The 72,089-nt window shown below is 44.3% G+C and overlaps 2 protein-coding genes and 3 non-coding genes across 5 annotated transcripts in view; 4 read left to right on the plus strand and 1 right to left on the minus strand.

The window, feature by feature from the left end:
• Positions 1–201: 201 nt before the first annotated feature.
• HAUS1 (HAUS augmin like complex subunit 1) lies at positions 202–32,817 on the minus strand. Its single transcript, XM_073645607.1, has 9 exons — positions 32,677–32,817; positions 28,967–29,138; positions 9,219–9,354; positions 8,380–8,514; positions 8,105–8,228; positions 4,834–4,899; positions 4,017–4,088; positions 1,877–1,924; positions 202–564 (listed from the first exon to the last, which is right to left on the minus strand). Exons 1-9 carry the CDS (start codon positions 32,695–32,697, stop codon positions 484–486), a joined length of 855 nt encoding a protein of 284 aa, XP_073501708.1. The 5' UTR covers positions 32,698–32,817; the 3' UTR covers positions 202–483.
• Positions 32,818–55,294: 22,477 nt separating this feature from the next.
• Positions 55,295–72,089, plus strand: part of NOP58 (NOP58 ribonucleoprotein) — a 16,941-nt gene continuing 146 nt past the window's right edge. The window contains exons 1-15 of the mRNA XM_073646460.1: positions 55,295–55,462; positions 59,077–59,153; positions 60,306–60,358; positions 60,790–60,914; positions 61,011–61,147; positions 62,437–62,501; positions 62,581–62,715; positions 63,074–63,219; positions 66,622–66,748; positions 67,041–67,204; positions 67,465–67,599; positions 67,784–67,845; positions 67,997–68,274; positions 68,841–68,953; positions 69,615–72,089. The exon at positions 69,615–72,089 is cut by the window's right edge and continues 146 nt beyond it. Of these exons, the coding sequence (XP_073502561.1) occupies positions 55,418–55,462; positions 59,077–59,153; positions 60,306–60,358; positions 60,790–60,914; positions 61,011–61,147; positions 62,437–62,501; positions 62,581–62,715; positions 63,074–63,219; positions 66,622–66,748; positions 67,041–67,204; positions 67,465–67,599; positions 67,784–67,845; positions 67,997–68,274; positions 68,841–68,953; positions 69,615–69,668 (1,716 nt within the window). The 5' untranslated portion in view covers positions 55,295–55,417 and the 3' untranslated portion in view covers positions 69,669–72,089. The remainder of the gene's footprint in view (positions 55,463–59,076; positions 59,154–60,305; positions 60,359–60,789; positions 60,915–61,010; positions 61,148–62,436; positions 62,502–62,580; positions 62,716–63,073; positions 63,220–66,621; positions 66,749–67,040; positions 67,205–67,464; positions 67,600–67,783; positions 67,846–67,996; positions 68,275–68,840; positions 68,954–69,614) is intronic.
• Positions 59,452–59,538, plus strand: LOC141162739 (small nucleolar RNA SNORD70). The gene has a single exon (XR_012250806.1). It is a non-coding gene; the product is annotated as a small nucleolar RNA SNORD70 (small nucleolar RNA).
• Positions 60,397–60,484, plus strand: LOC141162741 (small nucleolar RNA SNORD70). Its single transcript, XR_012250808.1, has one exon. It is a non-coding gene; the product is annotated as a small nucleolar RNA SNORD70 (small nucleolar RNA).
• LOC141162740 (small nucleolar RNA SNORD70) lies at positions 63,580–63,670 on the plus strand. The gene has a single exon (XR_012250807.1). It is a non-coding gene; the product is annotated as a small nucleolar RNA SNORD70 (small nucleolar RNA).

The following is a 72,089-nucleotide window of genomic DNA, read 5'->3' on the forward strand; positions in this document are numbered from 1 at the left end:
TTGCTTCAGTTTCTTTTGCTTGCAGCATTTTTATCTGGCTTGTGAAAAAAACAAAAATAAAATGTTTTTTTTTCCACTCTAAGAGAAAAAAAATCAATATATTCGGTCCTTTTCAGAACTGATGGGCATACAGCTGAAAAGGACTTTAAAAGAAGGGTAAAAACTATGTATATAACTGGTTCCAATGCAATTTAATACATAGCATAGACAATATTACAGAATATACAATTTTCTACAAAAGAAGCAAATCTTTTATCCATCCGATTTACCCCTAGAGACAAGAACATTCATATTTGTGTATAATAATGGCCGACAATTTAAGTCCTCCAACTTTAGTGGGTAAACCTCGAATTCCCACTGCTGCCTCCTCCCCATTCTCTTCCAATTGCAGCTTGAAATTGCCTGACTGCTGTTAAATTGGTGATGCCAGCAATCAGAGGTCGCTGGAGCCGCATGTGCCGTTCTCTTCTCACGTTAGAAGGCTTACGTCGGTCGTCTCTTCTGATCTGGTAACGCAAACTCCATCATGTCCACCTTCGTGTTCAGTTCATCCTCCGTCGCTTTCTAGAAAAAAGATATTTAGATATATGAAAAACTTTAAAACGATTTTTGGGAGTCAGATAAGTGCTAAAAACCAAAATTTCCCAATAAATACAGATTAAATGAGAAGTTTCAAGTCCCCAGAAACAAAGGCTTCTCAGAGGAACATTATAATGCACCTATGGATAATATCTCTCCATGGCCCCCTCCGCACGTCCGTTTTGTACGGCGGGATGCGGTTCGTTTTTTGTTTTTTCAAGGACCGCAAATAAGGACATACGAACACCCATTGTATTCAAGGGATGTGCGCACATTTCTTGTTTTTCACATGGATCGAGTGTCCGTGTGAAAAACCTGCAGACACCTCAGGTTTTTTTCGCAGCACATACAAGATGCATGCTGCACACGGATCACATCAGCATGACACGTACCAGCACCTGGGAAAAAGCGGTACTGTTCGCGATGATTCCAGGCGCCGTCTGCTGAAGGCAACGCTTATCACTGTTGCCTGCCCGCGCTCAGATCAGCGCGAGCAGGAGACAATGATGGAAGTTGTATTGAACACCCACAGTGTATACTCTGTGTAAAATGAAGAATTAAATAAAATAAATGGCGTGAGCTCCCGCCTATTATTCATAACCAGCAGCAGGAAAGCCGCCCACTGGGTGCTGATATTACTAGCCAGGGAAGGGGTTCATTAGCCAAAGATGTTTCCTGGCTATTAAAAGCAGCTCACAGCTGTTTGATTAGCGGCCCCAGAAATGGCGCATCAATAAGATGCGCCAAATCTGGAGCTTAGCCTCGGCTCTTCCCACTTGCCCTGGTGCAGTGGCAAGTGGGGTAATAGGGTGGGGGTTCATGTCAGCCTTGTATTTGCAGTTGAAAAGAACCCCAGGTGTTCGTGATGGAGAGGCGTCTAAGACGCCCCCATTACTAACCCCATCGTATGCTTGTAAATTAAACACAAAGCCTGAATACAATCCTTTATTTGAAATAAAAGTCAAACACCCTGGTTTGTACATCCAAATTAAAAAGGATTTTCCCAAGTGATCCAAATTAGTTGTCAATGCAACTACCGGAAATAGCCAATTGTTGTACCTTGCTATCGCTCCATAGGAAATGAAGAGAGCAGAGCTGCAGAGCCCCGTTATTATGATTGGTGGAACGCCAAGTGGTCAGACCCCCAGAGATCGGAAAGTTATCACCCATCATATAGATAGGGTACAAACTTTGACTCTTAGGAAAAAGCTGTGACGTCTCATGTAATCACTTGGCTGCTCACATCTGGCTGTTGGGGAACCTTTCTAACATTGATGACATTATTATTATTACTTACAAGCTCTCTCTTCGCTTCCTCGATCTTCACCTTTACCAGAGATGGATTCTGCAACACAAAAGTCAGGTGAGATAACAGTGCACTGGCAGCGACGATTAATCAATTCAAAGGGCAGTAATGTGCTGCCATCTGCAGCGGACAGTGGGTGGAATGGAATGGTGATTGACAGCTCCTCCGTGTTAAAGGAGCCAAACTATTATTTTTGCCCATCTGCATTTCAGCTATAACATTACTGCTGTGGCTGTATGAGGTCATTTTATGAGGGACAAATCATACCCAGGGATCAAATGATGGGTGTCTGTCGGCACAGCAGAGCTACTGGCTCCGAACAGACATATTGGGTATCCACGTAACTAATAACCTGGAAATTTGATTCAAAGGGTGTTTGGTGTTAAATATGAACAGAAAAAAGTAATAAATAATATAATGCTAATCCAAAATTAGCATTTTGTATATCTGAGTTTGGAAAAAAAATACAGCACCAAAAAAAATGTAAGAGAAGCTGTCACCAGGTCCAAAGTGTCCAATATTTAATCTTATTTGACACTCCTGCTGTTCCAGAGGTTTTGTAGTCCTCTTTTTATAAATCCGGCATACAGTTCCAGAGATATGGGAGTTTTTATTTTGTGCTAATTGTTATTGTCTTTACCCAGGAGGCCGTGGCTCACAAGATAATAATCCAATGCAGCTTAAGACACGCCCCTGAAGAACCATGTGAGCCCGCACCTTTAGTAAAAACATAAAAATTTGCACTAAATGGTGGATTTTTAAAAAGAAAAATAGACAATACTCAGGAGTAGCGGGAATAAAATAATAGCCCCTTTGTCCTGGTGACCGCTCCCGTTTAGTTTTCTCAGAGCTGTATTTTTTTCCCCTCTCGCGACTCAATGTTTGATTTAGTTTAATTTTTTACTGTTCACATTTACCTGTTGAATCAATTCTCCAGATTATTACACTGTGTGCAGAATTATTAGGCAAGTTGTATTTCAGAGGATTATTTTAATTATTGATCAACACCTATGTTCTCAATCAACCCAAAAGACTCAAATATCCAAGCTTAATATTTTTGGAAGTTGGAGTGTTTTTTTTTAGATTTGGCTATCTTAGGAGGATATCTGTTTGTGCATGTAACTATTACTGTGCTGAATTATTAGGCAACTTAATAAAAAACAAATATAATCCCATCTCACTTTTTTCACCAGGTAAACCAATATCAGTGCACAAAATTTAGAAATAAACATTTCTGACATGCAAAACCAAAAACAAAAAAATTAGTGATCAATATAGCCATATTCTTTATGATGACACTCAGCAGCCTTCCATCCATAGATTCTGTCAGTTGCTTGATCTGTTTTCGATCAACATTGCGTGCAGCAGCCACCACAGCCTCCCAGACACTGTTTCGAGAGGTGTACTGTTTTCCCTCCCTGTAGATCTCACATTTTATGATGGACCACAGGTTCTCTATGGGGTTCAGATCAGGTGAACAAGGGGGCCATATCATTATTTTTTCTTCTTTTAGACCTTTACAGGCCAGCCACGCTGTGGAGTAGTTGGATGCATGTGATGGAGCATTGTCCTGCATGAAAATCATGTTTTTCTTGAACGATACCGACTTCTTCCGGTACCACTGCTTGAAGAAGTTGTCTTCCAGAAACTGGCAGTATGTCTGGGAGTTGAGCTTCACTCCATCCTCAACCCGAAAAGGTCCCACAAGTTCATCTTTGATGATACCAGCCCATACCAGTACCCCACCTCCACCTTGCTGGCTTCTGAGTCGGAGTGTATATACCTAATATGTTTGCTAAAACACAACAGCCATGGTTGCAGACACCCAGCGACAATTCGATCACAGGGTGTCGGAAGAAGCATCAGCAGTGGTAATGCCTCTCTTCACTGCATAGCGCTCAGTGATAGCTATGTATATAGCAAAAAAACAGAATTGGCAATTAACAGATTCTGTATTCTCTTTAGCTGGCGACCTAACCTGCTCCTCTAAGATAGCAGATGATTTAATCTGGCACTGCAAATTTACAATAGTGTACAATTAAAGCCCAGGACCAAGTACTGTAGATTTACAGCATTTGGTCGTTATCAACTAAATCAAAAGAGAAGTCAGTAAATAGAAAACATTACTTACAGGAGCCAAGTCCAGATAAGACTTTAGCTTCTCCTTTGTGGTCATTGACTGCTCCTTCAGTTCAGTCAGTGACTGCGAGGATCAAAAATGAGATTTAGACAGTAAAAGACAAGATCTTCAATATCAACTATAAACAGAAACTGGAAAGCCAGACCCACAATCACTATGGCTAAATTTTATAAGACTAAATTTTAGAGGTACCAAATCCAATAACTACCACCAAAACAAAATAATTGAAATACAAAAAGATAAAATATATCCAAATTTGATTATAAACAAAGACTTTATAAAAATACAGAAACTTTAAAAAAAACAAAACATAATACCCACATAAAAGGAAAAAATGGGCATATATCCGTATGTCAAAATAATAGAGACACAGGGAAACATGTAATCATCATAAGTCACAGAGACCTAGAATTACATAACCATATAAAAAGTACCAATATAACCAGTCTCTGAATAAACAGAGCACCAAAGCTATAAACAGCTATGTACATAGATAAATCAGTAAGAAAACTATAAGAGCTCCTGTAATAACACTCACGGTAAATAAATATAGTAGAACAGAATCCTATACCCACCATTTGCCATCATAAGTACAAACCACACTGCCCAGTACCCTGACGCGCGTTTGGCGTGCAGATTTATATAAAAGTTTTTCTGTATTTGTGAAAATTGATTGTTTATAATAAAGTTTGGAAGCATTCTGATATAGATTTTGTATTTCAATTATTTGTTTTAGTGGTAGTTATAGGATTATTCATGATCTTCAATATGACCTGTAAACCCCCAAAATCACATTGCAAATACTGACCTCACACAAAGACACCAGGGACCGATGAGTTAACGAGTCCTCCATCCCCATTGATGATAACTCATCCTACAGAAGAAATGAGTATTATTATACAGGTTTACATAGGTTAAATTTACTAGATAGTTTGACCAGAAATTAGAGGTATACCTGTAACAGATAACTCCGCTGCATGTAACTGTATACCTTTATGGAGGCAGCCATTGCCCATAGGCTGCATATTTTATTCTGAGCTGAATACAGTATGCCACTGTATGGAACAGCACAACAGACTGAGGTACAAAAATGTACACCGATACGCAAGAGGCCAAATTTACATTTTCCATAGGGTGAATGAGGCCCAGTGGATACACCTGATGTATGTACAGGGAATTCCCATGATGCATTGGGTAAACGTACAAAGGAAATGCAGTGTAAGAGAACCTCAAAGGGGTTGACGAGGTTTGAGGTTAAATTCTGCAGCCACTCTGTGACCGCAGTTTTTCGAAACCTCACATTCAGCACAGTGCATGCTGTGAGGATTTTCCAGTGCTGAGTGGTCACGTGACTACATACTGTCATGTGCCGACTAGATGTGCACGGTCTCATTCAATAGAAGTGAATTGAGCAAGGCCGGGCACCTCTGGTTGGAATGTGGCCGGAAGTATGCAAATTACATACTTACGGTCACGTGTTTGGCCTCTCCCAGTGCTGTGAGGATTTAAATATCTGCAGTCACGTACTCAAGCCAGGACAATTCCTGTAAAGTGTTATTCCTATCTTTATACACTGCTCAAAGAAATAAAGGGAACACTTAAACAACAGAATATAACTCCAAGTTGATCAAACTTCTGTGAAATCAAACTGTCCACTTAGGAAGCAACACTGATTGACAATCAATTTCACATGCTGTTGTGCAAATGGAATAGACAATAGATGGAAATTATTGGTAATTATCAAGACACCCTCAATAAAGGAGTGGTTCTGCAGGTGGGGACCACAGACCACATCTCAGTACCAATGCTTTCTGGCTGATGTTTTGGTCACTTTTAATGTTGGTTGTGCTTTCACACTCGTGGTAGCATTAGACGGACTCTACAAGCCACAGAAGTTGCTCAGGTAGTGCAGCTCATCCAGGATGGCACATCAATGCGAGCTGTGGCAAGAAGGTTTGCTGTGTCTGTCAGCGTAGTGTCCAGAGGCTGGAGGCGCTACCAGGAGACAGGCCAGTACACCAGGAGACGTGGAGGGGGCCGTAGGAGGGTAACAACCCAGCAGCAGGACGGCCTTTGTGCAAGGAGGAACAGGAGGAGCACTGCCAGAGCCCTGCAAAATGACCTCCAGCAGGCCACAAATGTGCATGTGTCTGCACAAATGGTTAAAAACCGACTCCATAAGGGTGGTATGTGGGCCTGACGTCCACAGATGGGGGTTGTGCTCACAGCCCAACACCGTGCAGGATGCTTGGCATTTGCCACAGAACACCAGGATTGGCAAAGTCGCCACGTGCTGTTCACAGATGAAAGCAGGTTCACACTGAGCACATGTGAGACGTGACAGAGTCTGGAGACGCCGTGGAGAGCGATCTGCTGCCTGCAACATCCTTCAGCATGACCGGTTTGGCAGTGGGTCAGTAATGGTGTGGGGTGGCATTTCTTTGGAGGGCCGCACAGCCAGCTAAGTGCTCGCCAGAGGTAGCCGGACTGCCATTAGGTACAGAGATGAGACCATAAGCTGGTGCGGTTGGCCCTGGGTTCCTCCTAATGCAGGACAATGCCAGACCTCATGTGGCTGGAGTGTGTAAGCAGTTCCTGCAAGATGAAGGTATTGAAGCTATGGACTGACTCGCCTGTTCCCCAGACCTGAATCCGATTAACATCATGTCTCACTCCATCCACCAACGTCACGTTGCACCACAGACTGTCCAGGAGTTGGAGGATGCTTTAGTCCAGGTCTGGGAGGAGATCCCACAGGAGACCATCCGCAACCTCATCAGGAGCATGCCCAGGCGTTGTAAGGAGGTCATACAGGCACGTGGAGGCCACACACACTACTGAGCCTCATTTTGACTTGTTTTAAGGACATTACATCAAAGTTGGATCAGCCTGTAGTGTGTTTTTCCACTTTAATTTTAGGGGTGAGTCCAAATCCAGGCCTCCATTGGTTAATAAATTTGATTTCCATTGATGATTTTTGTGTGATTTTGTTGTCAGCATATTCAACTTTGTACAGAACAAAGTATTCGATGAGAATATTTCATTCATTCAGATCTAGGATGTGTTATTTGAGTGTTCCCTTTATTTTTTTGAGCAGTGTAGATGGATATTGCCAGACAGTTCTTATAAAAACAAGCACGTTTTCAAATTACTGCACATTAAAAGGGTTGTCCAGTACTTTTAAAAATATGCCAATGTGTTTTAATGATAAATAGAAGCTTCTTTCTAATTACCTCCTGCTGCTGTTTCTGCCTGTGAGCGGCGCTATCGCTGGCCGCTCACAGGCAGCACGTGACCCCGTGCTGACGTCACGTCAAGTGAGGCGTGACTCAGCGCTGGAGTCCCAGCGGTGGCTGCTGGGTTGTGGGCGGGGTTATTCCCAGCGTCACACCCAGAATCCACCACGCGCTTTCCCAATGAATGGGGACAGGGAGAGCGTGCGGTGGATGCCGGGTGTGATGCGGGGGGTAACCCCGTCCACAACCCAGCAGCCTCCAGTGGAACACGGAAGAGGGACCCTGGACTTGTCGTGACGTCAGCGGATGTCAGCGCCGGCTGCAGCTGGGGGTCACGTGATGCCTGTGAGCGGCCACCGATAGCGTCGCTCACAGGCAGAAACAGCACCAGGATGTAATTAGAAAGAAACTTCTATTTATCATTAAAACACATTGGCATATTTTTAAAAGTACTGGACAACCCCTTTAATGAAAACAAAAGAAAATAAAAGAAAAATTCACATTTAAAGAACGGATGAAAATTTGAACAAGAAGTAAATTTCAATATTTCTTGGACTGCTAGCACAATGCAACAATACCCATTCATGAAGATAGGAATAATCCTTTAAGGATGCAAGGTCACTAAAGCCCAGCGCATACAGACCTGAGAGAGGACCCAAAGCAACTGGTGGTGCCAAAGAGTCTTCTGCTGAAATCTGCACTTCCTGCTTCGGCATGTGACCGCTGCAGTAGTGACATGTCGGTGAGGGGTTTTATCCAAGTATTTTTTTTATATATTCCAGAATACTGGGAGGTTTTCAAAAACTCATTTTAAGATAGGATTTGTCTGAGGGACACACTAACCTTAGCAGTTTGGATCTTGTACTTATATTCCTCCGATTTAACTTTTAGTTTTTTCAGGTTTTGTACTTTAACTTCAACTTTGGCTTTCTCTACATTGCACTGCTCCTCCGCCTTTTTGAGATCCCTTAATATTAGTAGAAAAAAAAAAACACACCCGAGGAGATAAAACTGTCAGATAAAAGCTGCATTAACGATTTCATGGTGGATTTAAGTGCAGATTCTGCATTGCAGGCAATGTCCATGGCAACTGCGCCATGTCTCTGGAGACCACTTACTGTTCCAGGGATTTTTCCAGCACCACGGCATTTGTTAATTTCTTCCTTAAACTTCTCAGCTCTGATTCCAACTCTTGATTGCCGGCCTCAATTGCCACCAGTTCAGCACTCAGCTCATTGACAGCAGGAATATAGCTGGAGGGAGGGGAAGCAAGACATCAAGGCCCTCAGCAACATCCAGGCTGGGACGAGACCAACTTTTGGCAGCAATACGAGGCTGAAGACTTCACTATGCAGCGTCGCAGGAAGCAAACAGTGAGTGGCCATGATGCACAAGTCTCTAGATTTCTAGTCTCGTTGCTACTGCTTTCTAGTGTATTATCTCAACAAGAGCTGGATTCACAGCTACACTACTCACTAATGCTGTATAATGCCCTCTGCCTATGAACATGTGCTACATAGAGAAAGGAGAGCAGGAATCCCTCATGTCTTTTGTACTGTGTATGGAAGACATAGCTGATATTCACCACTCACTAGCTCAGAAACAACTAAAAATTAAAAAAGTAAAGCCTGCAAAAGGGGAAAACTTTTGGAAAATGCAGGATACAAATCAAATAATGACCATCGATAGTGCCATTCCTCATGTATGCACCAGACAGCTAGCTCTAAACGTCATCTAAAACGACAAGTACATTTTTATTCTTAGGTAAGCAGAATTAGGAGTACAGCTCTGAAGCATAAGGCTGCAGTTTTTTGAGTATCAGTCTTTCCTTCATACAACTGCCAATGTGATTCCAGCCGTACACAGAATCAGTACTAGGTCAGGCAAGTGCACAGTGACAGTACGTTCTGTCATGAAATAAGACAAGTGGTACAAATCCCCCCACAGCCACTTGTACCTGCCCAGTGATGAATCCTTTACTTCTAGTGCGAGGCAGCTGTCCACTAGCTGATTCAGGTAAGTGTTGCCCATACGAGACAGGTCACCATAGGAGGGGCCCAGACTCTCTTTCAGCAGCTCATGGGTGTTTTGAGCTGAAATAAAACAGACAGATCATATAGCATTTATGTATTAGATGGCAGACGATTAAAAACACATTTGCAATCTCATGTGAGGTCATTTGGCTGGTAAATGATCCCCTGGACCTCGCTGATTCTGAAATTAGGGGCCGCAGTGCTGACTTTGAGCTGGATCTCCTTCACAGCAGCTCAATTGCCAGCTTTTTGCAGGAGAATGAGGTTTTGCTGCTGTGGAGGGGAAACTGTGAAAGTTCCCAGAGAACAGACCCAATCGATCACAAAGTGATTGCACATCATACATACATCAGCACTTTATAAGAGAATACACCCCTCAAGAACACGGCCAAATTTGGTGCTTCATTACTGAGCAGATACTGGGTGTAATACATAACCAGCATCTGCCTGTAACAGCAGCAACCTGAGTTGACGGCGGCACTTAAACGGGAGCGATCGCCAGTGACTGTGAACACGGTGTGGAAAGGAGTCACAGTGGCAGTCAGGGGAATGGTCAAGGCCTACATGGCTGCCATCTTGGTACTCCTGTGAAGTTCGACAGGTTGGGCAAAATAGGAGACCAGCATTTAAACTACATACTGCAAAACTATAGGATTACAGTATATAGAATAAGCTGTCAAGCAATCACAGGTTAAAATACCCTAGGGGGACTAATAAAATAAAGTCTAAAATAAAATAAAAAACTAAAAAGTTTAAAATCACCCCTTTTTCGTAGTTTAAAAAAAATAAGAATTAAAAAAAAAGAAACAAATCTGGCATCATTGTGTCTCTAAATATCTGACCTATCAAAATCCCAAATTATTTAAACTGTACGTTAAATGCTGAAGAAAAAAAAAAATTAAAAGCCAGAATTGATGTATTATGGCTTTATCAAAATTCTATAGTTGTTTTGGGTTTGTTCTTTCGGAGGGCAGGGGGGGGGGGGTTCTTTTTTTTAATGGGAAAAAAAAAACTTGGTCTGAGATCCATGATTTTTTAATGTTTCCGTTGATGATTCTGTGCGAAGGCTCATTTTCTTCTTGCTGACCTCGGGTTTTTATGGATACCATTTTCTTCTATGTACAATGTTTTGATCTTTTGAGTGCTTTTTTTGGAGGGGGGGGTTGGGTGGGAAATTACAAAAACAAATATTCTGATGTTTCAATTATCTTTGCTGTTTGGTATTTACTGTACAATTCAATAGATCAGACTTTTTGCAAGTGCGCCGATAAAAGTTTTTTTTTTTTAAATCTTAATTTTTGTGCTGACAAATAGGGGTGGAGGGCAATTTAAAAGGTTTTTTTTATTTTAATATTTTTAAATACTTTTCTATCACATCATATTTTAGTCCCTAAATGCTACCATTTTGCGTATACAGCATTCCATACATGTGCAGAGCTGCAGTTCCCAAATCCCATTGGCTCAATCACAGAACAGGCACGATCATCAGCAGGCATCAGGTATATATTATAGCTGACGCCCTGTAGAAATGCCCACGCTTGCTGCTAGCACCGATCGAGTGCATTTAAACTCTCTGATGCTGCTGTTAGTGGCCAATCTCTGCTCCAATCGCCACAACGCGAATGTGATCACGTTGTGCCGATGATCTTCATGGAGGCACTGGGCCGAAAGATGGCTGAAGAGTCACCAAGGTACGGTGGCCTGTTAGTTACTGCTCAGAGCAGGGGCTGACACGATTCCTCCCTGTGTGCCAGAGACTGATGTAATGCCCTGCAATGCCAAAGCATAGCACAGTATTAGATCAGGGCAGGGAAAGGTGTGTGGGTATATATATATATATATTTTTATTATTTTTTGACCACTGTGTGTGTGTGTATATATATATATATATATATATATATAGAAAAAAAAAATCAATAAGTGCATATATTAACCCCTTAAGAACCAAGCCTCATTTTTTAAATCTGACCAGTGTCACTTTATGAGGTAATAACTCTGGAACTGAAGAAAATGTCTTCAATATCACTTGCGTTTATTTGTGAAAATATCGGAAATTTGGCGAAAATATTGAAAACTTCACAATTTTCAAACCTTTAATTCTTATGCCTTTAAGTCAGAGAGTTATGTCACACAAAATAGTTAATAAATAACATGCATGTCTGCTTCACATCAGCAATTCTTGAAACATACATTTTTTATGTTAGGAAGTTAGAAGGGTTAAAAGTTGATCAACATTTTTTTTAGGACCCACATTGCATTTGAAGTGACTTAGTGGGGTCTATATGACACAAAATACCCAAAAGTGACACTACTCTAAAAACTGCACTCCTTAAAACCACATTTCAACAATTTATTAACCTTTCAGATGCTTCACAGATATTAATGTGGAAGGAAATAAACTTACATTTTACTTACCTTTTGACTTTTTGAACGCAAAAAAGTCTGGAATCGAGCGCGGACGCCATGTTGCGTTTGGAGAACCCCTGATGTGCCTAAACAATGGAAACCCCAAAGCAATTGACCCCATTTTGGAAACTAGACCCCTCAAGGAATTATCTAGATGTGTGGTGAGCACCTTGAACCCCCAGGTGCTTCACAGACGTTTATAACGTAGAGACGTGAAAATAAAAAAAAAAAATCACATCTTTCCCACAAATTTTTATTTTTTTTTTCCACAAGGGTAACAGGAGAAAATGGAACCCAAAATTTGTTGGGCAATTACTCCTGAGTACGCCAATACTCCATATGTGGTTGAAAACTACTTTTGAGGCACAGCGCAAAGCTCAGAAGGGAAGAAGTGAAATATTGGAGGGTGCCATGTCACATTGGCAGAGCCCCTGAGATGCCAGAACAGTGGAACCCCTCCATAAGCGACCCCATTTTACAAACTACACCTCCCAATGAATTCATTTAGGGGTGCAGTCAGCATGTTGATACCACTTTTGCCTGACAAAAATTTATACCATTGGGCAGTGAAGAAATAATTAATTTTTTACAGCTAAAGCATTGCTTTAGCCCTTATAAGAATTAAAAATTTGGGGCTAATAGGAGAAATTGCACAATGAACTGAGGTTAATTTTTTCCTGAGTGCACCAACACCCTACATGTAATCGGGAAATACTTTTCAGGCACAGTGCAAAGCTCAGAAGGGAAGGAACGCCATATTACAGTGCAAATTTTACTGCTATGGTTTGCAGCTGTCGTGACCCACTGAAAGAGCCCTGAGGTGCCAAAACAGCAGAACCCGGCTCAGGAGCCACATGAGGCTCGTGGGCCCATGATGTGTGACTCACGGCTGCCTGCCAGCTTGGTACATTAGCACCAGGTCTAGCAAACAAGTATGAAGAGCAGGTCTCGAGATGATGAATTTCGCGAGTAGCCCTGCAAAAGAGAGCAGATCTGAATGTGCATATTCTGGCCTTGGGGTTCGGAGATAATTTAAGTTTGGTACACTGGAGACAGGATGATGCTGTCAGAGGAGGTGCTTGAAGCTGGATCGAACAGTGTGCTGGGAGTGATTGGTAGGAGAATACTGAATGGAGGTATTGTGGGAATCTCTGGATCTTGGTATACTTCCTCGGTGTGATTACTGTGGAAAAGCTTTGGCTGACATTATACCAGTAATGGGGGCTCTGTGTATCGCTACTGTGAGGGGAGCGAGAGCAGGTTGTGGATAACGACTCTCTCTTAGACCAAAATGTGGCTCGCAACACTCTCTCAAGATCAGAAAGGTTGGGACCACTGATCGAGGGGTGCAGTGATCATATTGACACCACACAACAGAATTTTATACCATTGAGCAGTGAATAAAAAAATAACATTTTTAGCACAAAAAAAATGTTTTAGCTCCAGATTTCAAATTTTCACAAGGAAAAATGGGTAAAAACGGCTCCAAAGTTTGTCAAGAATTTCTGCTGAACGTGGCAATACCCCATTATGTGGCTGTACACTACTGCTTAAAGGGCTTTTCCCACGAAGAAAAGTTCATTTTAATCAATAGATCTTGGAATAATACTTGCCACAATTGGATGTGTTTAAATAAAATGTTCCTGTGCTGAGATAATCTTATAAATGTGCCCCTGATGTGTACTGTGTAATGGTTGTGTCTGACTGTACAGGGACATGGTGTGATCATACCACATCTCCTGGGCAGGGGAGGAAGCAAAAAAGTATACTGACATTACAGCAGGGGATCACAGATGATTCTTTCTTTGAAGTAAAACATTGTTTAAAAACAGGCAGGGAAATGTTTTACCTCACAAAAAGAATCATCTGTGATCCCCTGCTGTAATGTCTGTATACTCTTTTGCTTCCTCCCCTGCCCAGGAGATGTGGTATGATCCGACCATGTTCCTGCACGGTCAGACACAGCCATTACACAGTACACAGCAGGGGCACATTTATAAGATTATCTCAGCACAGGAACATTTTATTTAAACACATCCAATTGTGGAAATTATTATTATTCCAAGATCTATTGATTAAAATCAAATTTTGTTCATAGGAAAACCCCTTTAAGTCTTACAAAATCATATATAGTAGGGGTATACTAGGTACATCTAACAAAAGAATTTTACCCTTAAAAGTTAGATTAAGTATATTAATAAAAGTTAATTCCCAAGAACAAAACAAACATGTGAAGTGTAAACATTTTTTACAAAAACATATCAAATTACCATATTAAATATAGTTGCATATGAATAGAGGGACACTTTCCCTATAATAGACTGTGGCTCCTTCCCTGCCTGCCAGAGGAGGTTGACACCCTAAAGGACACCAACTGGTGTCCCCACTCCACGGCGGTTCACCCTCACTGCCCCTAGATTACCCTAGAAGTTGGGGACAAATAACGGTTCTATATCACAGTTTAATTCATAAATCTACCAGGCCTATCATAAGGTAAATAAGATAATTAATCAACTTTAGTGCCACTTATTTGTACATAAAGGCACTAATAGTCAAAATTCCCAAGAAAACATATCTATGGGGCAGTATGATCACCCATAGGAACAAGAGCAAAAATTCCAGGAGCAAAAATTAAAGATGTGTCTGACAGGATATCAAGACTCTTCAGACCTACAGATCACTACCCATTCCTGCTAATACATGTGGGGACAAATGACACCGCAAGAAAGGACCTGGAAACCATCTGCAGTGACTTTGAAGACTTAGGCAAGAAAGTGAAAGAATTGGGAGCGCAGGTGGTCTTCTCATCCATCCTCCCAGTGGATGGCCATGGAACAATGAGGTGGAATAAGATTCTACAGGTGAACAACTGGCTACGTCGATGGTGCCGTCAACAAGGATATGGATTTCTGGATCACGGAATGAATTACCTATACGATGGACTACTTGCTAGAGATGGGGTGCACCTTACGAAGACTGGAAAACATGTATTTGGAAGTCGCCTTGCTACACTCATCAGAAGAGCTTTAAACTACAACAATGTGGGAAGGGAAGCAAAAGGCCAGAAAAAGCCATACAGCTGACAAATACTATTGAGATCTCTGCTACTGGAAGTGGAAAAGAAGAACAAAGACAAAAAAATCTAAATAATAAAAATATGGGAGGAAGAGAAACCAATCACAAACTAAAATGTTTTTATACAAATGCACAAAGCATGGGCAACAAACAAGGAGAATTGGAACTACTAATGCAGGAAAAGGAATATGATGTCATTGGAATCACTGAAACTTGGTGGGACGATACACATGATTGGAATAAAAGGCTAAAAGGATACAACTTATTTGCAAGAAACAGACTTGATAAACGAGGAGGAGGTGTTGCATTGTATGTTAGAAAAGCGTATATCTGCACAGAGATTGAAGCTTCAGAGACTGGGAGTTCTGTGGAAACTGTTTGGGTAAGAATACAAGGAGAGAACAACGGAAAGGACACCATTGTAGGCATTTACTACAGGCCACCTGGGCAAGCTGAAGATATGGATGAACTCTTTATGTATCAAACGACCAAGTTCTCCAAAAAATATGACGTAGTGGTCATGGGAGATTTCAACTATCCAGACATTTGTTGGGAATCTCTCTCAAGTAAAACTAACAGGTCAAGCAAATTCTTATCCTCTCTTGCTGACAACTTTATCTTCCAAAAGGTAGGGGAGAAAACAAGGGGATCTGCTACTTTGGATCTAATTCTTATAAACAGGGAGGAAATGGTTGAGGAGGTAAAGGTGGCTGGAACCCTAGGAGGCAGCGATCATGCTATTATAGAATTTTGGATAACTAGAGGAGGAAGACATGTGAAGACTCAAACTTCAAGGTTAGATTTTAGAAAGGCAGATTTTAAGAGACTCAGAAAGAGAATAGGAGGGATCCAATGGCTGGATGTCCTTAAGGACAAAAATGTCCAGGAAGGATGGGAAATTTTTAAAAATGAGATTCTCAAAGCACAATCGTTAACAATCCCGAAAAGTAGGAAGAATGGGAAGCATTTAAGGAAACCAGGATGGATGAACACAGAACTTAAACACATGCTAAAAAGAAAGAAAGAAATGTTTATTAAATGGAAAGAGGGAGGCATATCTAAAGAAGATTATAATGCAGTCTGCAGATCCTGCAGGGCACGTATCAGGTTAGCTAAAGCTGACAATGAATTAAGGCTTGCAAGAGATGTCAAAAGCAATAAAAAAGGATTTTGGGGGTATGTCAAAAGTAAAAGAAAAGTCAAAGATGCTATAGGATTTTTACAGGATGAAAATGGAGAAATGGTAAGAGAGGGCCGAACTTTTTAATTCCTATTTTGCATCTGTTTTCTCTCAGAAAGAAAATGTAACATCAACTGATCTTCACTGTCCTTTTAAAGGAATAGAGGAATCCAAGTTATCAGTAAACAGAAAGATTGTGAGGGAATATTTAGCTAACATAAATGAGTTCAAGTCTCCAGGTCCAGATGAATTACACCCCAGAGTACTGAAGGAGATTGTAGAAGAAATTTTAGAACCACTCTCCATAATCTTTGAAAATTCTTGGAGAACAGGAGAAGTCCCAGAAGACTGGAGAAGAGCAAATGTTGTTCCTATCTTCAAAAAGGGGAAGAAGGTGGACCCAGGGAACTATAGGCCGGTGAGTCTGACTTCTATACCAGGAAAGATCTTTGAACAAATTATTAAACAACATGTATGTAAGTACATGGATAAGAATGAAGTGATTAACCAGAGTCAGCATGGGTTTGTAACTAACAAGTCATGTCAGACTAACTTAATTTCCTTCTATGACAGAATCACTGACTGGGTGGATCAGGGAAATGCTGTAAATATAGTATATCTTGACTTCAGCAAAGCATTTGACAAAGTATCTCACATCATCCTTATTGAAAAAATGACCAAGTATGCAATGGACCAGGCAACTGTTAGGTGGATTCATAACTGGCTTAGTGATCGGACTCAAAGGGTGGTTGTAAATGGCTTCACATCCAGCTGGATGAATGTCTCAAGTGGGGTACCACAGGGCTCCGTCCTGGGACCTGTATTGTTCAACATCTTTATCAATGATTTAGATGAAGGAATTGAGGGTAAACTGATTAAATTTGCTGATGACACAAAGCTAGGAGGGATAGCTAATACTAGAGAAGAGAGAGAGAGGATTCAAAAAGACCTAAATAAACTGGAGCAGTGGGCAGCAACCAACAGAATGGTTTTTAACAGGGAAAAATGCAAAGTACTACATCTGGGCAATAAAAATGAAAAAAGCATATACAGAATGGGAGGAATAGTGCTAAGCAACAGTACATGTGAAAAAGACTTAGGTATACTAATAGATCATACACTGAACATGAGTCAACAGTGTGATGCAGCAGCAAAAAAGGCAAATACAATTCTGGGATGTATTAACAGAAGCATACAGTCTAGATCACGTGAAGTCATTATCGGTCTTTACTCCTCTTTGGTCAGACCTCATCTGGAATACTGTGTACAGTTTTGGGCACCACATTTTAAAAAAGACATAGACAAACTGGAGCAAGTTCAGAGAAGAGCGACCAGAATGGTGACTGGTCTGCAAACCATGTCCTATGAGGAACGGTTGCAGGATTTGGGAATGTTTAGCTTGCAAAAAAGAAGACTGAGAGGAGACTTAATAGCTGTCTACAAATATGTCAAGGGCTGTCACATTGTAGAAGGATCATCTTTATTCTCATTTGCACAAGGAAAGACTAGAAGCAATGGGATGAAACTAAATGGGAGGAGACACAGATTAGATATTAGAAAAAACTTTTTGACAGTTAGGGTGATTAATGAGTGGAACAGGCTGCCACGAGAGGTGGTGAGTTCCCCTTCAATGGACGTCTTCAAACAGAGGCTGGACAGACATCTGTCTGAGATGATCTAGTGAATCCTGCTTTGAGCAGGGGGTTGGACCAGATGACCCAGGAGGTCCCTTCCAACTCTACCATTCTATGATTCAAAGAGGCGCTCCTTCCCTTCAGAGCCCTGCCGTGCACCCAAACAGTAGTTTTCCACCACTAATGATGTATCAAGTGTACTCAGGAGAAATTGCAAAACAAATGTTGAGGTCCATTTTCACCTGTTACCATTGTGAAAATTAAAAATTTTGGACTAAAGCAACATTTTTGTGGGAAAATTTAATATTTTAGTTTTTTCCTTCCACATTGCTTTAATTCCAGTGAAGCACCTGAAGGGTTAATAAACTGCTTGGATGTGGTTTTGAGCACTTTGCGGGGTGCAATTTTTAATAGTGTCACTTTTGGGTATTTTCTGTCATAGACCTCTCAGTCACTTCATAAGGGATGTGGTCAGTAAATGGTTTTGCAAATTTTGCTGGAAAAATTAGAAATTGCTGAAAAACTTTTAATCTTTCTAACTTCCTACAAAATTTTTTTGTTATGTTTCAAAAACGCTGCTGATTAGCGTTGCGCAAATATGCTAGGATAAGGCGTTATCGGAGCACGCTCGAGTCCTAACAGAGTGTTTTCGCCGTGCTCGTCAAATTTGTTCGCATTGCCACGGCTGCATGTCTCACAGCTGTTAGACAGCTGCAACAAATGCAGGGATTGCTTGTTTGTTAGGCGATCCCTGCATGTGTTGCGGCTGTCAAACAGCCGCAAGACATGCAGCCACGGCGACACGTACATATTTTTCGAGCACGCAGAAGATACTTGATTAGGACTTGAGCGTGCTCCGATAACCCCTTATCCAAGCACATTTGCGCAACAGTACTGCTGATGTGAAGTAGACATGTGGTAAATGTTATTAACTATTTTGTGAGACATAACTCTCTCGTTTACAGGCACAAAACTTAAAATGTGAAAATTGCGAAATTTTCACCAAATTGCCATTATTTTCACAAATAAATGAAAAAAAAAATCAACCTAAATTTAACACTAACATGAAGTACAATATGTTACTAAAGAAAATAATCACCGAGACATGTTGACGAGCTCCAGGGTTATTACCACACAAAGTGACATTGGTCAAAATTGGAAAATTTAACCACTTTACAGCCTGGGGCATATTAGTACGCACCAGGCTGTCACCCCCTGTTCAGCATGGGCTCCGGCGGTGAGCCCGCACTGAACCGGGCACATGTCAGCTGACCATTACAGCTGACATGTGCCCGCAACAACCGCGGGTGGAATCGTGATCCACCCGCGGCTGTTAACATGTTAAATGCTGCTGTAAATCTCTGACAGCGGCATTTAACATCGCCGCGCTGGAAGAGCGTCACTTACCCCACCCATCGGTGACCCCGTCAAGTGATCGCGGTTCACTGATGGGTGGGCATGACAACCCTGGGTCTGCAGCAGACACCAGTGGTTATCATGTGCTGATCGCTATGAGCGCCGCATAGTGGTCGGCGCTCATAGCGCAGGTGCATTTCTGCTACATAGAGGTGATCTGTTCATCACCTCTAAGTAGCAGAGGCGATCAGACAGTTGCTGCGTCTAGTCTCCTATGGAGACAATAGAAGCAAGCAAAAAAGTGAAAAAAAAAAAGTTTTTAAAAAATATTAAAAAAATATAAAAAAGTTTAAATTACCGCCCTTTCGCCCAATTCAAAATAAAATAATTAAAAAAAAACCCACATCTTTGGTATCGCAGAGTTCAGAATCGCCTGATCTATCAATATAAAAAAAGAATTAATCCGATTGGTAAACGGAGTAACGATAAAAAAATTCTAAACGCCAGAATTAAGTTTTTTGGTCGCCGCAACATTGCAATAAAATGCAATAACAGGCGATCAAAACATTGGATCTACCTCAAAATGGTATCAATAAAAACTTCAGCTTGGCGCGCAAAAAATAAGCCCTCACCCGGCCCCAGATCCAAAAAAATGGAGATGCCACAGGTCTTGGAAAATGGCGCTTTTTTTTTTTTTTAATCAAACTTTGGAATTTTTTTTCACCACTTAACCGGTTCCCGACCGCCCACTGTAGATAAACATCGGCGCTTGCTGGGCTCTGTGCAGCGCCGACGTTTAAAAAAGATGGGTGGTCTCGCAGCGCTCAGGACCCCCAGGGTCCTGCAAGCGCTGCGATTCCGGTGCAGAGCGTTAGCTCTGACAGGGGACATCATCGGGACCTGATTGGATCAGGTCCCAGTGATGTTAACCCTTTGCTATGTTCTATATGCCGAGATCTATAGTGATCGCGGCATATAGAAGATAGAAGGAGGAGAGGGGGTCGTCTTACTTACCTCTCCGACGACCCCTGATAGCTTCCAGGACCTGGGGTTGCTATGGCAGCTGGAGGTCACATGACCGCCTCCAGATCTGCCATATATGGTGTCCTGCCTGGCTCAGCCTGCAGCTGAAGCCAGGCAGGAGACTGACTGTGAAACAGTCTGCGAAGATCTCATGTAATGTAATACATGTCTATTACATTACATGAGATCAGTGATGAGAAAAATAAAAATTAATGTCCCATACGGGGACTAAGTAAAAATGTAAAAAAAAAAGTAAAAAAAAAAGTTTTTAAACTGTTAAAAAAAAAAAAAATCACAATAAATAAAAATAAATAAATAAAATATTAAACCAATAAATCCGTATATTTTTACAAAACCAAAAAAAGTACACATATTTGGTATCGCCGCGTCCGAAACAACCCGAGCTATAAAACTGTCACACTAATTAACTCCTTCTGTGCACACCGTAATAAAAATAAATAAAAAACGGAGCAAAAAAATATGCTTTTTCATCATATCGCCAAACAAAAAGTGGAAAAAAATGCGATCAAAAAACAAAATAGAAATAAAAATGGTACCGCTGAAAACGTCATCTTGTTCTGTCAAAAAAAAGCCGCCATACAGCTCCATCAGCCGAAAAATAAAAAAGTTATAGCGCTCAGAATAAAGCAATGCAAAAAAATATTTTTTTCTATAAAATTGTTTTGTGTAAAAGCGCCAAAACATTAAAAAAAATACAGTAAGTGTAGTATCGCTGTAAACGTACTGACCCGAAGAATAACGCTGCCTGATCACTTTTACCACACGCAGAACGGCATAAAAAAAAACCTCAAAAAACAATTCCTGAATTGTTTGTTTTTGTTAATTTTACCTCCCAAAAAACGGAATAGAAAGCGATCAAAAAATGTCACGTACCCAAAAATGGTACCAATAAAAATGTCAACTCGTCCCGAAAAAACAAGCCGTCACATGACTGTCGGCCGAAATATGGAAAAATTATAGCTCTCAAAATATGGTGATGGAAAAACTAGATTTTGCAAAAAAAAGCGTCTTTTAGTGTGTGACAGCTGTCAGTTATAAAAACCCAATATAAATCTGGTATCTCTGTAATCGCACCGACCCGAAGAATAAAGTAATCTAATCAGTTACATCGCACTAGGAACGGCGTAAGAAATAAATAAAACCAATTCTTCACCTGCTACTGATTTGTTTATTATGTCTCCCAAAGATCGCAGTAAGGCTCTGCTCACATTTATCCTGCGCTCTGCGCTAATCGCTTACACCAGAGTTTCCGTGTAAATCTCTGAAATATGTGATTCAGCCGGAACCCATGACGGAAGATTCCCTGTCATAAGGCAGATATAGGCCACTGTGAACGCCGTCTAGCCTGGGATCCCACGGTGTCATTTGTTTTAGGCGTGCATAAAAGTGCGGTTGGCCACAGTTTTGTGCACTTCTGAAAAAAAGGACACCGCTAAACAGAGGCCAGACGGAGTCCAGAGTAACTCTGCTGCCTCATTACAGTGAATGGATCCCGCAGGGGTTTCATCTGAATTACATCACTTGGAAATTTAGATGGAAACCCCGATGTAAGTGCTCAGCCTAGAACGCCGGATAAATGTTACGTAAAATGTTCCCAATAAAAGCTTCAACTCAGTCCTCAAAAAAAGCTAGTCCCCACTCAGGTCCGTCAGCTGTTAAAAATATTCCAAGTTACTAGTAGCAGAAAGGCTCTGGAAAAGCGAAATGGCCCTTGCCCCCCAAAAGAAATTCAGAAAATTTTGTGCTCCCAAATCCAAATGCCTATTCTACAATAATTTGTTCTTCAATTGTCAAATAGCGCTCGTCCCACCCAGATCTCGCCGTATGGCTGAGCGGTACGATACAGCCACATATGGGGTATTGCCACTTTTAGAAGAAATTGTGTGACACATTTCGGCACCATTTTTACCCATTGTCCTGTGTGAAAATGTAAAATCTGAGGGTAAAACATTTTTTTGTGGTAAAAATATAATTATGCTTTTTTCACTGCCCAATGATATAAATATAAAAATTAAAAAATACTCACTACTTCCCTAGATGAATTCCTTGAGAGGTGTAGTTTACAAAATGGGGTCACTTGTGGGGGTTTCTGCTGTTTCGGCATGTCAGCGACTCTTCAAATGTGACATGGTGTCTGCTGCCTATCCCAGCCAACATAGCGTTCCTTTCTCTTCCGAACCCTGCCGTACACCAAAGCAGTGGTTTTCCCCCACATATGGGGTATCAGCGTGTTCAGGAGAAATTGCACAACAAATTTCATGGTGCAATTTATCCTATTACCCTTATGATAATGCAAAATTAAGGGATGAAAAACGGTTTTGTGGGAAAAATGTGAAAATTTTATTTTTACAGCTCAATATTATAAACTTCTGTGAAGCACCTTGGGGTTCAAGGTGCTCACCACACATCTAGATAAGTTCCCTAAGGGGTCTAGTTTCCAAAATGGTGTCACTTGTGGGGGGTTTCCACTGTTTAGGCACATCAGGGGCTCCCCAAATGCAACATGGCGTCTGCTAATTATTCAGATAAATTTTACATTCAAAAAGTCTAATGGCGCTCCTTCCCTTCCGAACCCTGCAGTACGCCCAAACAGTGGTTTTCCCTCACATATGGGGTATCAGCGCGCTCATGAGAAATTGCACTACAAATTGTGTATTCCATTTTTTCTGTTACCCTTGTGAAAATAAAAAAATTGGGTCTAAAGTAACATTTTTGTGAAAAAAGTTAAATGTTAATTTTTTTCTTCCACATTCCAAAAATTCCTGTGAAGCACCTGAAGGGTTAATAAAGTTCTTGAATGTGGTTTTGAGCACCTTAAGGGGTGCAGTTTTTAGAATGGTGTCACTTTTGGGTATGTTCTGTCATAAAGACCCCTCAAAGTGACTTCAAATATGATGTGGTCCCTAAAAAAATGTTTTTGTAAATTTTGTTGGAAAAATGAGAAATCGCTGGTCAACTTTTAACCCTTATAGCTCCCTAACAAAAAAAAAAAGATTTGGTTCCAAAACTGTGCTGATGTAAAGTAGACATGTGGGAAATGTTATTTATTAACTATTTGTGTGACATATCTCTCTGATTTAAGGACATAAAAATTCAAAGTTTGAAAATTGCAAAATTTTCGCCAAATTACCGATTTTTTCACAAATAAACGCAAGTGATATCGAAGAAATTTTACCACTATCATGAAGTACAATATGTCACGAAAAAACAATCTCAGAATCAGGGGAATACGTTGAAGCGTTCCAGAGTAATTACTTCATAAAGTGACAGTGGTCAGAATTGAAAAAATTGGCCTGGTCACGAAGGCAAAAACAGGCTCTGGTGCGAAGTGGTTAAATAAAAAAGAACCTATACATGTTTGGTGTCTACGAACTCAATGTCCTGGAGAATAATAATGGCAGGTCAGTTTTAGCATTCAGTGAACATGGTAAAAAAAATAAAATAAAAAAAACATCTGTGGTATTGCACTTTTTTTTGCAATTTCACCGCACTTGGATTTTTTTTCCCGTTTTCCCGTACACGATATGATAAAACCAGTAATGTCATTCAAATCATACAAATACAAATCATCCCGCAAAAAAACGGAATTAGTCTTACCGGTAATTATGTTTCCAGGAGTCCATCCTTCCTATTCTTTACAGGGACAGGAAATGCGAGAGGTTAAAAGCCCCTCCCACCACCCTCTCCTCAGTGTTTTTTCAAGTTTCACACCTGGATGGATGCTAAATCTTGTTTATTTTAATTTTTATACATTTTAGGATGTACATTGCAATATACCAAGAAGGGAGGGAACTAACTGTGCCGTCAGGATGGACTCCTGGAAAAATAATTACCGGTAAGACTAATTCCGGTTTTCCATTACGTCCATCCTGACGGCACTATGGAGAATACCAAAGTATGGCAACTCTAGGAATGGACCACAGCCTGTAAAACTTTTCGGCCGAACCCCAACTGATGACCTAAGACAACATCTAACTTATAATATTTACTAAAGGTGCTTATGTTAGACCATGTGGCTGCACTACAGATTTGCTCCACCGAAGCCCCTGCTCTCTCGGCCCAAGAGGTGGAAACTGCTCTGGTGGAATGGGCCTTCAATTCCATAGGGGGAGATCTATTTTCTGAAATATAGGCCCCCGAGATAGTAGAAATAATCCATCTCGCTATAGTCTGTTTTGAGGCTTTTTCGCCCCTATTCTTACCCCCATATTGGAGAAATAAATTTTGGTCCTGTCTCCAACCTTTAGTCGCCTAAAGGTAATTAATTACGGACTGTCTCACATCCAAGGAATTGTTCCTTGGGGTTCCTAGGGTTTTGACAAAATGAGGGCAAAATTACTTGATTACGATTTTTGGTGGAGACAACCTTTGGTCTAAAAGCTGGGTTAAAGCCAAGCACTATACGGTCATCTAAGATACGAAAAAAAGGATCCTGAATAGAGAGGGCCTGTATTTCCCCTATTCTCTTCGCCGAAGTTATCGCCACTACAAAAGCCGTTTTGAGGGACAGATTTGCAATAGAAATATCTTCCGCTGGCTCATACGGGTATTTACATAGAGCATTAAGGACTAAATTTAGATCCCAGGGAGCAAATGTTTTCCTAATTCTGGGTCTTAGCCTCTGGATGGCTTTTAGGAATCTGACCACGCACGGATGAGATGCTAAGGGATAGTCAAAAAATACCGTTAGGGCCGAAACCTGAACCTTCAGCGTACTGGGTCTCAACCCCTTATTAAATCCTGCCTGAAGGAAATCTAATATTTTAGGAATATTGGGGCAGGAAGAATCTATTTCTGCATTGCCACTCTCAGTACAGAACCTTATCCAAATCTTCATATAGATTGCAGAGGTGACTGGTTTTCAGCTTGCCTGCATCGTGGATATTACTTGGTCTGAGAGACAACGAGCCTTTAGGATCTCCCTTTCAGGATCCAGTCTGATAGCTGGAGTCTCTTCAGATCGTGATGAAATACTGGGCCCTGGTAGAGGAGGTCCTCTCAAAGGCATAAGAATGGGTTCGTCATGTGCCATCCTCTTCAGCAGGGAAAACCAACTCTTCTTCGGCCAATAGGGTACTATTAGGACTTCTGCTTGGTCCTCCTGAATCTTCCGAAGAGTCCGTGATATTAATGCTATAGGGGGAAATGCATAGGCTGGACTCAGGCTCCAGCTGTGATTCAAGGCGTCCACGCCCTCTGGTCTGTCTGCTGGATTTAGGAAAAAGAACCTTCTGACCTTTGCATTTTTCCTTGTTGCAAAAAGGTCTATTTGGGGAAATCCCCAATGGACACACAACTTCCGCAACAACTCGCTGTTTAGCTCCCATTCCGTTGGTAAGTTCTTCTGTCAGCTTGGATAGTCTGCAGTTATGTTTCTGGTTCCTGCTAGACGGACCGCCGAAATGGACCAGATCGTTCTTTCTGCCCAGGAAAAAATCCTTGTGGCTAGGTCCTGAAGCGTTGGGTGCCTTGGGCTCCCCTGGTGCCGTAGGAAGGAAACTGCAGTGATGTTGTCTGACAAGATCTTCACGCGCTGATTCCTTAACAGAGCTTGGATGCGCTTCAGCGTCTCCCAGATCGCGCGTAGCTCTCTAATTTGATGAGCATGCCTGGATTTCTGTTGGCCAAGGACCCTGAAGAAATTCTCATTGTAGATGTGCGCCCCATCCTGACCTGCTTGCGTTGGTATTAATGGTGACACAAGGGGATGTTATCCACGGGATCCCCTTCTTCAGATTTTCTGGTCTTAACCACCAAATTAGAGATCTCCTTACTCTTGGGGATAAACAGATCTCTCTGTCTAAGGTTATCTACCTTCTGTCCCAGGCAGATAAGACTGCTCTCTGGAGATCCCTTGAGTGGAACTGGCTCCAGCAGACACAGGGGATGCAAGATGTTAGGGTGCCCAGTACCCTCATAGCCATCCTGATGGATTTCCATCCTTTTAGAAATCCCCGTACTCTATCCCTTACCGCCCTCTGCTTCTCTTCTGGCAAGACAGATATTCTTGCTTCGGAGTCCAGAAGTACCCCCAAAAATATCTTCCTGGTTCCCGGCATCAAATTCGATTTTTCCAAGTTGATAATCCAGCCTAATTCCTGAAGAGTCATGACAGTTATGTTCAGGCGACTCAGAAGTTCTTCTTCTCAGCTGGCTATCAGAAGAAAGTCGTCCAGATAGGGTACTATAGTGATGTCCTTTTTCCTCAGGAAGGCAACAACCTCCGAAATCAGCTTCGTGAAGACTCTCGGTGCTGACGCTAGGCCAAAAGGAAGGCACTGAAACTGAAAGTGGCAAGTTCTTCCCTGAACCCTTACTGCAAAACGGAGGAATTTTTGACAAAGGGGGTGAATAGGAACATGGTAATACGAATTATTTAAGTCTATTGTACACATGAATGCATCTTTGTCTATTAACGGGATAGTTGTCTTTATCGACTCCATTCTGAAACGCTTGTACCTTATCCAGTGGTTCAGGGGTTTTAAATTTATTCTCGTTAGTGACTTTCCCGAGGGTTTCCTTATTGTAAATAATGTTGAATAATGCCCTCGACCTATCTCCTGTAGGGGTACCGGCACTATGACTCCCAAATCCAGGAGGTCCTGAACCTCTGTCAGCATGGGACCATTTAAAGAATGGGAGTCGGGGTCTGTTAAACTGAACCTTTAGGAGGGCGGTTGAATAAATTCCAGGGAATAACCCTGGAATTATTTTTAGAACCCATGGGTCCCGAGTTATCCCTGCCCAACTTCTGCGAAGTAACGGAGATGCCCCCCTCAGATTCATGGCGTCATTGCCTTTTGGACTCAGAACTGGAACCAAAGAGAGGGGCTCTACCTCTACCCGCTTTAGAGTAGCTCGATATACCAGTTTTTCCCTTCCCCCGATACTCCTGTCTCTGGGGCGGGCAGGATTTCTGAAAGGGCTGGAATCTTTTAGGTTTTTCCTCAGGGAATCCCTTTTTCTTATCGGAAGCCTTTTCTAAGATATCATCTAGGATTGGCCCGAATACCCTTAAACCTGAAAATGGGATGGCACATAATTTATTTTTAGATTGAACATCCCCCGACTTCGTATTCATCCAGATAGCCCTCCGGGCTGCATTAGACGAAGAGTTGTTGCGGGCCGCGAACCTGACTGACTCGGCGGAAGCGTCCGCCATAAACCCCGTGGCCAATTTTAACAATGGTAGAGAATCTATTATGTTCTCTCTAGGAGTCTTATTTCTGATATGATCCTCCAATTGGTCGATCCACAGATACATGGATCTCGCTACTGAAGTGGCAGCTATGTTTGCCTTCATTGTTGCCGCCGACGCTTCCCAGGCTCTTTTAATTAGTCCGTCCGCCTTCCGATCCATCGGGTCTTTTAGACTTGATGAATCCTCAAAGGGAATGGATGTCTTCATGGCTACCTTAGCCACAGGAACATCAATTTTTGGAACCTCGTCCCAGGTCCTGATGTCCTCTGGTTCAAAGGGGAGTCGGAGCCTGAAATCTCGGGGCACCACCAGCCTTTTTTCTGTTTCTTACCATTCCTCCTGGATCATCTCTCGGATATGGTGGTTTACAGGAAAGACTGTCTCTGAACCCGCAATCCGCCAAACATCTCATCCTGTACCGACTGATTCTTCTGGGTTTCTTCAACCTGCATGGTACTTCTTACAGCCTTCAGGAGTTTATCCGTATATTCTGATGAAAATAAGTATCTTTTCCCTATCTCTGGAGTATCTGACACCACCTCCCCTTCTTCCTCTGGATCCGAGGAAGGGGGCAGAACATCATCTTCAGAACTTGCTTCCATCTCCCACCTGGGTCGTTTGGCGCGGGGACCCGGCTGAGTTGTAGGAGCGGGAATTAGGCTGGAAACTGAAGCCTACACCTCCTCTCTAATCATGGATCTCATTTCGGTTAGAAGGGTAGATCTTTCTTCCCTAACGATCTTTGAGGTGCAGGTTGTACATAGAGGCTTGCCGGAGTCGCCAAGCTTCTTATTACATATGGCACATCTCCTAGGCTTCCCTGATCCTTTCTGCTTGGATGGGGTAGGTGTTGCCTTGTCCCAATATCAATATAGGCGCATTAGTCTCTATACTAATACTCCCCCTCCCCCAGCCCCCTCATACGCTGTGTTTTACTCACAGATACCGGGGACTGATCATTTGGGTCCTCAGAACTAGCTGTATCCGCCATGGTGCAGCTTAATTCTGGGATTTTTCCCCCCTTAACGGATCCCAGGTAGCTTTTATCCTACCTTGGTCCTCATGTCTCCAAACCGCCTTGCGTTCCACCCTGGAACGCACTCCGGGACCGGAAGAGGATGGTCCGCGCTCCCAGGTGACATCACCGGAAGTGCGCCTAACTTGCGCCGGCCGCTCTCTGCATATGAGCGGCGTCCCCGGCCGGCGCGAGCCGAGAGCCCCCAATCCGGGGGAAGTGGCTCGAGACCCCAGGAGCTCCTCAGCTCGACTGGGACAAGGCTGAGTTACCCCCCTTGGGTGGGGTGTCGGCCACCGGGCTTCTTGACAGGGGAAGGAGAGGCTGGAACCCCCCGATCCTCCTCGGCCCAAGTAAGTCTTTTCTTCCTGCGCTGTCCTCTCACACACCTGTCCTTTACAGGGACAGGAAAAACACTGAGGAGAGGGTGGTGGGAGGGGCTTTTAACCTCTCACATTTCCTGACCCTGTATAGAATAGGAAGAACGACCTCCATAGTGCCGTCAGGATGGACGTAATGGAAAATAAGCCCTCACACGGCCATATTGACCAAAAAATAAAAACGCTATGGCGCTGGGATCAAGGGAAGCAAAAAACGAAAATGCAAAAACGGAAAATGCCAGGGTTGCGAAGGGGTTAACCGGGGTGATATGGTTAAACCACATACCCATTCTGTGTTGTGTCACCCCACAGATCGTCATCTCCATATATATGAGGGGACAACCCCTTCACTGATGTACAGATATAACATGTCGTGGTCACCTTCAGCTTTAATCTCAGCAGTCTTCAGCTTCTGATCCTCCAGGATGAGGGATAAATCTTTATTACGCACTTCATTCCACTCCGCCAGCTGATACAGCAGCTCCATCGTGCGGAAGTTCACCTCGTAGGGCAGCAAGCGGTCCCCAAAGACTTTTTTCAGCCACAGGACGATCTACCCGAATACAAAAGGAAAGTTCATACTCTCTAAAATGAAGGATTACTCAACTTTTCATTTTGTGCCATTTGTAAGATCTCTACTTGCTGTCGGAGAATAAAAACATTCTTGTTTATATCCAGAGAACATATAAAAAAAATCTAATATTGATAACAGCTGAGCATTTATTATACTTGTATCCAGTCTAGACAAGGCACCACCTCTCCTGTCCTGACTGTTTTCTACAATGTATCAGTGCAAGAAAAATCTATCAGTTTGGACTGGTTAACAGAGGATTGTCTAGGCTGGACAGAATTGTACCAAATGCTCATCAGCTGTGTTAGTATTAAAGCACCACTCCAGCGAGTTTTTTTTTCCAGTGCTGGAGTGGCACTTTAAGTGTAAGCTCCCTGCCCCCGGTGATATAATAACCCAACGGCGTCATTCCCGGTTTTCAGCACCGCTCTGATCCTCCTTGAGTCGTTTTGCTAGCTGTAGAATGAGTTAATTGAGAATCCATCAGTGCGCTCATTCTGAACTTCTCAGTGCAGATTTATGACCACAGACCTGCAATAAAGTTGGGCTGAACTTTGAAGCGGTCATAAATCATCGGAGAGATAAAAGAGCCAAAACTCCCTGTCATAAGGAGATCACTGATTAATTCTCAGTTAACTCATTCTGCAGCCAGCAATAATGTGCTGGGAAACACAGAGATGGTAAAAGCCTAACAGTGCAAAATTTATCTAAAAAATAAACAGTAAAAAATATTTTTAGACCAATATACCAGTTAAAAAAATGTAAATATAAATTTTGCTTTCATAATCTACAGCTTTTTTTTTTTTTTTTTTTTTACACTAAAGGCCAAATGGAAGAGAGAATGGAGCTTTACAGCTGTGCAGGTTTTCAGGCTCTGGATATCATCAAGAATGTTCCAATGCACTGACAGCAAACAGTGATCTTGAAACCATAGAGAAACTAGAACAAACTGTTACAAAGTTACAGAACTTTCAATTAACCGTTTCCTGATGGGTGACAATATCTGTGTGCCAAAAGGTTGTCATGGTTGTTGTCATGGCCATCTTGGTACACCAGTGAAGCCCAGAGATTGTCTGGACCTCCTAGGAGGGCAGGAGGTTTCCTATATACTGCAACAATGTAGTTGTGCAGCACATGGAACCAGCGATCAAACAATTGCAGGATTAAAGGGGTAGTCCACTAATACGCCAACCTCTTGATCTAAAGGTTTAGCCCCGATAAAATAAAAAAAACTATACTCACCTCCAGTGCCAGCGCTCTTCCCATGGTGTCGGTACTTGCGGTCCCGGGGCTCTCGTGCAGTTATGACACGTGAGCCTGGCACCTGAACAGCGCTGGCGTCACTGTCTGAGCCTTCGGACAAATCGAAAATCAAGGGAAGTCAGAGAGGAGCCGCAGCCCGGACTTCCTCTTGATGTCCGATTTATCCGAAGATGGGGACAGTGACGCCAGCGCTGTTCGGGTGCCAGGCTCACGTGTCATAACTGCACGAGAGCCCCGGGACCGCAAGTGCCGACACCGCTGGAACGGGGCTAAGTGGGGGGGGTATGAGAAGGGGTTGTTCAAATAGTGAAAAACTTCTTTAAGCCCCATAAGGAAGTAAGGTAAAAATAAAAAATATATTAATTCTCAAAAATATCTAAATATGATATGAAAGTTTAAAGAAAAAGAAAATACAAAAAAAGTACATATCCAGTATCAGATGAATTAACTCCTACAGTGAAAGCTGTAAAGGGTAACAAATAAATATCAGAATGGGCACCATTTTTGGTCTCTAAAAACAGCAAAATAAAAAAAAAAAATCTCCGATCTAAAGATTGAATGTTCTCAAACATGGTACCAATAAACAAGATAGCACGCTAAGCACAAGACAAGCCCGGACCCAGCACCGCTGATGGAAAAATAAAGAAGTCAGATCTTCGAAAAGCTCGGCACAAAAAAAAAAAATTATTGAAAAAAAAACAACTATACAAGTTTGGCATTGTTGTAACCGTACTGACCGGGAGAATCACATCACGCAATTTTTACTGCGCAATGAACGCCGTAAAAACAAAACCCAGAAAACAATGGTAGAATTGCCTTTCTTCATCATTTTATTCCATTAAAAAAATTCACCTTGTTTTTCCTCACCTTGTACAGTAAAATGAATGGTGTCATCAAAAGCAACTCACCCCACAAAAAAAGGCCTTGGATGCAAAGTGATGGCTCACAAAGGGGAGAGAGGAAAGGAAAAAAAAAGCCCATTCATAATGGGGTTAAATCATACATGTCAAAATCTGGCCCACAGGGTGATTATATTTGGCCCACAACACAAGAACCACCACCCCTACGTGGGGCCCACTATTCTGTACGGAGGACTACGTGGGGCCCACTATTCTGTACGGAGGACTACGTGGGGCCCACTATTCTGTACGGAGGACTACGTGGGGCCCACTATTCTGTACGGAGGACTACGTGGGGCCCACTATTCTGTACGGAGGACTACGTGGGGCCCACTATTCTGTACGGAGGACTACGTGGGGCCCACTATTCTGTACGGAGGACTACGTGGGGCCCACTATTCTGTACGGAGGACTACGTGGGGCCCACTATTCTGTACGGAGGACTACGTGGGGCCCATTATTCTGTACGGAGGACTACGTGGGGCCCATTATTCTGTACGGAGGACTACGTGGGGCCCATTACTCTGTACGGAGGACTACGTGGGGCCTATTATTCTGTACGGAGGACTATGTGGGGCCCATTATTCTGTATGGAGGACTATGTGGGGCCATTATTCTGTATGGAGGACTATGCGGGGCCCATTATTCTGTATGGAGGACTATGCGGGGGCCATTATTCTGTACGGAGGACTACGTGGGGCCCATTATTCTGTATGGAGGACTACGTGGGGCCTATTATTCTGTACGGAGGACTACGTGGGGCCCATTATTCTGTATGGAGGACTATGTGGGGCCATTATTCTGTATGGAGGACTATGTGGGGCCCATTATTCTGTATGGAGGACTATGCGGGGGCCATTATTCTGTACGGAGGACTATGCGGGGGCCATTATTCTGTACGGAGGACTATGTGGGGCCCATTATTCTGTATGGAGAACTATGTGGGGCTCATTATACTGTATGGAGGGCTATGTGGGGCCCATTATTCTGTATGGAGGACTATGTGGGACCATTATTCTGTATGGAGGACTATGTGGGGCCAATTATTCTGTATGGAGGACTATGCGGGGGCCATTATACTGTACTCTGATGTGCCAGCGATTTTGTCCAAGTTTTAAATTTTGGCCCTTTGTGTGTTTTGAGTTTGACATTCCTGGGTTAAATTGACAGAAGAAACTGCCCGCCTCTATGTAACATCGCCATACCGGCTCCGTTGGTAAAACACAGACTGCGGAGAGTTGCTGGGACTTATAGTCCTACGCTATATTATACTCCTTGCCATGCCTCGGCCGGTAGAGCAGCCCGGGGGTTTTGATAGTGTCTGGTGAGAACTCCAGCTGCCCCTCCCCGGTGTTCACCTTCGTGCTTTTCTCGTCCATCTCTCCTCCAAGCCTTCAAACTCCCGCCAACGCCGCAGGTTGCTTAGAGGAAAAAAAAAAAACGACTTGAGACAGGCAGTCAGCCAATCAGCGTTGAACGATTACCACGTGATATCGCATAGCGTAGCGTCTGGAATGGAGTTGGTCCGGTGAGGGGATGATGTCACCGGAAGAGGTGGGGCTTCCTCCAGCCAGTGGCAGAGTTTACCGTCAAGTCAGGGTCTTCTCCACACAAGTCTGAGTACAATGCTGCTTCCTGGTATCGGGTCAGCAGCGTTGTGCTGCTGGAGATGAGAAGCCTGAGGCGTTGCATAATAATAATAAAGCCATGCTCTTTTATACATAGTGTTTAGGGGCACAGCTGGGGGGCTGTGCAGGAAAAAGGGTGATGTTACATAGAGCATGGTGGAAAAGAGGGTGACGTTCCGTGGGTGAGGCTGCGTGCTGGTGTTACACTGTGGGGGAGGGTTAGGGTTACTAATGGGGGCTGATACACGTGTGTGGGAGGTTTAAGGTTACTTGCATGGGGCTGCGTGCAGGGGAGGCTGTATTGGCCGATGTTACTCAGTGGTCCTCAGCCACCCACACAGACGGACACACACTAGACCTCATCTTCACCCGACTCTGCTCCCTATCTAACCTCACAACCTCCCCCCTACCCCTATCTGACCACCACCTACTCACATTCTCATCCCTGTCCTCACCTGTCACCCATGTCCAGCAACTAGCACACCCCCGCAGAAACCTTGCACATCTAGACACTCACACACTCTCTGACTCTGTTCTACCACTGACATCCATATCCTCACTCCATGACACAGACAGCGCCACTGCTTTCTACAATGCCACTCTCGCATCAGCTATTGACTCGGTCGCCTCTCTTATGCATGGCAGAGCGCGACGAGTCAACAGGCAACCCTGGCACAACAACCTCACTAAACAGCTTCGACAAGGATCCAGGGTTGCGTAGCGGCGTTGGAAGAAAACACATACTCAAGATGACTTCACTGCATTCAAACAAGCAACGCTTGCATTCAAGTCAGCACTCACCTCTGCTAAACAGGCCTACTTCACAACCCTCATATCCTCCCTATCCTACAACCCCAAACAACTATTCAACACTTTCAACTCTCTCCTTTGCCCTCCACTGCCCCCTCCGACCTCCATCATCTCTGCTGAGGAGTTTGCCACACACTTTAAAAACAAGATTGACCAAACACGGCAAGTCTTTACTGTCCGACCACCACAACCCCTCTGTTTTCCACACCACTTCCCTACCCCTATAACCTCCCTTCCCAACATCACGGAAAGAAACCTTACTCATCTCCTCTCCAAATCACACCTCACCACATGTGCACTCAACCCCATCCCATCCCACCTCCTCCCTAACCTCACCCCCACACTCGTCCCATCCCTTCAACCTATCACTATCCTCTGGTACTTTCCCTGCTGCCTTCAAACATGCCACAATCACGCCCATCCTCAAAAAAACATCCCTCGACCCATCCGCCCTGTCCAGCTATCGCCCCATATCGCTGCTCCCATTTGCCTCCAAACTCCTTGAGCAACACGTTCACGCTGAACTTTCCTCCCACTTTTCATCTAACTCTCTCTTCGACAATCCAGCTTCCGCCCCCACCATTCCACCGAAACTGCCCTTACCAAAATCACCAATGACCTACTTACAGCCAAAGCTAACAGACAATTCTCTGTACTCCTTTTTCTTGACCTGTCTTCTGCTTTCGATACAGTTGACCACTGCCTCCTACTGCAGATCCTCTCTTCCTTTGGCGTCAAAGACCTTGCCCTATCCTGGATCTCCTCATACCTTTCTAACCGCACATTTAGCGTCTCCAACTCCCATGCTACCTCCTCACCCCGCCCCCCTCTCTGTTGGAGTCCCCCAAGGCTCTGTCCTAGGACCCCTACTCTTCTCAATCTATACCCTTGGCCTGGGACAGCTCATAAAATCCTATGGCTTCCAGTACCATCTGTACGCTGATGACACCCAGATCTACCTCTCTGGCCCAGACGTCACCTCTCTGCTGTCCAGAATCCCAGCATGTCTAGCAGCCATATCCTCCTTCTTCTCCTCCCGCTACCTCAAGCTCAATGTGGACAAACTGAACTCATTATCTTTCCCCCATGTCGCATATCTTCCTACCTGATCTATCTATCACAATAAACTACATCACTCTTTCCGCTGTACCGACAATCCGCTGCCTCGGAGTAACCCTTGACTCTGCCCTGTCCTTCAAACCCCACATCCTAGCTCTCGCCACCTCCTGTCGCCTCCAGGGCAAAAATATTTCCAGAATCCGTCCTTTCCTCAACCCTAATTCTACTAAACTGCTTGTGCATGCCCTCATCATCTCTCGCCTCGACTATTGCAACATCCTCCTCTGTGGCCTCCCTGCTAACACTCTCGCACCCCTCCAGTCCATCCTCAACTCTGCTGCACGACTCGTTCACCTCTCGCCTCATAGAATCATAGAATCATAGAATGGTAGAGTTGGAAGGGACCTCCTGGGTCATCTGGTCCAACCCCCTGCTCAAAGCAGGATTCACTAGATCATCTCAGACAGATGTCTGTCCAGCCTCTGTTTGAAGACGTCTATTGAAGGGGAACTCACCACCTCTCGTGGCAGCCTGTTCCACTCATTAATCACCCTAACTGTCAAAAAGTTTTTTCTAATATCTAATCTGTGTCTCCTCCCATTTAGTTTCATCCCATTGCTTCTAGTCTTTCCTTGTGCAAATGAGAATAAAGATGATCCTTCTACAATGTGACAGCCCTTGACATATTTGTAGACAGCTATTAAGTCTCCTCTCAGTCTTCTTTTTTGCAAGCTAAACATTCCCAAATCCTGCAACCGTTCCTCATAGGACATGGTTTGCAGACCAGTCACCATTCTGGTCGCTCTTCTCTGAACTTGCTCCAGTTTGTCTATGTCTTTTTCAAAATGTGGTGCCCAAAACTGTACACAGTATTCCAGATGAGGTCTGACCAAAGAGGAGTAAAGACCGATAATGACTTCACGTGATCTAGACTGTATGCTTCTGTTAATACATCCCAGAATTGTATTTGCCTTTTTTGCTGCTGCATCACACTGTTGACTCATGTTCAGTCTATGATCTATTAGTATACCTAAGTCTTTTTCACATGTACTGTGTAGTGCCGGCGTCCCTGCCCTCTGCTAGGCAGGGACGCTGTTCCCCTCACCGCTCTGCTCCGTGCCCGGCGTCCCTCTCCCGCTCTGCTGGCAGCGCGCGCTCCTTCCCGGCCACTGTGCTTAGGGCGCGCGCGCGCGCCCTCCCTCCCTCTTAAAGGGGCCGCGCGCGCCGTCCTAAGGAGTCCCCGGCCAATGGCCGGAGGACTTTACCATATATAAGGCACCTCCTCCAAAATGGAGGTGCCCGAGCAATGTTGTTGCACCGTTCTACTCTGCTTCAGCCCTCAGGTCCTGTTGCCAGTTACCTGCCAGTTACCTGCCAGATTCCTGCCAGCTTGCTGTCCTAATCCTGCCTGATTTCCTGTTACCTGCCTGCCTGCCTGAGGTCCGACGGTCTGCCTTACAACTCCGGTCAGTCTGTCTAAGGACCAACTTGCCCGCTCACCTGGGAGCGCACATCAGCTACCTGCCTGCTTGCCTGAGGTCCGACGGTCTGCCTTACAACTCCGGTCAGTCTGTCTATGGACCAGCTTGCCCGCTCACCTGGGAGCGCTTCTCCGCTACCTGCCTGCTTGCCTGCCCGGAGGCTCCGCTGTCACGTGCTGTGACCACCAGCTATTCCAGACTCTTGCCCGCTCACCTGGGAGCGCTTCTCCGCTACCTGCCTGCTTGCCTGCCCGGAGGCTCCGCTGTCACGTGCTGTGACCACCAGCTATTCCAGAGACTCTTGCCCGCTCACCTGGGAGCGCTTCTCCGCTACCTGCCTGCTTGCCTACCTGGAGGCTCCTCCGTCACGTGCTGTGACCACCTGCTATTCCAGAGACTCTCGCTTGCTCACCTGGGAGCACACATCCTCCATCTGCCTTGCTAGCCTACCTGGAGGTTCAGCCATCACAGGTCGTACCTACCCTTTACCTAGAGACTGCCCCGGTCACTTGCCGTGACCTCCAGCCCGTTCTTCCAGAGACTGCCCCGGTCACTTGCCGTGACCTCCAGCCCGTTCTTCCAGAGACTGCCCTGATCACTTGCCGTGACCTCCTGCCCGTACACCCAGAGACTGTCCCGGTCACCTGCTGTGACTGCCTGCCTGGTCGCCACCCGCTCCCTTACAAGGACCGCTCCCTTGTATAGTAGCCCAGAGGTTCCGCCTCCCAGACCCGTTACAGTTTGCTCGGGCCATGGAACCCGGTGGCACCCAAGCTCCCTCGCTCTCGGACCTGTGTCATGAACTGTCCCGTCAAAGGTCCCAACAGGAGTCCATCCTGGGTCACCTGCGGAATGTCAATACTCGCCTGGACACTCTGACTGCTCCACCAACAACCTCCGCCAGTGCCATGTCTCGCAATCCGGCAGTTCCGCTGTCCACTAACACCATGATATCCTACCCCGGACCTCGGCTTTCTGCACCTCCTCGCCTCGGAGGCGACTCAGCCCAGGCTCGGGGCTTCATAAATCAGTGCACCCTGCACTTTGAACTATTGTCCCACCAGTTTAACTCCGACCGAGCCAAAATTGCATTCATCATGTCCCATCTCACCGGGGAGGCCCTGGCCTGGCTAAATCCTCTATGGGAGAGAGGAGACCCCCTGGTGTCCAACTTGCCTGCTTTTCTCACGGATTTCCGGAAAGTCTTCGACGAACCCGGACGGAAGACCTCATCCGCATCATCGTTGCTACGCCTCCGTCAGGAAAGTCTCACCGTGGGCCAATATGCCATACGGTTCCGTACCCTTGCCTCGGAGCTGGCCTGGGATAACGACGCTCTGGTTTCCGTCTTCTGGGAGGGTCTGTCCGGCCGTATTAAAGATGAACTTGCCGGTCGGGACATTCCTACCACTCTCGATGACTTAATAACTCTTGCCACCCGGATTGACCTACGGTTCCAGGAGCGTGCCAGAGAGGTCACCCGTGAGAGGAGGTTACCACGTCTAGCTCCTACTTTTCAGAAACCCGTCACTCCTTCTGTCTCTAACCAGGTACACCCTCCTGAGCCTATGCAGGTCGACCAGACCAAGATGGTCAAGACCCGTCAGGACTTACGCCGTGCCGAGGGGACCTGCTTCTACTGTGGCAGTAAGGAGCACCGGATCCGTGCCTGCCCGGAGAGGTCGGGAAACGCCTGTGTCTAGGTTCGCTCAGAGAGGTCCACCTAGACAAGAATAAATCCTCTCCATCCCTGCTGTTGTCAGTTTCAATCGTCTACGGGGAGAACCGTTATTTCGAACTAGCCCAACTGGACTCTGGAGCAGCCGGGAATCTTATTTCACAGTCCCTGGTAGAGAAATACCGCATCCCCACCAAACCTCTGGCTGTACCCTTGTCTGTTGCTGCCGTGGATGGGGGGCTCTTACCACGCCCCATCCAACTCATCACCGAATCCATTACTCTGCAGGTGGGAATGCTGCATTCTGAAAGTATCTCCTTCCATGTTCTGCCTGGACTCTCTCACGCCCTCTTGCTAGGCCTACCTTGGCTCCAGAAACATGCACCCGTTCTTGACTGGCAGACCGGAGAAGTCCTTCGCTGGGGACAGGGCTGCCATAAGACCTGTCTGGTTCCCGTTCATCCCGTCCGTCCTTCTCCTACCCCAGCTAATCTACCTGGACTTCCGATTCCTTATTGGTCTTATGCTGATGTCTTTAATAAAAAGGAGGCAGAGACACTACCCCCTCATAGACCATACGACTGCCCTATCGACCTGTTACCTGGTACTTCTCCTCCCCGTGGGCGTATTTATCCATTATCCGCTGCTGAGACCCGGTCGATGTCCGAATATATTGAGGAGAATCTGGCCAGGGGATTCATCCGGAAATCTACCTCCCCGGCGGGAGCAGGCTTCTTTTTCGTCAAAAAGAAGGACGGCTCTCTCCGTCCCTGTATAGACTATAGAGGCCTTAACCAGATCACGGTGAAGAATAAGTACCCCCTTCCGCTCATTCCGGAGTTATTTGATCGTCTGAGGGGGGCTAGAATCTTCACCAAACTGGACCTCCGTGGGGCGTACAACCTGGTTCGTATCCGTCAGGGGGATGAATGGAAGACGGCATTCAACACCCGGGACGGCCACTATGAATATCTGGTAATGCCCTTTGGCCTCTGTAACGCTCCTGCCGTCTTTCAAGAGTTGGTCAATGACATCTTCCGGGACCTTCTCTACTCCTGCGTAGTGGTGTACCTGGACGACATCTTGGTCTTCTCTCCGGATCTCCAGACTCACCGGAGGGATGTTCGTCAGGTCCTGCTCAGGCTCAGGCAGAACCATCTCTACGCTAAATATGAGAAGTGCCTCTTTGAGCAGACCTCGCTTCCGTTTCTGGGCTACATTATCTCTCAGACCGGCCTACAAATGGATCCTGAGAAACTGTCTGCCATCGAGAAATGGCCCCGACCAGAGGGGTTGAAGGCTATTCAACGGTTCCTGGGCTTCGCCAACTATTACCGCCTCTTCATCCCGCACTTCTCTTCCCGGACTGCCCCAATTTCCGCGCTCACCCGTAAGGGTACTAATCCCAAAGAGTGGCCGCCCGAAGCAGAGGAGGCCTTTCTTTCCCTAAAACAGGCCTTCTCTTCCGCCCCGGTGCTGCATCGCCCGGACGGCAACAAGCAGTTCTTCCTGGAAGTTGACGCCTCCTCCTCTGGAGCCGGAGCGGTACTTACTCAAAAATCATCTTCCGGGAGAATGGTAACTTGTGGCTTCTTCTCCAAACTCTTCTCCTCTTCTGAGCGCAACTATTCCATAGGAGACCGAGAGTTATTGGCCATCAAGCTGGCGTTGGAGGAGTGGCGTTACCTACTCGAGGGGGCTCTTCATCCGGTAATAATTTACACTGACCACAAGAACTTGGCTTACCTCCAGCATGCCCAGAGACTTAACCCGCGCCAAGCCCGGTGGTCCTTGTTTTTTGCTCGCTTTGATTTTGTTCTTCATTTTTGCCCGGCTGACAAAAACGTCAAAGCAGACGCCTTGTCCCGATCCTTTCTGGTGTCCGATCTCGAGGAAGAACCTAAACATATCATCGATCCCGCCAGAGTAATGCAGGTGGCTCCCGTGAGTCTAAATCGTCTCCCTCCCGGTAAGACGTTTGTTTCAGTACCTGATCGGGAGAAGATCCTACACTGGGGCCATTCGTCTAAACTAGCTGGCCACGCCGGTCAGAAAAAGACCCTCCAGCTTATTGCCCGGCACTATTGGTGGCCTACCCTGCACAAGGACATAATAGACTTTGTTTCTGCCTGTGTGTCCTGCGCCCGCAACAAAGTCCCGAGACATCTGCCAGCCGGACGCCTCCTTCCGCTTCCTGTACCTGCTGCCCCCTGGCAGCATATAGCAATGGACTTTATAACTGATCTCCCCGTCTCTGCCGGTTGTACGGTCATTTGGGTGGTCGCTGACCGCTTTTCCAAGATGGCTCACTTTATTCCCCTGCCAGGCCTTCCGTCTGCACCCGAGCTGGCTAAAGACTTTATCCGCCACATCTTCCGTCTTCATGGCCTGCCCCTCCACATCGTGTCGGATCGTGGGGTACAGTTCACCTCACGTTTCTGGTGAGCCACTTGTAAACTACTAGACGTCACCCTGGACTTCTCTTCCGCTTACCACCCACAGTCCAATGGTCAAGTGGAGCGGATCAATCAGAACCTGACCAGTTACCTCCGGCACTTCGTTAATGCCCACCATTCTGACTGGGTGGATCTCCTACCATGGGCCGAGTTCTCTTATAATAATCACGAGAGCGAATCATCCTCCAAATCCCCGTTTTTTGTAGTCTTTGGTCAGCATCCTCGGATTCCTTTTCCTGTCTCCACCTCTGTGGACAACCCGGCTGCGGAATCTCTCGTTAGCAAATTTTCCTCCATATGGGAGAGTACCCGGTCCGCACTCCTTCTGTCATCCGAGCGTATGAAAAGACACGCTGACAAAAAACGCCTGGATCCTCCACAATTTCGTCCAGGAGATAAAGTCTGGCTCTCATCTAAATATGTTCGACTCAAGATACCTTCTTACAAGTTAGGGCCTCGGTTCATCGGTCCTCTGGAGGTCATCAGTCAGATCAACCCGGTGGCCTATAAATTGAAACTCCCGGCCAACTTACGGATCCCTAACTCCTTCCATGTATCTCTCCTCAAACCCGTGGTGCTTAACTCTTTTTCCAAGTCTACAGGTACGCCTCCTGCTCCGGTTTCTGCTGAGGACGAGTTTGAGGTAGAGAACATTCTTGCCACCAAAAGGGTAAGAGGAAAGACCTTTTTTCTGGTAGATTGGAAGGGGTCCTGAGGAGAGAACGTGGGAGCCCCGGGAGAACATCCATGCCCCTCTCATCCTAGCTAAATTTCTATCTGGCCTAAAAAAGGGGGGGCCTAAAGGGGGGGGTACTGTAGTGCCGGCGTCCCTGCCCTCTGCTAGGCAGGGACGCTGTTCCCCTCACCGCTCTGCTCCGTGCCCGGCGTCCCTCTCCCGCTCTGCTGGCAGCGCGCGCTCCTTCCCGGCCACTGTGCTTAGGGCGCGCGCGCGCGCCCTCCCTCCCTCTTAAAGGGGCCGCGCGCGCCGTCCTAAGGAGTCCCCGGCCAATGGCCGGAGGACTTTACCATATATAAGGCACCTCCTCCAAAATGGAGGTGCCCGAGCAATGTTGTTGCACCGTTCTACTCTGCTTCAGCCCTCAGGTCCCGTTGCCAGTTACCTGCCAGATTCCTGCCAGCTTGCTGTCCTAATCCTGCCTGATTTCCTGTTACCTGCCTGCCTGCCTGAGGTCCGACGGTCTGCCTTACAACTCCGGTCAGTCTGTCTAAGGACCAACTTGCCCGCTCACCTGGGAGCGCACATCAGCTACCTGCCTGCTTGCCTGAGGTCCGACGGTCTGCCTTACAACTCCGGTCAGTCTGTCTATGGACCAGCTTGCCCGCTCACCTGGGAGCGCTTCTCCGCTACCTGCCTGCTTGCCTGCCCGGAGGCTCCGCTGTCACGTGCTGTGACCACCAGCTATTCCAGACTCTTGCCCGCTCACCTGGGAGCGCTTCTCCGCTACCTGCCTGCTTGCCTGCCCGGAGGCTCCGCTGTCACGTGCTGTGACCACCAGCTATTCCAGAGACTCTTGCCCGCTCACCTGGGAGCGCTTCTCCGCTACCTGCCTGCTTGCCTACCTGGAGGCTCCTCCGTCACGTGCTGTGACCACCTGCTATTCCAGAGACTCTCGCTTGCTCACCTGGGAGCACACATCCTCCATCTGCCTTGCTAGCCTACCTGGAGGTTCAGCCATCACAGGTCGTACCTACCCTTTACCTAGAGACTGCCCCGGTCACTTGCCGTGACCTCCAGCCCGTTCTTCCAGAGACTGCCCCGGTCACTTGCCGTGACCTCCAGCCCGTTCTTCCAGAGACTGCCCTGATCACTTGCCGTGACCTCCTGCCCGTACACCCAGAGACTGTCCCGGTCACCTGCTGTGACTGCCTGCCTGGTCGCCACCCGCTCCCTTACAAGGACCGCTCCCTTGTATAGTAGCCCAGAGGTTCCGCCTCCCAGACCCGTTACATACTGTTGCTTAGCTCTATTCCTCCCATTCTGTATATGCTTTTTTCATTTTTATTGCCCAGATGTAGTACTTTGCATTTTTCCCTGTTAAAAACCATTCTGTTGGTTGCTGCCCACTGCTCCAGTTTATTTAGGTCTTTTTGAATCCTCTCTCTCTCTTCTCTAGTATTAGCTATCCCTCCTAGCTTTGTGTCATCAGCAAATTTAATCAGTTTACCCTCAATTCCTTCATCTAAATCATTGATAAAGATGTTGAACAATACAGGTCCCAGGACAGAGCCCTGTGGTACCCCACTTGAGACATTCATCCAGCTGGATGTGAAGCCATTTACAACCACCCTTTGAGTCCGATCACTAAGCCAGTTATGAATCCACCTAACAGTTGCCTGGTCCATTGCATACTTGGTCATTTTTTCAATAAGGATGGTGTGAGATACTTTGTCAAATGCTTTGCTGAAGTCAAGATATACTATATCTACAGCATTTCCCTGATCCACCCAGTCAGTGATTCTGTCATAGAGGGAAATTAAGTTAGTCTGACATGACTTGTTAGTTACAAACCCATGCTGACTCTGGTTAATCACTTCATTCTTATCCATGTACTTACATACATGTTGTTTAATAATTTGTTCAAAGATCTTTCCTGGTATAGAAGTCAGACTCACCGGCCTATAGTTCCCTGGGTCCACCTTCTTCCCCTTTTTGAACATAGGAACAACATTTGCTCTTCTCCAGTCTTCTGGGACTTCTCCTGTTCTCCAAGAATTTTCAAAGATTATGGAGAGTGGTTCTAAAATTTCTTCTACGATCTCCTTCAGTACTCTGGGGTGTAATTCATCTGGACCTGGAGACTTGAACTCATTTATGTTAGCTAAATATTCCCTCACAATCTTTCTGTTTACAGATAACTTGGATTCCTCTATTCCTTTAAAAGGACAGTGAAGATCAGTTGATGTTACATTTTCTTTCTGAGAGAAAACAGATGCAAAATAGGAATTAAAAAGTTCGGCCTTCTCAACATCCTCTCTTACCATTTCTCCATTTTCATCCTGTAAAAATCCTATAGCATCTTTGACTTTTCTTTTACTTTTGACATACCCCCAAAATCCTTTTTTATTGCTTTTGACATCTCTTGCAAGCCTTAATTCATTGTCCGCTTTAGCTAACCTGATACGTGCCCTGCAGGATCTGCAGACTGCATTATAATCTTCTTTAGATATGCCTCCCTCTTTCCATTTAATAAACATTTCTTTCTTTCTTTTTAGCATGTGTTTAAGTTCTGTGTTCATCCATCCTGGTTTCCTTAAATGCTTCCCATTCTTCCTACTTTTCGGGATTGTTAACGATTGTGCTTTGAGAATCTCATTTTTAAAAATTTCCCATCCTTCCTGGACATTTTTGTCCTTAAGGACATCCAGCCATTGGATCCCTCCTATTCTCTTTCTGAGTCTCTTAAAATCTGCCTTTCTAAAATCTAATCGCTACTCCTCTGCTAAGCCCCTTTGCAAATCGCTTCACTGGCTCCCAATTGCCCAGCGCATCCAGTTCAAACTACTAACACTGACCTACAAAACCATCCATAACCTCTCTCCTCCGTACATCTCTGAACTAATCTCCCGATATATTCCCTCACGTAACCTCCGGTCCTCCCACGACCTCCTTCTCTCCTCCACACATCCGTTCCTCACGCAATTGCCTCCAAGATTTCTCCCGAATATCCCCCATCCTCTGGAATTCTGTGCCTCAACACGTCCGATTATCCACCACATCTGGATCCTTCAGACGGAACCTGAAAACCCATCTCTTCAAACAAGCTTACAGCCTGCCATGACCCGCTGCCTCCTCAACAACGCCGAAGCTACTACTACTGCAACCCCCCAACCTACTGTCTCCTCCCCATTCCCGTAGAATGTAAGCCCGCAAGGGCAGGGTCCTCTTCCCTCCGTACCAGTCTATCTTTGTTAGTCTGTTTACTGTAGTGATATTCTTATTTTGTATGTAACCCCTTATGTACAACGCCATGGAATCAATGGCGCTTTATAAATTAATAATAATAATAATGTTATGCCTGGGGGCTACTTAAAAGGTGCTGTGTGGAGAAGAGGGTGGTGTTACTTGCATGGGCTATGTGTAAGGGAAGGGGGTGATGAGGGATTACTGTTATTTCCATGAGACCCTCTCCCTGTAGGGGGTGCTTGGTGAGGAGTGACTCCTGTTTTGCACATAAACCTGTTTTTTTTCATTAATAGTATTAGACACACAGGACTCTGGGCCAATTGGAGGCTCGAAACGATCTGAAACAAAACCATGTTGTCTCCACATAATGGGCTATATCCTCTTCTCGGACACTATGCAGCTCATTTTTAGCCTAGTGTCCATAAGAGTCAGGCACGACTTGTATTGAGTCATCTGCATTATTTTTTTTTCTGTTTTAGTCTAGGTTTTGTGAATTTCCCCCTTTTTTTTTCTCCACCATCCCGTGCACTCCACAGGAGAGGACCTCCCTGCTGATGCCATATCATCACTGATCGTCTCTCCACCAAGTAGAGTGCTGGTGTCCCCACAATCCATGTGAGAACATCAAAGGGGTGGCACTGTGGGTGTCCAATGATGTTAGATAGATGAGTATAATCCCTCCTCCCTTCTCTCCATTTCTATTGGCTTGCTAGAGTCTGTCCTCAGGGAGGGGGGGTCTGCCACTTTATATTTCCTTCGGGCAAGGGTTTTTCCCCCTTTCCCATCTCGAGCTTTACAGCCCCCTTCTTTGCTTTTTTCTGGGGCATTGCCGTTTTTCTCTGACCGGCGGCCTCTTTTTTTCCAGTTTCTGGTCAACCTCCACTGGCTTCTGCTCCAAGGGTTCCGAATTGCTGGGTAGTCTCACTAAATGAGGCTTTTCTCACAACTAGTTTGCAAATTTTGGTCTGACTATACGGTGGCATGATACCACTCCGACCTAACCCACCCAGTTTGGGGGACAGTGGAGGGGTCAGAGAATGGGATTTTTCTCCCATCAAGCAGTTTTCACAGCGTTTACTTGAGGAGAGGTTTATTTTCCTGAGTTTTCTTTCCTGGGCTCCTGCCTGTGTTGCACTGCTGCAGACACTTTGGCTGCCTATTTTCTCCTATCTTTTCTCTTTCTTTCCCAAGCATCCAGACAGAAGATCCAGGTGTCTTCTGTTGCCATTTGGGGACATCGTAGCGTGGTTTCACAGCTCCTGCACCTTTGGCCTATTTTCATTTTTTCCAGGCACCATGTCATCTTGCTGGGAGCCCCACAGGCAGCCTCTTGTGGCACTAGTCATTTCAGCTGGAGAGACCTCTCTCCTTCAGTGAGGTCTGGATGGCTCACGTGTACACCACTTCTCTGCCCCTGGTATATGTCAGGGCTAACAGATCGAATGTCTTCTGGTTGTAGGGTATATAACCACTGTTACGGAGACCCTCTTTGTTTTTAAGGAGAACTTTGGAATAGACAGCAAAGGGTCTTCACATTGCCAGTGACATTCAAATTAAGATACTTCATCGATGAAGGAAGAGAGACAGAATACATGTGACATTCATTGTCAGCAGGTAGAGTCTTCTGGTGTGGCAAGAAAGACTCACCATATTTATTAGCTAGACAGAACAGAACTTCATTGTTACATACAACTTAACAGGAAACCGAAATAGACTTATAAGTAACAAACACATTTCCCTTGATCCAGTGTAAACCTTCTTGTCAAGGACTTCACAGGAAACAAGTATCTTAGTCAGACATTCCACAATGTAAAATCAGAATACACTCAAGCAGACTTCAGACATAGCAAAAATATTAAAAAAAAATTCTAAATTAATAATGATATCTAGATATTAAAAAATTAACCATAACACCACGCTCTTGTATCCTCCAATGTATTTAATGAGAGAGGAATTTCACAGTAAATACAGAAATCAAATTTTTCAACAATTTTTACAACTAAAGCGCTGGGGACTTGGATACAAAAGGTTTTTACTTTCATTGTCACTAATTTCCAATTTGGCTTAACTCCACATTGATTTGCAAAGTTCATTGTTATATATTTTTATGTATAAAGGCATTTATATCTTTCTCCTTTTTGTTATTTATATATGTATTTTAATAAAACTGTTTGAGAACTACGGGTTGAATTTTCAATTCTATAATTGTAAAGCTTGGTGTGATATTAGTGAAGAGTAACTGCCAGTTGCATCTGTATCTGGGTGTGTTCACATATTGTAATTTGTTGGGGAATCTATTTTCTGCAAAGACCTCACCAGTAGACCCGCACTAAGGCTATGTGCCCACAATGCAGAAATGCTCCGGATTTTTCCTGAGCGTTTCTGCAGCTCCCTGGCAGAAAAAACGCATGCAGATTTTACATGCGGTTTTCCTGCCAGGGACAAGGGAAGACCATGGCAAGTGCATTATATGGAGAACCATGGGAAGAGCATTTTATTATATTGAGGACCATGGCGAGTGCTTTATATTCTATGGAGGACCATGGGGAGAGCATTTTATTGTATGGAGGACCATTGTGAGTGCATTATATTCTATGGAAGACCATGGAGAGTGCATTATATTCTATGGAGGACCATGGAGAGTGCATTATAGTCTATGGAGGACCATGGAGAGTGCATTATAGTCTATGGAGGACCATGGAGAGTGCATTATAGTCTATGGAGGACCATGGAGAGTACATTATAGTCTATGGAGGACCATAGAGAGTGCATTATATTCTATGGAGGACCATGGAGAGTGCATTATATTCTAAGGAGGACCATGGAGAGTGCATTATATTCTATGGAGGACCATGGAGAGTGCATTATATTCTATGGAGGACAATGGGAAGTGCATTATACTATATGGAGGATTATGGGGGTACATTATACTATATGGAAGGCTATGTGGGGCCATTATACTGTATACAACCAATTATACAGGGTGAAATTTTGTTTGGGGTCCATCATACTGTATGGAAGGCTAGTGCGGGCCATTATATAGTGTGGGTCCGTTATACTGTATGTAGGACCATTATACTGCATCGAGGGCTTTGTATGGGGATCATACTGTGTTAGGGTCGCCATACTTTGCCCTGGGAGTTGAGGTGGGGTACAGTAGGGTCATTATACTGTGCATGTGGAGGCTAATGTGGAGGAATTCACTGTGGGGGTCTCATACTGTGTTCGGCGAACACTTTTGTTGGCATCATATTTTATGGGGTCAATGAAAGAGGAATCTAGGACTTCAGCAGGAGGAAAATTGCTATGTAAAGGATGGAAAGTTGGGATATTTGATCTTCTTTTTTGGGGGGGCAATTAGAACTTCTGCTATGGGGCCCCATGATTTCTATGTATGCCCCTGCTTTCAATATTAGAGCTCGTTCACACTGCGGTAATAAACACAATCAACTATGACAGCACTGATCAATTAAAACTTGCTGCATATTGAAAAAAAATCTCCATCTGCACATAAAAAAAAATGTAAATAAAACAACTTAAATGTACTGCTATTTTTTAATGGTGAAAAAAACCTGAAATAAAGTATGGATCTGTAAGAAGGCACTGTAAATAAGAACAAAAGATTGGGTGTGTTGAAATTCAACATGCCTGATCTTTCCTTCCCTGATATCATCTGTTGGGGCAGAGTGGGTCGGGTCCAACAAATTTAAAGGTGTTGTCCAGCCTTAGGCCATGTGCACACATTCAGCATTTGGTGAGTTTTTTTACCTCAGTATTTGTAAGCCAAGACCAGGAGTGGAACAGTCAGAGGAAAATAGAAACATGTAACCACTTCTGTATTTATCACCCACACCTGGTTTTGGCTTACAAATACTGAGGTAAAAAAACTCAACAAATACTCAACATGTGAATGTGGCCTTAAAGTAAAAGTCAGAAGTCACCCTATGCAGGGTCGGCTCCAGGTTTTTGTGGACCCTGGCCCTGGCTACTTTTACACATACCACGATTCATGATGCACAGATATCGCAGAAAAATACACTGCTCAAAAAAATAAAGGGAACACTCAAATAACCATCCTAGATCTGAATGAATGAAATATTCTCATTGAATACTTTGTTCTGTACAAAGTTGAATGTGCTGACAACAAAATCACACAAAAATCATCAATGGAAATCAAATTTATTAACCAATGGAGGCCTGGATTTGGAGTCGCCCCCAAAATGAAAGTGCAAAACACACTACAGGCTGATCCAACTTTGATGTAATGTCCTTAAAACAAGTCAAAATGAGGCTCCGTATTGTGTGTGGCCTCCACGTGCCTGTATGACCTCCCTACAACACCTGGACATGCTCCTGATGAGGTTGCGGATGGTCTCCTGTGGGATCTCCTCCCAGACCTGGACTAAAGCATCCGCCAACTCCTGGACAGTCTGTGGTGCAATGTGACGTTGGTGGATGGAGCGAGACATGATGTCCCAGATGTGCTCAATCGGATTCAGGTCTGGGGAACGGACGGGTCAGTCCATAGCTTCAATGCCTTCATCTTGCAGGAACTGCTGACACACTCCAGCCACATGAGGTCTGGAATTGTCCTGCATTAGGAGGAACCCAGGGCCAACCGCACCAGCATATGGTCTCACAAGGGGTCTGAGGATCTCATCTCGGTACCTAATGGCAGTCAGGCTACCTCTGGCGAGCACATGGAGGGCTGTGCGGCCCTCCAAAGAAATGCCACCCCACACCATTACTGACCCACTGCCAAACCGGTCATGATGAAGGATGTTGCAGGCAGCAGATCGCTCTCCAGTGAGTCTCCAGACTCTGTCATGTCTGTCACATGTGCTCAGTGTGAACCTGCTTTCATCTGTGAAGAGCACAGGGCGCCAATGGCGACTTTGCCAATCCTGGTGTTCTGTGGCATTTCGTTGGAGGGCCGCACAGCCCTCCATGTGCTCGCCTCCACATAATGCCCCATGCAGGATGTCACCTCTTCCCCATATAATGCCCCATGCAGGATGTCACACCCCCACATAGTGCCCAATGCAGGATGTCCACCCCACATAATGCCCCATGCAGGATGTACCCCCACCCACATAATGATGCAGGATGTCACCTCCTCCCCATATAATGCCCCATGCAGGATGTCACACCCCCACATAGTGCCCAATGCAGGATGTTCCCCCCCACATAATGCCCCATGCAGGATGTCACCCCCACCCCCCCCCACACACACACATAATGCCCCATGCCTCCATACATTAAAAAAAAATCAAATACTCTCCTCATCTGCTGCTGCTGTTCAGTTCTGGGCTCCTCAGCGTCGCCGGTGTCTTCCCACTCTGCGCTGTAACTGCTCAGCAGAGGGAAGACGTCATCGCGCCTTCTGACCTGAGACGTCACAGTGCAGCAGCTGCAGAAGATACAGGACCTGCTGCGGAGGCACGGGGAGAGGTAAGTATTGTGCTGGGGCCCTGAGCAAGCAAGAAGGTGGGGAAAGGCGGGCGCTGACGCTGAGCCTGACTCTATGCAGTGTGCGCACTGTGAGAATTCTCTGGTGCGGGGAGCAGGCGGGCGCGTCAACGTAAGTATGCAAATCGCATAATTGTGGTCTTATGACCACACGCTCCCAGCGTTGCCCGCACAGCACTAGTGCTGTGAGGATTCACAAGTCTGCACTCACATAGAGTGACTGTACACTTATACCCGAAGGCTGGACAACTACTTTTAAGCACACAGCTGATCTGAAAACCAATGTAGAAAAAGCTCCGACTTACCAGTTGAGCCAAAGCCGAAAAAGAATTCAGGTCCAAGTGTTTCTAAAACAAGAGGAGTCTGTGAATGGCTCAGCCAGAGCTCAGACTCGACCAACACTCCACATTCATCTTGTCAGAACTTGAGAGGATCTGCAGAGAACAATTGGAGAAATTCTTCAGATACAGTACAAATTTGTTAGAAATGTAGCGTCATCCAAGAAAAGTTAAAGGTGTTATCCACTGCTGAAATTTTGTTCTAGGGCTCTTTCACACTTCCTGATATTTTCCATTACTGGAAAAACCAGTAGCGGAGAAATCAGTGTCCATGTGTGGCAACCATGTGCCGCATCTGTATCACATGTACCGGCGCCTGGGAAACAGCGGTACAGTTCGCACGAGCAGGGGAGAAAGATGAGAACTGCCTCTAGCACCCGGGGCCTGAGAACATCGTGAACTGTACCATTGTTTCCTGGGCGCTGATAAGTGTCATCACTGTGCACGTGTGTGGGACATTTTGCGGCCCATGCTGCATGTAAAAAACAGACATGTGAGGGTGTGGAGCACACGGACAAACGCTCCGTGGAAACACACTGACATGTGCATCTCCGGTAAGTATGGAAATGGTCACCACTCGTACTGGAAACACTGACTTGAGAAAAAGCCCTTATACATGGCCCAGAATGCCTAAAAAATATAAGAGTATACGCCCTTCAATGAGCCTGCTCCTCCTGCAGCTGGTGATTGACTGCTGCTTTACAGATTTATACGGCCAGAACTGGATGCACAGTGATGGAATCTCTGCGTGTTCAGTACTTGTTATAGGGACAGGTGACCCCTGAAGCGGTGACGTATGTAACAATGATGCAGTGGTTTCATACTCCTCCAGATGGAAAAAGAGACTTCAGAGGCCTAAGCAAAACTGAAAGAGCTGTGGCGGGGGATCAGTAAACTAACCCCTTTATGACCTTGGACGTATGAGTACATCCAAGGTCGAATTCCTGCACTCCATGCGGGCTCCGGCACTGAGCCCGCATGTTTTCGGGCACATGACAGCTGATCTGATCAGCTGTCATGTGCCCCTAACAGCCGTGGGTGGAATCATGATCCACCCGCGGCTGTTAACATGTTAAATGCCGCTGTCAATCTCCGACAGCGTCATTTAACATGAGCGCGTCACTAATCTCGCCCATCAGCGCCCGGGTCACATGACCAAGGGTTGCCAATGGGTTGGCATGACAACCCGGGGTCTGCAAGAGACCCCTGCAGTTGTCATTGCCAGGATGCTATGAGCGCCGCCCAGCAGTCTGCGTCCATAGGAAGTGAGCAAATCTGCTACACACAGTAGGGCTGAAGCCATTGAGACTATTGAAACATGTGAAAAAAAAAAAAATGTTTTTAAAAATATTTAAAAAAATATAAAAATTTAAATCACCCCCCTTTCGCCCCAAAATAAAATAAAACAATAAAAAAAAATCAAATATACAGTACACATATTTGGCATCGCCACGTTCAGAAAAAAAAATGAATGACTCCGAACGGTCAGAACGCCAGAATTGTCTTTTTGGTCGCCGCAAAATTGCAATAAAATGCAATAACAGGCGATAAAAAGATTGTATAAACCCCAAAATGGTATCAATAAAAATATAAGGTCGGCGTGCAAAACTAAACCCCAACTCGGCCCCAGATCCCATAAAATGGAGACGCTAAGGGTCTTAAAAAATGGCGACATTTTTTTAGCATTTAGTAAACATGGTAAAAAAAACAAAAAAAAAATTGTGGAATTTAATTTTTTTTTTTTGCAATTTCACCGCAGTTTGAATTTTTTTCCCATTTTCCAGTACACTATATGGTAAAACCAATGGTGCCGTTCAAAAGTACAACTCGTCCCGCATAAAACAAGCCCTTACTGGCCATATTGACCAAAAAATAAAAAAGTTATGGCTCTAGGAAGAAGGGGAACAAAAAACAAAAATGCAAAAACGCAAGGTGGTAAAGGGGTTAAATAAGCTATATTTTAAGCATTCTGGTCCATTTTTGAAAAAAAAAAGTGGACAACCCCTTTAAATGTTGCAATTCCTGCAAAAAAAGTACTTCGAGTATATTCACATATCATAATACAATTTTTACCCTTATTATCATGACTGAAATCTGAGCTTGACACTTGCGTTTTTTCCTCAGAATTTCAGTTTGAACTTCTGTGGATCCACCCAAGAATTAGCTCCATTGTCATTCAAAGGGGCTAATTCTTGATTTTCCTGTGCTGAATGCACCCTAAGGCCCCTTTCACGTTTGATTTCCTGTAGTGTTCTATCCAGGTTTTCACGAATAGAACACATATCCAGTATAGTCTATTGGCTGGTCATGTGTATGTTTTTGATTCAAGTCATGGAACAATTTCACTCATGCAAGTTTACGTGTCTGTGAAATTCTCGTTCAGCACATGGATAGCATCCTAGTGAAGTCTATGTTTCACTGACAGATTGCTCAGAGAAGCTTGAGACACTTGTATCGTTTTTTTTTTTTTTTTGTATATGAGACTGATGAAACACTGATAATAAAACTGACCCACTGATGACATTTGCTCAGTTTTTCATGTATGCAATAACTGAAGCGTGAAAGCAGCCTAAAGGCAGATCCAGGCAGTGTGGTCCAGTGCATGCCACTTTGCCGACTGATATGGCCAATAGCAGCATCATTAGGTTTCACAATTCTACGGCCAATGGCCTGATGTGGGTGGGCAGAGCTTCACCCATGCTGTGGCTGCACCGTCGGTTTGTGCCCTAAATAGTGTTTTTTTTCAATAAAGGATTTCTGTAGCGGCTCTAAAAATTGATGCTGAAATTTAATGTTGCATGTGAATGGCGCTGCGAACTGTTGCACTTGACATGGAATCATTATGTGTCAAAAGGGAGGTACATAATCATTTACTTAAATGACAGATTTCAGAGTTTACATTTGATTAAAAAAATAAAATAAAATGGTTTAATAATCAAGAAGTAATGGAAAAAAAATGAAAAATTGAAGAAGTCTGAAAACTTTCTGAAATCAGAACATGCCAGGTCGGTTTCACACATGGTCCATGTACGGACCAGCAGTGGCTCTCCTGACTCGTACTCCATGACATTATGGACATATATGAATTCGGGTCAGAAGACCCATGGCCGAACCGCACATTGTGGTCCGTACTTGAACTCTGCATGTCGGACGTATGAAGCCAGCCTTACAGGACATGCCTGGTCCATAAGCACACATTTATGGGATCTAGTATACTAATCTTAGCCAGGCCTCAGTGCCCGTTCTGTAAACTAAAGGGGTATTCTCACAATTAGAAGTCACCCCATCCCTACATCACACACTCTATTCTCTGTGACACTGTTGGTGGTTAGTACTTTAGTATGCCAGCCCTGGGGTCCTGGGTCCAAACCCACCAAGGGCAACATCTGCAAGGAGTCTGTATGTCCTCCCCGTGTTTGCGTGAGTTTCCTCCGGGTTCTCCGGTTTCCTCCCACACTCCAAAGACATACTGATAGGGAATGTAGACTGTGATCTCCAATGGGGACAGTGAGGATAATGAATGAAAAGTGCTGATGAATATGATAGCGCTATATAAGCAAAGCATAATAATAATAAGTCTGTGGGAAATAGCCAGCAGGTCAGTATATTATCCCCCGTCATGGGGAGGTGGGATTACTTTGGGCCAACCGCAGGAATCAATACCTGGTCGCCAAAACCAGCTCCAGCACCCAGGCAAGTGCCGGGGCCCTTAGCAGGCAGAGGGGCCCACTTGCCATCGGGGCACCCCGCCGTGCTATGGGACCTATGAGCGGAGGAGAGCGGTGTCAGCGCCCGCTCCCTCAGGGCCCCGGCAGCTGGCACAATACTTACCTCTCCCCGTGCCTCCGCAACAGCTCCGGTCTCTACCGTGTCCTCTGACTGTGACGTCTCAGGTCAGATCGAGCGGTGACGTCTTCACACCACGCTCTCTCGTGAGCCGTCACAGCACAGAGCGGGAAGACACCGGCGACGCTGAGGAGACCGGAGCAGCGGCAGCAGGTGAGAATTGAGGTGAGTATTTGTTTTGTTTTTTTTTTTTTTAATGTATGGGGGCATGGGGCATTATAAGGGGGGGAAGACGTGACATCCTGCATGGGGCATTATAAGGGGTGTGTGTGACATCCTGCATGGGGCATTAAGAGGGGGGGAGTGACATCCTGCATGGGGCATTATATTGGGGGGAAGTGACATCCTGCATGGGGCATTATATGGGGGGGAAGTGACATACTGCATGGGGCATTATAAGGGTGGGGGGTAACATCCTGCATGGGGCATTATAAGGGAAGGGGGTGTGACATCCTGCATGGGGCATTATAAGGGAAGGGGGTGTGACATCCTGCATGGGGCATTATAAGGCGGTGGGTGACATCCTGCATGGGGCATTATAAGGGGGGGTGACCTAATGCATGGGGCATTATAAGGGGTGTGACATCCTGCATGGGGCATTATAAGGGGGGTTGACATCTTGCATGGGGCATTATAAGGGGGGAACAGCCTGCGTAGGGCATTATGTGGGGTAAACAGCCTGCATGGAGAGTTATATGGGGGCAAGTATTCTGTATGGAGCGTTATATGGGGGCCAGTATCCTGTACGAAGCATTATAAGGGGCCAGAACCCTGTATGGAGCATTTTATGGGGCCCAGTATTTTGTATGGAGCGTTATATGGGATCTATTATTCTGTATGGAGGACTATACTGTCCGGTCTGCACTGTGAGGATTCGCTGGTTTCTGAGCTATTGTGGAATTTACAATAGATATCGCTCATGTAATGTAAGAAGTGAAATCTTCGGCATTGTACTATATATATATTTCTCTGCGGTATCCGTGCATCATATGTGTTAAAGGGGCCCACTGAGAGTCTTTCACCCAGGGCCCACAAAAACCTAGAGCCGGCCCTGCTGTCTCCAGGTGGCTATGTGTATTTTTATTGCATGGCCTTCCCGTGGTAGTGAGCAGAGTGCACCTGGATATAGTGGTGCAGGATTATAGTGCACGTAGTAATACTGTGTGGGTGCAGGAATCAGACATTATATCTGTGTGTTTCGCCCGTTACTGGCTCCCTGTGGCGCCTACACTGCAGGACCATGGGAAGGCACAATGACGTCACTCAGGGGGACCGGAAGCGACACCGGAAGTGCCCAAGCGGAAGCGGGCAGTGCGCATGCGTCTTGGCGCTTAGCCGTCCACGTGTTGGGCTGGGAGGTTTCGCGTGTAGTCTCCTGGTCGGACCCAAGCAGGGATCTCGGTTCAGCCATGTTGGTGCTCTTTGAGACCGCGGCGGGTTACGCCATATTTAAGGTGAGTTTAGGCCGCGATATAGCCGGCCGATGGACGTGTGTAGTGATCGCACGTGCTGTTTGCAGGGCGGACGTCTCTAGGGCCCCTCTGGGTCTATACCTTATATTGTGTGATGGACGGGCTGATAGACCAGGGGTCTTCATCTGCTGCTGCGCGGAGTAGGATCTAACACGTGGTTTATAGGAGACTCAGCCATCTGTATGGGGAGTGTAGTTTGCAAAAAAAATTCTATGTGTGTAATGTGTAGTTTATTGCCCCCACTGGGCCGGAGCTGCTCCACCTCATGGGGCTGGGGAGGGTCGACTCCTGTGCTGGATCCTTCACCCCCAGTAGCTGCACATGGCGCCCCAGCCCTGCACTCACACTGCACCGTCCATCTCCATCATGTAAGTTGTGGTTGTCCCTGTGAGAACTATTGGCTGTGTGCACAAACAGATACAAGCCCAGTCCCCTTAGTGTAAAGTCGTCTGTAATCAGAGGTATTCATTATTCAGAGATCCACTCTAGACGCTGGTGAACCGATCACTCTGTACCACTGCCTATGGTCACGTGTCCACTTTTCATCTGTTTATAGTGGAGTATCTGCTATTAACAAAAGCAATTGGACATGTACAAAAAAAGATGCAAAACAATGAACTAATGTTTCTTTTTTTTAATTGATTCCCATTTGTATCAGTTTACAACTTGTTTAGCTTGATTTTGAATGCATCTGATGTTACCGCAGGCGTCTTTGAGCCTCTAGGGTCCGGTTAAGACTGATGTCATTCACTTATGTACACCAGTCTTAATTTGGGGGCCTTTTGGAGTAGGATTTGTTGAATTTATCCAGACACACACCACTTAGTGAATCAGGCACATATTTTTGGTTACACACGCCTAGCCAGAAATGCTACTCCTGTCAGGGACTGGAGCAACAAATCTGGTGTTAAAAAAACCATACACTGACCTTTTTGATGAATTGGGCTCGTCCCACCGTCTCGTTTCCAGTTCCAGTCCGTTTTGGTAAAGCTACTTGAAACTAAAAACTCCAAAAATCACAGTATCTTTGCACAAAAATATTTAGCACCTTTTCAAAGTTTAGTGTATTATAAATCAGTTTTCTGTCATAAACACTTTCTACTTAATTGTAAAGTGCTGCGGAATATGTTGGCGCTTTTTAAATAAAAAATATTAATATAAGTATGTGTGTGTTCACTGATGGCACTGAACTGAAAAATCCAAGGATGGGCAGGGGTGTAAATGAGTAAAACACAAGTTATACGGAATCTTTACTCACAAAACTATGTCAGTCTGCTCAACTCCTGATCTATAACATGGGACCTGCAGATTAGACTGTATTTTTATGGTGACAGGTTCTTTTTAAAATGGGATCCAGTATATGGTTGATGTAATGGCTCATCCGTTATCTGCTTCCTGTAGACTTTGTTTTAAAACTGGAAAAAAATGCACAATTTTTTTTCCTCCTCCGTCACAAGAAATCTAGCAGACACAGGATATCACAGGACTGTTCAAATGAGTGGGACCTGTAACTGGATACTTTATTTCTGTGTTTATGCCTCACAAATGAGGAGGTTTAGCTCGGGACACCTGACTGGTAGTCTGGGTGTTCTATCTAAGCACACTCCGGTGTTTCATGGATGGTCTTAATCCCATTATCTATATGATCATCCCTACATGCCCACCTGTCTTACCCAGCCCTACAGTATAGGAACTACTGCTGAATGTTCCATTGAATCTTTGACAACCCCAAAGTCGGAGTGCTGCTTATAGGGGGTGTGTCTCAGCTCTGAATGACTGGTCAAGCGAAGTTCAGGCACTTGGTGCAAGCGTGGCCAAGTACAGGTGCATCTCACTAAATTAGAATATCATCAAAAAGTTAATTTATTTAAGTTCTTCAATACAAAAAGTGAAACTCATATATTATAAAGTCATTACAAACAGTAATCTATTTCAAGTGTTTATTTCTGTTAGTGTTGATGATTATGGCTTACAGCCAATGAAAACACAAAAGTCATTATCTCAGTAAATTAAAATAATTAACAAAAAACACCTGCAAAGGCTTCCTAACCATTTTAAAAAGGTCCCTTGGTCTGTTTCAGTAGGCTCCACAATCATGGGGAAGACTGCTGACTTGACAGATGTCCAGAAGGCAGTCATTGACACACTCCATGAGGTCAAAGAGTTCCAATTTTCATTTGGAAATCAAGGTCCCAGAGTCTGGAGGAAGAGTGGAGAGGCCACAATCCAAGCTGCTTGAGGTCTAGTGTGAAGTTTCCACAATCAGTGATGGTTTGGGGAGCCATGTCATCTGCTGGTGTAGGTCCACTGTGTTTTATCAAGACCAAAGTCATTGCAGCCGTCTACCAGGAAATTTTGTAGCACTTCATGCTTCCCTCTGCCGACAAGCTTTTTGGAGATGGAAATTTCGTTCTCCAGCAGGACTTGGCACCTGTCCACACTGCCAAAAGTACCAATACCTGGTTTACACACAACATTATCACTGTGCTTGATTGGCCAGCAAACTCGCCTGACCTTAACCCCATAGAGAATCCATGGAGTATTGTCAAGAAGAAGATGAGACACCAGACCCAACAATGCAGACGAGCTGAAGGCTGCTATCAAAGCAACCTGGGCTTCCATAACACCTCAGCAGTGCCACAGGCTGATCGCCTCCATGCCACGCCGCATTGATGCAGGAATTGATGCAAAAGGAGCCCCGACCAAGTATTGAGTGCATTTACTGAGCATACATTTCAGTAGGCCAATATTTCAGATTTTAAAATCATTTTTCAAGCTGTTGTTATAAAGTATTCTAATTTACTGAGATAATAACTTGTGTTTTCATTGGCTGTAAGCCATAATCATCAACATTAACAGAAATAAACTATTAAAATAGATCACTCTGTTTGTAATGACTCTATATAATGAGTTTCACTTTTTGTATTGAAGAACTGAAATAAATTAACTTTTTGATGATATTCTAATTTAGTGAGATGCACCTGTATTTAAGTGCACCTTCTCACCTGCTTGTTTTCCCTCTATCTCTACCTCCCCTCTTCTTTGACAGCTCTGGCTTCATAAAGCCGGTGAAGATAGAGGGTAGATGGGTAGGTGCATTGAACTGTTTAGCCGTGACATGATGCGCCGAGCACTTGTCTTTGATTTGGACAGTCATTCTGTGCTGACACTTCCTTTAACCATATGAAATGAATTGAGCTTTTGCAGCAAAATCAGATGCAGCTGTAGAAGGCAGTCACCATTTTTTAATCTCATAAGACACCTTTAAACCTTCATGTTTTAAAAATGTCTCATGTTGAGGGAGTCAAAAACTGGAGCCTATACCCTGGTGCTGAACTGGTTAACAGACTTTGCTTGCCCAGGATACTGACTGCTAGTTCCCTCCTGTTGTGCAGAGGCATGATGCTGCTTCCTGGGGGCGCTGTTGTGATCACATACAGCCTGCTGCTCACCGAGTGCCTATGGATCCTTTAGCCATCTGCATTCGTAGGGATGCGGGGCCATCTGCAACAGTAGTGTCCTGCAAAGGTGGAGTGTTCCTGCCTTTATTCTTTAGCTTTACATTTCTGGCTTGTTAATCACTTTTGTCTTTTCAGGTTCTAGATGAGAGCAAGTTACAAGAAGTGGACAGTATATGGAAAGAATTTGAAACCCCAGAAAAAGCAAATAAAGTGTAAGTCCTGAAATATTTATATCCAACTGCATCTCATCTGTAGTGACTGCCTTCTGTAAAAATGTACATAGTACATCATGCATCCCATCCTCCAGGATCTGATGACTGTGACGCACATAGATGGGTACTTGTCAGGTTTTGGAGAAACACTAATCCCCTAATTTGGGCAGTTTGGGATAAATTGCATAATATACCAGGTTGTGATTTAATACCTGAAAAACAATAGTCATCCATTCTGTGAAACACCGGCTTCAGCTGGGGATGCAGGTCTATAAGATGTCCCGATATAGGATTTGCTATTTACGTTGCCAATGATGGATTTATAGTTGAATTGAACAACAGTGATTAGATTCAACATCTTCGTCACTACCACTGAGGCAACAATCAGCGAGAGCTCTCTTAGAGCGAGTCTACCAGCACACAATTACTTTTCATACCAAGTACATGCGCTTGGTGCACCCTTGCCATGACCAAACATTTAAGTACACCTTCCCACTTTCTTGTATTCCATCTAGCTTCGCCCTTCTCTGGATCTATGTCAGAGCTATCATTCAAAGAGGGTGGATGGCGATAAAGGGACAACAAGTAGGAGGGGAGGTGTAGTTAAATATTTGGCCATGCCAAAGTTGCACTGAGCATCTGTACTTGGTTTGCATAGTCATTTTCTGCTGACAGTCCCTTTAAAGGGTCTGTTCACTACATGACAACCCATTTATTAATAGTTCCACTCTGGAGCATGAAATAAAAAAAAAAAATTCTTGCCTCCTGGAGCGGCACTTCTCCCACGATCTGTGCACGGTCTGTCCCAGCGACTAACTAGTCAACACTCACTGAGGTGCTGCAGCGTTCACTGTTCCATCAGATTGAGAGTGTGGTGTGACAGAAAAGTGAAGGCAGCAGCTGATGATCTGCTGCCAGAGTGGACCGCTCAGAGGTGCCGGTCTGGGAGGGAAGCATTTTTTTTTCCATTTGTGCTGCAGAGTAGAAAAGGGGTTTCCAGTAATGACAACCCCATTAATTCTTTTTTTATTTAATATATCTTTAGTTGACTCCTTTTATAAAAAAATAAAGATGTTTAGTTCTCTTATATTCGTCTATTTAACCAGCCATGACGATATTTGACTCCAGTTTTTTTTTTTTTTTTATTTCTAGCGTTAAGTTAAAACACTTTGAAAAGTTCCAGGACACGACTGAAGCGTTGGCAGGTAAGCCGATATCGGCATCTATGCCACTTCTCAATATCTTTACTGTTGCCGATGATGGATTGTTCTTACGATGAAACTAATGATTTTACCTTAACATTTCGTCACTACCACTGAGGCAACTTTCTTCTCAAGGCTTCTGTCACCAGGGCAGGCTCCTATAGAAATGCTGACGGAGTGGGGTGGGGGTGGGGGGTGCATCTCCTAATGGTCAGCTCACTGGGCCTAAGTCAAATGTATTTTGTTATCCACTTTTAACACTTTTTGACAAGTCGAGTTAAAATGGCACTTGCCATCTTGGCTGCATTACCTTCATACTTGTAGACAGTATATGAATTCACATGACTGCCATAGTTCCCCTTCTTCTGGCTGCAGTCTGAACCCATTCACCCCCTTTTTTTTTTTATTGAAGTCTCTACTTTTTCCTCCCTTAGCGGCCACTGCTTTGGTAGAAGGAAAGATCAGCAAAAACCTAAAGAAGGTCCTAAAGAAAATTGCAGCAAAAGAAGCACATGAGCAGCTGGCGATTGCAGATGCCAAGCTCGGTGGTGTCATTAAGGTATAATGTGTGAAATCTTATCCAGAACATGGTTTGTTGCAGGCCATTCTTTTCTCCTATGCTGAGCAGTTTTGCCCTCCATCTTCACAACTTTAGGATAAAGTGAACATCAGCTGTGTGCACAGTGCGATGGTGACGGAGCTCATGAGGGGGATTCGCAATCAGGTGGATGGTCTTATCACCGGACTCTCCACTCGGGAGATGGCTGCTATGTCCCTTGGCTTGGCTCACAGGTAACACTCTATTTCTTTCTTTATCTTCCATAGACAAAATAAGCTTGGAGTGTTTTTGAATGCCGGTAATGGCTTAGAGGGAAACTCCATTTTTATGATGTGATCACTGTTGTGTGGTTTATGTATAGATACAATCGATGACAAACACTTGAGTAATTTGAGAACAAATATATTTTTTGTATTGATCTAAATTTAAAGATAATCTGTCATAAATAATTTGGGGGATGAAATCCTTCTATATGCATGAAGCTCTTTCAAAGACAAGTCCAGTAATACCTGTACATGGCCAGTCCACTACTGAGAAAACAGCATTTTAATTTATATACAAGTGAGGCTTAGGGACTGTTAGATCGGAAGCCTCTGTCACTCCAGCTCTATTTCCCCACCCAGTGCTGCCTCTTCCTGCTTGACTGATTGATTATTTGCGTGAAGTTCACACAGCATAGAGGTTGTCAGTAAAGCAGGAGGCGGCGGTGCTGGGCGGGGAATAGAGCTGGAGTGACAGGCTTCAGATCTACAAATATATCTTAAGCCACATTTATGTATCAATTCAAACACTGATATCTCAGTAACGGAGTAATGGACCGACCATGTAAAGCTATTGCTGGACTTGTCGTTGTACGATTTATGCAAATATCTATACATGATAAAAAAATAAAGATAACTGGTAATCGTGCCTGGCGCCAATCTCTGCCAATACAAAGCAGACACAGACCGTTTCTGCTAGCAGTTCAGCGTCTTCTGGTGACGTCATGTTGACAGAGCAGCTCTTTTGCTTCCTGGCTCCTCTGTTGATAAGGTGTGGCTGCCAGTGTCTTGCTGATTCACAGCCGGCTCCTCACTGCATAACTGCGGGAAGCCGGCTCTCAATCTGCATGATGTCAGTAATCACGTCTTGTCAACAGAGCAGCCTGGAAGAAGAAGTTGCTCTGTTGATGTGGAGCAGCTGAATCACTGGCAGGAGCGGTCGGTGACTGCTTTGAGACTTTGCTAAGTAGTTGCTTCTGTTAGCAACTACCTGCTTGTTAGCTTTTAGGCCCATAGTGTGAAAAAAAAAAGGTCCTGGACAACCCCTCAAAGAAGTACGCTTCTAAGAGGTCTTACTAATGCTCTTTATTTAAGGGGTCTCTATGGAAGATTCCCTTTTAGTGGAATGTCAGGAACTGCAAAACACATCAATATCTCTTCTGTGAAGCATTGTTGATACCTGATAATTGCCTGCTGTGAATAGATATTTGCTTTTCCATTTCATCCTTCATCCATGACTTACTGATATTCTATATCCACAGCCTGTCTCGCTACAAACTAAAGTTCAGCCCCGACAAGGTGGACACAATGATTGTACAAGCCATCTGTGAGTTTCTTCTCATGAAATATAATGCTATATGGCTGGTTAGATGTTTTCCTAATTCTAACACTACTTTTTCCTCCAGCCCTCCTAGATGACCTGGATAAGGAGCTGAATAATTACATCATGCGCTGCAGAGAGTGGTATGGCTGGCACTTTCCTGAGCTGGGCAAAGTCATCACCGATAACTTGGCGTACTGCAAGTGTGTGCGGGCTGTAGGTGAGCTACAACGCCTGTGATCCTAATGGGCAGACGAGAACGGTGCTGAGTCCTCTGTAGCGCCCATCTACTTTCTCCATTAAAAGCCTACAGGCACTTGATTTTACCTATTTCTTACTAGCATTGTTCATGGTTGTAGTGCTTTCTGATGATTGCACTGACTGTAGGTTCGATAAAACCAAGAATATTTCAAATGACTGGATTTTGGCCATTGATGATGACTATCTAATTGCCTGATTTTCCAATGAGGGCAATTTCAGTCACTACTTCATCTGAGGTCATCAAGCTATCTATTGTTTTTAGCGTCCATTTATGTACATTTGTTGCATTACTAATATGACTTTTTATCATTGACCAGGTGACCGGGTTAATTACGCCTCCTTTGACCTCTCGGAGATCCTTTCTGAAGAAGTGGAGGCCGAGGTGAAGGCTGCCGCAGAGATTTCCATGGGCACGGAGGTGTCAGAAGAAGATATCAATAATATCTTACACTTGTGTGATCAGGTGAGTGTTGGACCTTTACAACACAGGAGTCCGGTTCTGCTGATTTCATCCAGTTATGTTGACTTTTACACAAACCAGTGTTTTCACCACGACCAAGATTTAGAATTTGAGGGTGAACACTTTCTTTTCCCTGCCTTCTGTAAAAATGTACATTATACAGTCAATCTGACTTGCATGTATAGACACATGGGTATCTGTGTCCTGATTTTGCTTATGGGGTTCAGTGTCAATTGAATAATATACCAGCTAGTGATTTGATACTCGTAGACATCTGCCAATAAAGTGTTCATCAATTCTGTAAAACACCAGGTTCAACAGGGGATGCAGGCCTGTACAGTGTCCCAATAGAGAGGATTTGCCATTTACGTTGCCAATGATGGATTTATAGTTGAATTGAACAACAATGATTGATTAGATTCAACATCTTCGTCACTACCACTGAGGCAACAATCAGCGAGATCGATTTCTTAAATGGGTCGTTAACTACTGGAAAACCCTTCTTGATTTTGATTCACTCTGCATCATAAGATTTAAAAAAAAAAAAAAATTATATAATACATCACACTTCTCCTGTGATCTCTGTGCTGTCTATCCCTGCAGTTATGTGACCGCTGCAGCCAATCTGTAGTAAAGATTGTTCTTTAAATAATTTTTAAATAGATTTTCAGTTGACTCTTTTATAGAAGATGTTTAGTTTTGTAATCCAGCCATGACGCTATTTGACTCCAGGTTCTCTTGATTTCTTGCAATAAGTTAAAATACAAGTTCCAGGATACGACTGAACTGGCTTGGGATTTATTCATACGGGGCACTTTTGATGCATTTTTTTGTTGTAAAAAAAATGCTACATTTAACAGTACCAGCAAAATAATTGACTTTAAAATTTCATTTACACCATTTTTTTTCCTTAATTTTAGTATTTTTGCTGCATTTTTTTTTTCTTCTTGAGATCTTTGGGGCTGAGCAGCAAAAAAAATGTATTAACCCCTTTGCAGCCTGGGGCGTTATAGTACTCACCAGGCTGTCACCCCCTGTTCAGCGCGGGCTCTGGCACTGAGCCACACTGAACCGGGCACATGTCAAGCTGATTTATACAGCTGACATGTGCCCGTAACAGCAGCGGCAATCTCTAACAGCGGCATTTAACAGTGCCGGAAGCGCGTCACTTACCCCGCCCGTCGGTGACCCTGTCACTGATGGGTGGGCATGACAGCCCTGGGTCTGCAACAGACCCCAGTGGTTGTCGTACTGATCGCTATGAGCGCCACCTAGTGGTCGGCGCTCATAGCACAGGAGCATTTCTGCTACATAGACGTGATCTGCTCATCACCTCTATGTAGCAGAGGCGATCAGACCAGTGCTGCTTCTAGTCTCCATCTATGGAGACTATTGAAGCATGGAAAAAGTGAAAAAAATGATTTTAAAAATATAAAAAAATAAGTTTAAATCACTCCCCTTTCGCCCCATTCAAAATAAAATAATAATAAAATAAAAAAACCCACATACACATATTTGGTATCGCCGCGTTCAGAATCGCTCGATCCATCAACATAAAAATCAATCCGATCGGTAAACGGCGTAATGAGAAATTAATTCTAAATGCCAGAATTACGTTTTTTGGTCGACGCAACATTACAATAAAATGCAATAATGGGCGATCAAAACATCGGAGACGCTGCGGGTCTTGAAAAATGGCGCCATTTTTTTTTTAAAGCAAACTTTGGAAAAAAATTTCACTACTTAAAGAACCTATACATGTTTGGTGTCTAAGAACTCGTTAAGACCTGGAGAATAAGAATGGCAGGTCAGTTTTAGCATTCAGTGAACGTGGTAAATAAAATAAAAACATCTGTGGTATTGCACTTTTTTTTGCAATTTCACCGCACTTGGAATTTTTTTCCCGTACACGATATGGTAAAACCAGTAATGTCGTTCAAAAGCACAACACGTCCCGCAAAAAATAAGCCCTCACACGGCCATATTGACCAAAAAATAAAAACGCTATGGCTCTGGGAACAAGGGGAGCAAAAAATGAAAATGCAAAAACTGAAAATCCCAGGGTCCTTAAGGGGTTAAAGCACAGAAACCACATTGCCCATTAAAAAGTACACCTTTCTTTTGCTGCATGTTTGGTGTTTTTTTTCTTGAGCGTCCCTAGTGGTCGGCGCTCATAGCACAGGACCAATTCTGCTATATGCAGGGGATCTGCTGGTCCCCTGTATGTAGCAGAGCCGATCAGACAACTGCTGCTTCTAGTCTCCTATGGAGACTATTGAAGCATGCAGTAAGTGAAAAAATTTTTTTTAAAAAAAATATGAAAGTTTAAATCACCCCCCTTTTGCCCCATTCAAAATAAAATAATAAAAAATAAACCCCACATACACATATTTGGTATCGCCGCGTTCAGAATCGCCTGATCTATCAATATAAAAAAAGAATTAATCCGATCGGTAAACGGCGTAACGAGAAAAAAATTCTAAACGCCAGAATTACGTTATTTGGTCGCCGCAAAATTGCAATAAAATGCAATAACGGGCGATCAAAACAGCGGATCTACCCCAAAATGTTATCAATAAAAACGTCAACCCGGTGCGCAAAAAGTAAGCCCTCACCCAGCCCCAGATCACGAAAAATGGAGACGCTACAGGTCTTGGAAAATGGCGCAATTTTTTTATTTTTTTTTTTACCGAATTTTGGAATTTTTTTTCACCACTTAAATATAAAAGAACCTATACATGTTTGGTGTCTATGAACTCGTAATGACCTGGAGAATAAGAATGGCAGGTCAGTTTTAGCATTCAGTGAACGTAGTAAAAAAAAAAAAATAAAAAACTGTGGTATTGCACTTTTTTTGCAATTTTACCGCACTTGGAATTTTTTTCCCGTACATGATATGGTAAAACTAGTAATGGCGTTGAAAAGTACAACTCGTCCCGCAAAAAATAAGCCCTCACATGGCCATATTGACCAAACAATAAAAACGCTATGGCTCTGGGAACAAGGGGAGCAAAAAACGAAAATGCAAAAACGACAAAACCCAAGGTTGCGAAGGGGTTAATCCACCTCATTGGTGTCTGTTCTAGACTTGCAGAATGTTTTGTTGAGACATTAACAATGAAAACTAATGCAAATTTTTTGTTTGTACACATAGTCTGCAAATTGCACCATTATATGATTTTTTTCCTATATAATTTTTGGGATATGTATCATTAACAAAACAAACACATTTTAATACAGAATTGCTGTTGTGTTTTTTTTTTTCCTGCTGGGGAAAAAATGCAGCAAAAACACTTCATATCAAGTAAACCCCTTGTTTTTGTATTTTTTTTTTCTCCATATATCACAATAACATTAAATATTGTACATGTCATTGCTTTAGCTTGTGCCTTTTTTTTCATTTAGGTAATAGAAATCTCAGAGTACAGGACCCAGCTATATGATTACCTCAAAAACAGAATGATGGCCATAGCTCCAAACCTCACTGTCCTGGTAGGGGAGCTGGTCGGTGCCCGGCTTATTGCCCATGCAGGTCAGTCTTTACTTCCATCACAGGATTGCTTATCTGGTTTTTGGGGAAGCTCTCTGTGTCTGCGGTGGTCGGTGATGATGATTATATTACATTGCCTGATCTTCCATGATGGCAATTCTAGTCACTATCTCATCTGAGGCCACTTATGGTATATATATATATATATATATATATATTATATATTACTCCCCCTGTGTGTTGCATCTCCATGCATTATCGATGCATACTTTTTTACTTAATTTTTCTCCCGATATATATCGCATCTTCATTTATCCTTTTATTTCCCCTATAGGCTCCCTTCTTAATTTGGCGAAACACCCAGCGTCCACTGTTCAGATCTTAGGGGCTGAGAAGGCACTGTTCAGAGCACTGAAGACCAAACGGGACACCCCAAAATACGGTCTTCTTTATCATGCATCCCTCGTTGGGCAGACTGCACCCAAAAATAAGGGCAAGGTAAATGGCACTAAGTGAATCTTGGTGAGCAAATCATCTGGTGATCAGTTGCTACTTCTTTCCAACTGGTTTATAAAGGAGTTATCCAGTTTCCACTAAAAAAAAAACAGTATCTAATGTTGTAAAACAGAAATAAAAAATACCGGTAGTACTTTCATCTCTTATTAGGTCATGTTGCAAGTTCTAGCACTTAAGGTGCTGAAGGTTACTGACCCTGACTGTAGATAATAAGGTTTTTTGTTTGTTTTTTCTTCCATCAGATCTCCCGCATGTTGGCAGCCAAGTCAGCACTTGCTATCAGATATGATGCTCTTGGGGAAGACACAAATGCACAGCTTGGGGTGGAGACCAGAGCAAAATTGGAGGCGCGTCTCCGACACTTGGAGGAAAGGGGGGTAAGTATGACGTGCAGCTATGATTTCAGTCTTGTGCGCTGTGATGATGACCCTTTTATTGCCGGATGTTTCTATGATGGCAATATCAGTCACTACTTCATCTGAGCCTCGTTTCTGTACCAGTGCTGTTGATGTACCAATAGTTCAATGATCCGGTGCTGATTTGTCGTCTGTCTGTTCCTAGCTGAAGAGAATTAGTGGCTCCGGGAAAGCACTTGCCAGAGCTGAGAAGTATCAACATAAAAGGTATGAGCTGCTATAGGAGTATAGTATGCATTGTGTATAAGTATTGGTTTCTTAACATGTACAAGAGTAAGCACTTGAGTCACTACAGTGCATGTGTTACTTGCCTGAAAAACTTGTAGCTCATTGTGATGACGTCTCCTTCTACTTACAGTGAGGTTAGAACTTATGACCCATCTGGGGACTCTACCCTTCCCTCGGTTCCCAAGAAGAGAAAGATTGAAGAGGTTGAGGAGGAGGAAGATCAGCCCACTGAGGTCCGAGTGAAGAAAGCTAAAAAGCCAAAGGTTGAGGAGGAGGAGGAAGAGCCATCTGTGGTCCGAGTGAAGAAATTGAAAAAACCAAAGATTGAAGAGGAGGAAGATCAGCCCTGTGAGGTCCGATCGAAGAAGGCTAAAAGGGCAAAAATTGAAGTAGTTGAAGAAGCAGAAGGTATTCTTGGGCACTAAGCTATTACATTATGTAGACATCATATATATATTGCAGCCTAGTCGCCTTTCTGAAAGTGCAGCTAAAGGGAGAAGATAAACTTTATTCCTCTTGGTAGTTGCCAGCTGAGTCATAGAGGCGTGCCCAGAGTGGCTAGTCACTGCTCACAGCAGTGTTCACTATACCGTGAGCATTGGCTGTCAGTACGCCTTGGCAGTATGATTGACAGCCGACTGCAACGGGTCTGTGTAGTGTATTGTTAAAGTGCCTGGGCGTGCTTTTAGCCAATGCTCATTGTGTACTGAGCGGTGACTGTCGCTGCTCCGGGCGTCTATAAGTGGAACCCAACGGCTCCTGGAAGGAATAAAGTTAATTTTCTCCTGGTAGATGCATTTTCAGTAAGGCGGCAGGACAGCATTGTAAGACTATTACCTGCAGGTTAATAGCCTTTGGAGACATGACCGGTTCCCTTAAAAAAAAAACCTGATGTTTAAGTCTAAGGCAAACTTAACTCTTGGCCCAGTAAACTTTAATTTTATTTGTAAATTGTTATTGTGATAACTTTGCAGAAGAACCAGAAGTTGAGGAGACGCCAAAGAAGAAGAAGAAAAAGAAGAAAGTGATAAAGACTGAAGAGGAGGAAGAACCTGAAGAAGCACCTACTACTAGTACAGCTGATGAGGTGAGAGTCCATACAGGTTAAAGGGGTTGTCCACACCACCTTCTTAAATACTATATTCTCCAGTGTAAAATAATAAAAGCGTCTCCTATCGCACTGATGCCCTTACATTGCTGTTGGCATCAAGACTCACATTACATTATGCGATGTGAGCACCAGTTGATGGCTAAATTGCTGCAGAACTTGCACCCTCAGCAGACATCAGAGGGAAGTGTGAGTGAAGCAGTCCATCAGGGGTGGCTGTTTTGGCTGCAGTGTTCACATGGCATATCAGTGTCACGCGAGACCGTGGGAAATAGTATTTAAAGGCACAAAATGACTGTTAAAACAAAGTACATTCCCTCGACGCATCATGGCACTGCCGAATATTTAAGGTCACCTTCCCACCTACTTGTTTTCCCTCTATCTCTTACTCTATTAAGCCAGAGCGGCCAATCAAACACGGGATTTAGATTGAGAGAAAACGAGCAGGTGGGAAGGTGTATATAAATGTTTGGCCCTGCCATGATGCACCGAGCGCCTGTACTTTGAACAGTCATTCTGTGGGGAGAGTTCCTTTTAAGAAGGGGTTGTCCGAGTAGTATACAATCACATCTGTGACCCATTTCTGGTCATAGTGCTGCTGTTCATATTCTTATGTATTCTCAATGGTTTGTATTAACAGCCTCCCAAAAAGAAGAAGAAAAAGAAGGCAAAAAAGGAGGATGATGATGATTGAGAACTGTGGACATTTTCACAAAACACGGACTATATTCGTTGCAAGATGACTTTGCAGAGTTTAACCAGCAGTTTTATCTGGATGCTTGATACCCTGCCTTGGTTTTATACAATTCTCCAGTGACCAGAGATTCTGTGACATCTTGTTTTTCATTGTTTAGTAATGTATGATACATAACGTCAGAGATAAGAACTTTTATATAGTCTCTGATGGCTGTGTAGATTTACCCCTCTTATTTTGAGTATAATTTACTCACATGATTGTAGACAGTAAACTTTTCTGTCTTGGTCAAATATATTTTTATGAAAGTTATCATTCAGCTCTTAACAACTTCTTTTTTTTTTTTTTTTTTTTATATTGGGAATATTTGGGCATCAAGCAGAAAACCTATGGGTGCATTTACACTGGACTTTCTATGGAGTTTGCAACTAAAGGGAACCGGTCTCCAGATTCATGCTGCCCAAATTACAGGCAGCATGAATCGGAGCCTGGCTGAACTTTTACATCTAGTTGTCTTCCCTGAAACTCTTCAGCATTTCAGAGAGAACCTGCAAACGTCCATAAGGAGAGACCGAGTGTGATGCAGTCGCTGGCCTGGATTCTCCTTTCTCCTCAACAGTTGACTAACTGGTCCCTTTTTTGTGTATACTTGGAGAGAGACCTGTCAGTCATGCGGAGCGAGGTGGGAAGAATCTGTCCAGGAACCCAATCGGACTTCTCTGATCTCTCCCTGTGGTCAGATCTTTCAACTATTTTCTTGGAAATGCTGGAGCTTTTCAGAAGAAAACCTACCTGGCTGCAATCGTTATCCCAGAGATAACGGACCTTGTTATCTAGTGCTAAGGGGGTGTGGCTCACAGGATCCTCTGGGGCGTGGCCTCTTCAGGCTGCTCTGCATTGCCCTGTAAGCCACACCCTTTTTGTAAAAGCCATAAAAATTAGGATTAAATATAAAGGCTTGTATCTTTAGAACCATATGGCAGATGTAAAAAAAATAAATACCTAGGAACAGCGGGAGTAAAAACTAGCCACTTATGACCTCAGTGACAGGTTCTCTTTAAAGAACAATCTTTTTGAGGGGTTACAGGCCAAGTCCTCTTGAGACCTGCTACTGCACAGTTCTCAAGAAGCACAAGGGACGTCACACACCTAATTTTAAATCTCCTGTGACCCAATTATCCAGTCTTTACGGTGTTGTCCTTGTCATTCAGTTCCTACTTTCAGCACACAAATTCAAGACTTACTATTCACATGTTGCCTACTTAATGCCTTGCTTGTTATTGACAAGTTAATCCTTGCTATTCACTTTACATGTCGACTGTTATAATGTTGGCGTAAATCTCCGTTAATATATTATTGTACAAGTAATAAGTTACGTCACCAATGCTACTCATCTGTTTCTCGTGTACACACAAGTCATTATTTAAAAAGAAAAACCTAAAGATAGAAATTGGAATATAAGTTGGTATGCATGCAGCATATAGGCGCATGTTCACACTGGCCACTAAACAGACAAAACCTAAGATAAAAGCAAAATGAGTAAATAGCAATAGTGCATGAAAATAACATGGGGTACTTCGTTAACATAATTATGATCAAAAAAACGTAAAAGCCATCCGCCCACTTCATGGTGACCCTATTCGGGACGGTCCTAACCTCTAATATTAAAACCTTACCATGTGTGACGTGCTGCATGCACACCAACTTATATTCTAGTTCATCTCTTTTTAGGTTTTTGTTTCAGGTTTATCTGTACAAATTAGGCTGTGGCCTCCCTCTTCTTTGAGCTGAACATTTCACTCATAGTTCCCCCATGGCTGGGTGTCCATTAGCTAGAGCTCGGTCCTTCTCAGCCCTTATTCACATTTATATCACTTCACATATTGGTAAGGTTGTATTACTAGATGTTAGGACTGTGGTGGGATGGCTTATACTTTTTTTTTTTTTTAATCAAAATTCTGTTAACCCTGTGTTATTTTCATGCACGGTTGCTATTTACTGCAGTGTATTTGCTCATTTTGTTTTTATCTTAGGTTTTGTCTCATTACTTGAAAGACTGTTTATGTGAGAAATCTGCTGTAGATGAGCACTTTCACCAAATACCTTTCTTTTCTTAAATCCTGTAGCCTGAGCTGCTCTACTGGTCCTCTGACTTGGGCAACGTTCACACTGTCAGTATTTGGTGAGTTTTTTTCCTCAGTATTTGTAAGTCAAAACCAGGAGTGGGTGATAAATACAGAAGTGGTGACGTGTTTCTATTATACTTTTCCTCTGATTATTCCACTCCTGGTTTTGGCTTATAAAAACTGAGGTAAAATACTGAACGTGTGAATATGGTCTTACTGTGATGTCTCTGAGATCGGGGCTCTAGAAACTGATGGGTGGGTGTGTGGGAATCCATTCAGTAGAGCTCACCCTCAT

The sequence above is a fragment of the Phyllobates terribilis genome, unplaced genomic scaffold, assembly GCF_046119375.1.
Source record: "Phyllobates terribilis strain yellow unplaced genomic scaffold, ASM4611937v1 Scaffold_9__5_contigs__length_417890890, whole genome shotgun sequence".
NCBI classification, from domain to species: Eukaryota; Metazoa; Chordata; class Amphibia; order Anura; family Dendrobatidae; genus Phyllobates; species Phyllobates terribilis.

Bases quoted from the DNA above. Each gene is read 5' to 3' on its own strand.
- HAUS1 (XM_073645607.1), bottom strand. From the start codon at position 32,697: ATGGACGAGAAAAGCACGAAG. The intron at 4,089-4,833 runs GTCAGTATTTGC...TGATCCTCGCAG, and splicing joins CCCTGGTGTCTTTGTGTGAG to TCACTGACTGAACTGAAGGA. The intron at 1,925-4,016 runs GTAAGTAATGTT...TTTGTGTTGCAG, and splicing joins CTTATCTGGACTTGGCTCCT to AATCCATCTCTGGTAAAGGT.